At 40.3% G+C, this 62762-nt stretch overlaps 4 protein-coding genes and 3 long non-coding RNA genes across 20 annotated transcripts in view; 4 read left to right on the forward strand and 3 right to left on the reverse strand.

Annotated features, from left to right (window-relative positions):
• The window catches only part of Ask1 (apoptotic signal-regulating kinase 1), a 56996-nt gene extending 39488 nt beyond the window's left edge, over positions 1-17508 (reverse strand). The window contains exons 1-2 of one of the 4 annotated variants that reach the window (XM_022850522.2): positions 16248-17508; positions 996-1341 (exon numbers count right to left, since the gene is read on the reverse strand). In XM_022850522.2, the coding sequence (XP_022706257.1) occupies positions 996-1341; positions 16248-16258 (357 nt within the window). In that variant the 5' untranslated portion in view covers positions 16259-17508. Of the gene's footprint in view, positions 1-995; positions 1342-16247 lie in introns of those variants that run through there. The other 3 variants (XM_022850524.2, XM_022850523.2, XM_086972461.1) reach the window with 3 other exon arrangements.
• LOC111270359 (uncharacterized) lies at positions 3444-5437 on the reverse strand. The gene is made up of 2 exons (XR_002686272.2): positions 4989-5437; positions 3444-3772 (listed from the first exon to the last, which is right to left on the reverse strand). It is a non-coding gene; the product is annotated as an uncharacterized LOC111270359 (long non-coding RNA).
• A 7350-nt stretch (positions 17509-24858) lies between the features above and the next one.
• Positions 24859-27700, forward strand: LOC147752136 (uncharacterized). Its single transcript, XR_015314930.1, has 2 exons — positions 24859-24930; positions 26592-27700. It is a non-coding gene; the product is annotated as an uncharacterized LOC147752136 (long non-coding RNA).
• Positions 27294-38132, reverse strand: LOC147752137 (uncharacterized). The gene is made up of 3 exons (XR_015314929.1): positions 37945-38132; positions 29079-29159; positions 27294-27844 (listed from the first exon to the last, which is right to left on the reverse strand). It is a non-coding gene; the product is annotated as an uncharacterized LOC147752137 (long non-coding RNA).
• Positions 29313-36587, forward strand: LOC111270389 (uncharacterized). Its single transcript, XM_086972469.1, has 9 exons — positions 29313-29330; positions 29452-29777; positions 29955-30013; positions 30568-30834; positions 31036-31238; positions 31924-32070; positions 32664-32756; positions 32957-33217; positions 35427-36587. Exons 1-9 carry the CDS (start codon positions 29313-29315, stop codon positions 35892-35894), a joined length of 1842 nt encoding a protein of 613 aa, XP_086828595.1. The 3' UTR covers positions 35895-36587.
• A 75-nt stretch (positions 38133-38207) lies between the features above and the next one.
• On the forward strand, positions 38208-39917 carry LOC111270358 (protein trunk). The gene is made up of 3 exons (XM_022850526.2): positions 38208-38470; positions 39146-39439; positions 39608-39917. The coding sequence occupies exons 1-3, from the start codon at positions 38256-38258 to the stop codon at positions 39768-39770; spliced, it is 672 nt and encodes a 223-aa protein (XP_022706261.1). The 5' UTR covers positions 38208-38255; the 3' UTR covers positions 39771-39917.
• Positions 39918-41254: 1337 nt separating this feature from the next.
• On the forward strand, positions 41255-60069 carry LOC111270360 (tetraspanin-8). 11 transcript variants are annotated; one of them, XM_022850531.2, is made up of 9 exons: positions 41258-41524; positions 42105-42257; positions 47062-47171; positions 48582-48779; positions 49784-49864; positions 52476-52604; positions 55626-55763; positions 56053-56136; positions 57083-58923. In XM_022850531.2, the coding sequence occupies exons 3-9, from the start codon at positions 47100-47102 to the stop codon at positions 57314-57316; spliced, it is 936 nt and encodes a 311-aa protein (XP_022706266.1). In that variant the 5' UTR covers positions 41258-41524; positions 42105-42257; positions 47062-47099; the 3' UTR covers positions 57317-58923. The 11 variants fall into 11 exon arrangements, with proteins under 11 accessions (XP_022706263.1, XP_022706266.1, XP_022706265.1 ...); XM_022850530.2 differs by having other exon boundaries at positions 41509-41634; XM_022850532.2 differs by lacking the exons at positions 41258-41524; positions 42105-42257 and adding exons at positions 44866-44969; positions 45187-45566.
• Positions 60070-62762: the final 2693 nt, after the last annotated feature.

The following is a 62762-nucleotide window of genomic DNA, read 5'->3' on the forward strand; positions in this document are numbered from 1 at the left end:
GCGCACGCATAATGCAGGTCAAGCGCTAAAAGAAAGGCCGTTAAAAGAGAGCGATGGTCGGCGTTTTACTCCAACGGAGATCCAATGATACCCAGCGACACCCACAGGCTCCACTTTAGATTAGAGACTACGGGTCTATCCAATCTACATTCAAGTCAAAACGCAACTGTGCGGGGGATTAACCACGGCTTAAAGGTCTCAAAAACTTTCTGTGTAATTCATTTTCCTTCTTGATTCTAAATAGGGATTTTTATGGTAAAAAAAGAGGATAACAATCGAGAAGAGTTGATTGTAGAAAACGTCGAGCATCTAATTATAATTAAGGACTCTTTCCACTCACTTGGCAATAAGTCAGAGATACTTATACCTCCGGCACTTACATCGGTTTATTCAGAACGGTATAATAGATAAAGTTGCTATAATGTGAGCATAAATCATACGAAGTTGTAACAATGGAAAACTAGTTTAGGTAACAGGTGATTTATATTATTTTACTGAGCCGGGTTGAGTCACTTATTCCAAAATATATTGCGAACTGCTGTCTCGTTTCCCCCCCGAAGTCTAAAGCGGATCTAGCTCCCTAGAATGTTCTTTTTATGTGAATGACCAAAGCTAATGATTCAGAATAGGATTGAAGCTATAAATTCCATCATTTCAGAGAAGAGACCCTCAGAGGATTTCTAAGAACAACGAGAGGGGAACGGACCTTCACAATTAGACATTTGCTAGCATTAGTTGTTTTTTTCTTTTTGTCAACAGCCAGATTTAATGAAACATATCAAAATATTAAACCTATACATAACTAAATATAAGACCTTTTTTTCTACGCGGAAGAATTGTGTTCATTCTTAATCTAGCCTCCCGATCATATGAAATTCAAGTTCTGTATAATAATACCTGACGCAGATCGGACTACTATATTATTATGCACGCTAAAGATTGTAAAGAGAACCAAGGGCGAACCGTTGATCCATCCGTGTGGCAAACTGGCATACCAGGTCTATTAGCAGAACAACTTCCATTTTTGCTACCGTCGTAGCAGTCGACGAACCTTGCGACTTGTCGTAATCCATTGTAACGTTGTTGATGTTGGGGCCGTAGTTGTTATTGTTGCTGCTGTTGTTGTTAGTATGACTGTTACTATTGTTCGCTACCGTTGAGTGGTGGTTGTTACCGCCAATCGCGGCAACAGCTGCTGCAAGGAAGCCACCTGCTGTTAAATGGCCGCTCGCTCCCGAAGATGCTGCGAGGCCAGGGATCGCCGTCAGTGCGGCCACGCTCGCCCGCTTGGCACTATGGCCTCCAGGCTCTGTGGCCAGGTCGTCATGCGAATGGCATTTCCTGCAATTTTTACACAGTAAGATATAACATTATCAAAGAATGCGACACAATATTGATGAATCGTAGCGAGAGAGAGAGAGAGAGAGAAAAGATTTTGTGGAAAAAGATGGAAAACGCGGTAAAGATACGAGAAAGAACCCTATCCACAAGCAGAAATAAATATAATAATATACATCGAGCGTAATTTTAAAATTAGGAAAGCATATGTGAAATTGCTAGAGTTTGCAATTCCGTCAAAATCAGCTTCCAGAACTTGTTTCTTCTTGTGTATCTCGCCAAAATCCAATTTCAAGCGCGGCTTTTTCAAGACCGACTGCCGCGCTTTTCAAATCGCCCTATATGTAGTACAGAATGAAATCATTTTATTACTTAAATATGAGTATTAACGTTTTGGGCAATACATGGGTACACATATAGTGTCTTTAGTATTTTTTGGTGTTTCAATTTCTTTTAGTAATGTAAAGTTTTTTTTACTTAAGTGTAGCTTTTATTCCATTTCAAGGCTGTTCCGCTCCACCGATCTCTATATGGCCTACAGCCTCCGAGTGGCAGACGCTGTTGATTATGAATAGTCAACTGTAGCCAGGGTCATAAGAAGCCGTACTGATGGAGGAAACTACAAGTAGCAGCAACAAATCTAACATTGTTAGTTTTAAGTGCTCTGAACGATGCTCGATTACGAATTATACTGAGAGAAAACAGGCAAGGGGAAAAAAGGAAAGAGAAGCGACTCGAAATTACTTATTTCACAGTACGCACAAGCAACTACAGAGTAAATTATATTACTTAATCGAGAGATTCTTAGGAATAAGCTCTGCAAAGTCGCCACATAGGGATCATACACTAGACATTACGAAGCAAACATTATGGTGCAAATAAACTTGAAGCAACGCCCATTGTCGCGGATACACCTGAAATGGGTTTCGTATCGATCAGGTCTTACCAAATCTTATATGCCTTTCCCAGTACCGCATTGGCAGTGCCACTTCGCCCTCGACTTAAGCGTTCTACGCAAAGTATCTAACCGATTACTAATGCAAATAGCTATAAACAATCGGAATCGTGCATTTTTTAAAATATTTACAAATTTATAAATTGCAGACCTGAGTTTTTTTAGATACGAATTACTCAAGGCACGAGCAAGTACGCATGCTGTATGTAAATCCAATGAGCAACGTTCTGCCCTGAGCTCACTTCAATTAAACATAAAAAGGAACTAACCCCAGGTTATTATGGACGGCAACCTATTCTTTCGCAGCTTTTCTCATGAAGTAGATACAGGTGTTTTTCCTGCAAACTCCACTAATCACGAACATCACAAGGTAGACCTTAGTTTCAAGAGCAAGACGAAAAAGTGACATATAATATAGTATATTAGCGACCAAGTTAATCTATTGGGCTGCTTTTATCGCCCACGACGTCATGATCGGCTTTGGACCACCATTAGGTTGAGATGAAATCAGAAAGCTAGCAGAATTACTATTACCTAGGATTCCAGTTATCATAAGATCAAAATTAATATAGTTAAAATTTAAGTAATTTTTGTATACACATTCTGTTCACATAACAAGATTTGTATGTCTAACAATTCGTAAAAAACCCTGGGTTTTGGAAGTTTTCGTAAAAAAACATATAATCAACGTTGTACTATCTTTTCGATCATTAAAATTAACGAGTATAACATAATAGATGATTTCCTTTCCAAACACCTCAGAAGAACATTGAACTGTCTCGTTTCAGACGTAAATTTTACGGATCGAATATTAACTACACGTAAATATTGGATGCTTGGGATAGGAAAGTACTGCGGTGCGTGGAACAAACAAAGTAAAGGAAACTATGGCAGACGTTTAATAAATCCTTTAGTGAAGGCTTGTCTACTAAGGCCTGGCTTGTGGGAACTTCTGTTGGCTCCGTATTGAATGAAACGATGAAATCAATACATCTGTCTTCGTTTTTCTGTATCGCATGTAGCAAGCAACAGTATAATCGCATAGATACACGACTTTTATTCATGCCTTTTTGCGGTAACAAAAACGTTCGACCATCCTCTGCACAATTTACAAGGCTATATATCTATATAGTCAAAGAAAGCGAGTGAGTGAGTGAGAAAGATAGTTTATTTAGCTGGCATAAAAAAGAGAGATAAAAAGAATAAGGTTTATAACGCGCGTAAAATCATTCAGTGGTCGAGTAGCCACTTCGTCGCTATTAATGTACTTTCTCTTTCAGGTACACAATAACGGTATATTGAAAGTATTCAAACGAGCCGGTCCAATGCGTGTTGACTTCGAAAAGTTCTTGCTATTCACGACAATCGATCTCATCTTTAGCACCGCGCTAGTTGCTGGAAGATCCTTGCATACGGGCAATGTGGCGGTCAGAGAAGATTACCCATTTGGAAAGAAAGCAAACGATACCGTAGCTGTTGCTGTAGAAAAATAGGGAAATGATCGAATATGAAGAAGCATCACATACACGAAAAAATCAATAACTGACGTTTTTTTTTTCTTTTTTTATAAATTAAACTTCAAGAAATGCCAGTTGCATTAAGCGTTTTTATACCATCAGCAAGTTAAAAACTACTTCTTCCACTAGATATTTTGAAAAACAGCAATTTCTGAACAACGTGAAGGTAAACGAGCCTGAATAACACTGCTGTCGTTATTATATGCCATTTTTTTTTAACATTCTTCGGTACATGATCCATAAGCTTCCCTCGGTCTATGCCAATAAAACATTTCACAAAATATGGTCCTCTTACAATTGAACAATACGTAACGGTGCGTAAATTTCATAGTTGAGAGCAATTAATGAAACTTAAAGGCATATAGTCGGATATCTGTTACGATAGCTTTAATATGTTTGTTCAGGTTAACGTCTAGTGGAGTAACGGGGACTAATCTTAGTCACTCTCTGGCAACGTAGACGACTCCTCTTAGTAAAGATCTGATTACAATCCGGATGCTCATATAAAGGTATTTCTGCTGATATTGATCCGACACGTCGCTTTTTCTCGATGTTTACACGAACCAAAACTCGACGCAGTCAAGAAACCTCTGATAGTTTAGTTTTATTATCCTAAAATTTAACTATAATATATTTCTTAGTTATTCACACGGGTTACGTAGTTACGGGTTATGTATATACAAATATCAGACTGACCGCGCTCGTTTAAATGTAAAAGAATGACAATATCGACAGACTGATAGCAATCCCTTGAAGCGGCCGACAAAACGCTTAAGAAGCGATCTAAACATCGCTTTTTCTCCATTGGACGATCGAGATAAACGAGACAACACAGATAAGAACAGCATAGAGCTTCAGATTTGATCAAAGTGCGTAATCCGTGTGATCGTCTGGTTTGTGTCAACACGTTTATAATTTCATTTTCACTTTCGGGTAGTATTACGACTTGTTTTATTAATAACAATGCGCCTTAACATAATGGTGATTAAAAAAAAACATCGAAGCACATCAAACAGGCTAAGAAATATACACAAAAAGTCTTGGGTTAAACGTACATTAGCCTTGAATTCCAATGGTGTATATATAGCGTATATGATGAATTAGATAGAATTAAACCAGCTGGCCACTAACTTTGATAATTCAGTAAAATCTTTTTTAGAACTTTGCGAAATTAATACCTTAAAAGCGTTGATATCTACACGTTTAGCAGGCTCACACCAAAAGCATTGCTGTATCTTTGACGCAAAATAGAAAAAAAAAACACAGTTTTCATCAAGGAACACTCATTCTCGCAGCCAATGAACAAAGGTACGTCTATCGCTCGGACTATTTCATAATACATACAGGACGGCAATAGTCATGCGCTTAATAGAGCCATCGGGCATACGTCTACCGTTTCCAAACCGTTTTCTTCTATTGTGGGCCGGCTAAATTAAGCCAGCTCGTAAAATGGCGTAGACTGCTATTCTGTATTCACTAAAACTAGAAGAATACGCACCGTCGTGCAAAATACGCAGGGCAAAAATGTCGACCGTTCGGCAACAGCGTGCAAGCTATGAAAATAATTGTTTTCAAAAATAGACACAAACTAACAGGGTCAACTGTTATTACATCTACTGGACGATAGACGTTCAGGTTCGTTCAACGTTGCAAGACAACCGAATCTTTATCCGAACCAAAGTATTTGCCCAATTGGCAGACCCAGATCGTGGTGGTCGTACAACCACAAAAAACAGGACAACTATATAAAGTGTTCAGAACAAAACACCCGAATCTTCCTCTCGATTCTGGTGTACTGACAAGGCACTAGTGAAGACGACAACAAGAGAAATCAAAAGGCATACACAGAAGAAGGAAAAAGAACTGAGCGGCAAGTTTTAAGAAAACCCGGGCGTAGTCCGGGAAAAACCCGGCTGTAGTAATAAAAGCAGCTTGAAGACAAACGCCGGCAGGAAATGAGCGAAACTGGACTGCAAGAAGATGCACGATGCTGCCACGCTCTGATGTTATAATTCTAGCACAGTATCGATTCCATGCGGCACCAGCGTATCATTGGAAAGCTGGCGTCGAATCTTCAGAGCGACGGCGCCAGCAGCAGCAGTGGAAAAAGGGCGAAGAGAAGCAAGAAGAAGCCGTTTGCATCGCCGTCGTACCTCGTGAATATAAAATATAATTGCGGCCATTAATAGTTCTTTGTGCCAGCACTTCATAGGCTCATACTGCGTATGTTGCCGTTATATCGGGTATAATATTGTAGCTGATGTATAAATGGTACCATCGAACCGGGAGAAGACATAGCAGCGAAATTCGTTATAGGCTTTTGATTCATACCTGTTCTTCTCATATATATATGTGTGTGTGTGTGTCTGGCAGTCTATTTTGGTGGATTCATTATTACTGAACATCTATACATGTAATTGCCGGCGGCTACGGATCCTTTGACAGCGGATTGCGATGGTAGCGAAGTCGATGATCTATCATTTTTTGTCAAATTTCGCTCAGTTAACTCGTTCGCTTAAGCACAAAATGACGCACCCTCAGATTACCTTATTATGTGATTTTCAATCTAGGAACATGGCAGTTAGGTCGGTCTTAATACTACAGTTACTACGACTATTGGCTGTGAATGATGACGGTGACCGAATGGGGATTGTGAAACCTCAGCCATCAATGCTACTGGCATTGGTACAATGAGGTGTACCGCATGCATCTGAAAACGCATTGTATGCACGGAAAGCACATATAACCCATTGCGAGCAGTCTTGACCGTCGTCAAGGTAGCTGCAGCGGTTGTAGCTAACATACAGCAAGAAATAGATTTCTCCTAGATTATTTATTCAGCTTGTTTGCTTGCGCTGTAGGAGACAGAGTGTAAGTATTAGATATGACAGATATATTCGCTAGCGACTACCTGATGTTTACCGGTCACTATTGGACTGGCCTAGTGATAAATGGACAGTGACGCGGTCGATCTGTGCGACCAAAACACACAACTACGCTAAACCTACTTAAATAAATAAACACAAAAAAGAACGGCGTGCGATAGATTTCACCTACGCTGATAAACACGCACATGCACATGGAGACGCTTACGTTTACGTTCGCTCGTAAGATCACGCAAAGGTCTATTCTACAGTATATGTATATATGATATGAATAGAACTGTCGATGTAGCGAAACGGGTGTACACAGACGCAGAAAAGGCGACAAAGGACAAAAATAGCGCTGCGAGTTTACTTTGTCTGGGCTTTAACACCTTAAGCATATACGTATGTTCATTAGTGAATCGGAAACGACACGTTATTTCTAGTTTAATTCAGTGTTTACTGGCATTGATCCTGATGAAACACAGTAAAGCAATATCTAGTCCGGAGTATACGGAGGTGCTATGATAACATTCATCTGCCTTATCTCTAATGAATATACACTCCTGCAATTGGTGTTCAATAGAGTTCGGAGCAATTAGAAAGCCGTAACGTGACTGGTATCGATTGCGTATACAGGTAGATTATTCTACTATATTAAAAACAGTATTTGAATTAAAAAGCCCTCGACAAAATGTCTATACAAATAAAAGACAAAGGTAACTATTGTATTAACGTTTATGCGGAATTGTTGTTGAATACTACGAAAATACTCGAAAATATAATTGATATATCTCATATTATTTACAATAATAGCCATTTCGGAAACAAAGACCGCTAGGTTACTCGCGAAAAGAAGCCATCGTAGGTTACCACAGTGGAACGCCTCATGAGTTCGTGCCAGTTTAGTCGAGCTCACCATCTACAGACGGATATATTATAAGCAAACTTAAGTTCCAGTGATGGTTTATTCGAAAGAAAATGCTCAGTATACACTGTTACTAAAGTTAACAAAGAAAGCGAACGGAGACAAACTTCAAAGCATTCCCCACTTCACAAATTGCTTAATTTGTGTAACTCGCTTATGTCATAATTTGTGTGACAAAAAGGTCATTCTGTATTTCGAATTCTTTATCGTAACAAGCAAGAGCAAATATTGTACTCCGGCCAACTCCTTCCAAAAGGTACCTTAAGTTGATCCTCATCAACTTCAGTTGCTAAGAACAGCTTTCTGCGACATCATCAACGTCTTGATTGAAGAAGCCACGATACATGTAGCTTCTTCAGTCACACTCAATACGTAAATGACGATGGACGACAGCGCATTCGCGAAATTTACAATTGCTCGTCATCATTTGTCACGAAATCGCTACACACAGCCCACAGTTATATGAATAATAATAATAATGTTAAGGTAACACATTACCATCATTAGTATGTAAATGTTTATACGTCACAATCTAAATAGTAATACTAGTTGAACCGCTAGTCGCTGTGGCGGTCATTTTTTTAGCGTATGTACGAGGTGTCAAAACTAAACCGTCATGTTATCTTGCGACAATAGTTCTACAGCGTATGATACGCGTACATTTACCATCGAAGTGTACCATGTACAAATAATGTTCTATACGGGAAAACATAGTGAAGACTTTGATCTAAGGATGAAAATAAAGGAAATTATCCCTTTTTTACGTTAGCTTTAAGGAAAAAAAAATTAAAACAAGACACGGAGTCCATGTATTATCTTTTTTCGTAACCCTCCTATTTTTACCTTTGTGCCACGACCATGGAAAAAATGTGCTTTCTTCAATATTTAAGTGACACATTGTATGAGTCGATACCTTTCAGTGAATGGATATATTGTTCACAGCAATGGCGAGAATACCGTAACTGGGAATTTCACCGATCGAAGTTGACAGCTTACCAACTTATTTCAAAGAAGTATTTCAAATTCTATTACTGCTATTGCCAGTCTCCACAGGGCACATTAGAGCTACATGTATATTATATTATGCCACATGAGGTGTGGAAGAAACAAACGATCTAATTGGCTATAATAAAAAAAAAAGTGTACATTTCTCACAAACTAAGGAAGAAGCTCTTGTAAACGAGTGAAACCATATGCGTATATGGTACTACTTGAATAGTACCAAGATCTATTGTATCTGTGTGCGGCAATTGACATCCATGGCTCATTCTGTGCCATTCATCCGAGGGTTTGCTGTTGATCAGTGATTACACGGTGGTGTTATCAGGTGGAGTAGGGGGTCAACTGCCTGGCACAAGACAGTGCTAAAAGCGTACGTCCCATGACAGCTTTCGATTGAACTATTCCAATACAAAAACAACGAAATGCTACCAATAATTTCTTGGTAAAAACGCCTGCAAAAAGGTTTCTTCTATTTTCCCTATAACTAAACTAGATTAGACACTCGAATGCCACCCATCAGTTTGTCTTTCTCGCACATGTAATATTCTATTAGCCAATGGATTGTATAGCGTTTTCACAAACATTAATGAATATCCTGTGCATTCTTTCTTTGAATGATAACGACTCGCTCTCGAGTTCTACTTAAAACTCAGCCGCTGAGAGCGGCTCTAAGTGACGGTTTTTTACCCCTCGTTAGCTATAACGGGATCGAGTTGTTTTCAGTGTAGTATCTTTGACTACGACCGCTGCCATTGACAACAACAACAACAACAACAGCAGCAACATTGGCGCCTGCACAAGGTCCGCCCAGCAGCGCGTTGGCACTCAGAAGCCTTTTTCTACAACGAACATCATGCGCAGTTTCATTTGGTTGACAGTTACTCGCTCAGGAGGCAGGTTGCACGCACGCATAGTAGAGTAGCATTATATACAGCCACAAGCCGCTGAAGCGTATTGCAGGGGGTAACAGTTACAGCGGCAGAAACGCCCATAACGACCGTCGCGCCAGGTGATCCTTCCGCTAATTATAGTAATGGTCGTGACAGCAGGGATGACGCTTCGCCCACTGGTAGGCTGGCGATCCAACCCTTGCCGTCCCAATGACCAGCACGGTCAAGAGGGAGCATGCAGTCGATCTAAAGCTAACGCCTAAAAACATCCTCTTTCCATGTTGACCACGCATAGACAAAGTCGTTATTTGGCATTCTTTTACTTGTGGATTTCATATGACTGTTTGTGTTCTTGTCGCCATTACCGTTAATAGCTTCAAACGTATCTTCCACAGAAGATCGTTCGTAGTACTATTCTACTGGAAAGACCGATTTGGACGGCTGGTTCAAGCTATTACACAGCGTAAGCAGCTATTCAACCACACCGCCTCTATCGACGTCAGCACTAGCTACCGCAAGCTGACCAGCGCCCATCGAGAATGACGGCGCACTCTCAGCGCCTCTGGATTCGCTGTAGTAGTTGTCGTCGTCGTCGGTCGTACGGTACAGCCCGTCGCACTGCCAGCCGAAAATAGCTATTATCAAAAAATTCGGCAAAAACGACGGATTTTCAATTTAATGGAATATTCCGGGTGTGCAATGAGCGAGCAAGCGAACCATACATGTGTCGAGGAAAGCAGAATGGTGTTGACGCTGTTACTCAACAACCAGCGAAAGGTACTATACATATAGAGGCATATATAAACCTTCCTCGATATGTAGATAGGTTTACAGAAAGCGATTTATACTGAGAAAATTGTAGCCGTATTGTCTGGACACGTCAAAGTGGTGCGGGGGTCCGGTGGAGGAGTCGATCGTAGACACCAGAGACATCGCAAAGGAGAAAACGGGGGAGACCGATATGGACAGACATAGACTTTCCGAGGTCTTGACATGACTATTCGACAACAAGGCACTGCTAGTGCAAACTCGAGAAACAAAAACATTTGAACGATTCTCTTTGATGGAGCTTCGAGAAGAACTAATTATTGGCAAAGGTTGGACACGAAACTTATCCATGGGATGGTATTTGCAAATGAAGACAGGACAGGAGTCACCAGGGTTGTCGCTAGGTGGCTCGTTTTTTTCTCTGCTCTTTTTTTTTGTATTTCCTGAAATAAGTACAGACGGCCAAACGTATGAATTAGTATATCTAACGAGACTTAGCAGCTCGCGAGCGTGCTGGTGCGCTTTCAAGACGCGGCACCATCATCAAAACGTGATCATAGGGATGCGACTGCGCTGCTGGCGCTCTTGCGGTGGCTCTGGTTTACTTTGCTTCGCTATGGTCATGTCAACCACTATCGTATTTGTATGGCCTGCGTCTGCTGCCCTTAGGAAAACTCTAGCTGACTGTGGATAGCAATGGCTGCTGTCAGCGCCGCATCGAACTGCACACCTCAGCGCCTGCGGCCATTGGGGCCAGCCAGCCGTCACGATTAGTGATGGTAAACTGGAAAGGTGAAGACGTACGAGTGGGCAAGGAACGCGGAAACATTAAAGCGAGTACTTGAGCACTGCTCGCCTTGTACGGGGCCAAGGATGTCTGCCATCACCATCAGCGCCTTTAGAAGATCGCGGCAACAGCAGCTGCGAGCAATTCATAAGACAATAGGGCACAGTCGTCCGCAAAAGGCCACGATCACCATTAGTAACAGCAACGACTCTAGAGCTTGCTTTCTCTATTGCTGGGTAAAAAGAAACGCTTCGAGTTAGTCCAGAGTACTGTGATTGTCGTCTTGGCGCACTGCCTAGCCGAAAGGATCGGAAAGGCGCGGCCAGACAGGTTAGAGATAAGGCCGGCGCGGTGCCTGACTAACCCATGTTCATGGGTGTGTCAGTCCTTCCACTCCCTCCGCGCCGCAGAAAGCAGCAACAACAAAACTGCTATAGCAACGATAGCGGTCACTTACTTATATAACAGCGACGAGTAGAAAACAAGCTGTCCAGAAACGTATTTAACACCCACCGTCGCCGTGAATAGCAACGGCTACAGGCACACGAGGGGGCGCAACTATATATAGATATAAATTCAACGACTGGTCGCATTCAGTTGATGTGGTGTTAATATACGTGCGTTTTGTCTATATCTGGGGAGCGTCATTACAGAGTATAACATGGCATAGAATAGAAATCTTATATTTTGCACGGCAGGAAGGCATGATCGGATCCGTTCTCGGCAATAGAGGGCAGTGAGCGGGCTTGACGAGTCAGATTAATCTATATGACCCAACTAACGTAGCTAAAAGAATGATTACTTTCGGTTATTATGTTATCATTCGTTCATCATGTGAATGCAGGGATTCACTCTGTCAAATCAGTACACCATGCAGCTTCTGAGCAATTGTCAGTATGCGTTTTACCAAACTCATGATAATTGTCCAAAAAAGAAATCGATGAGAGACTCTCCCTCCCAACTCATATCAGGTAGAGGCGTGGTCTAGATGACCGTTGCATGGCTGCCGCCACAGAGCATATGACACATTCTGCTTCGATCACAGAGATGAAAGGCATTTTTTTTTCTCAAGGAAAGGCCAGATAAAGCTGTCGCGATTGCTAAGCTAGCCCCCTAATCAACTATGTATATGTGCGCTACAAATCTTCGTAGGCCTAACAACACATTGAGGCTACTTCATTATAGCTAAAGTTGTCAGTCGCAGCAGCGGCAGCAAAAAGGGTGAGTAGAACGCCGTCACATTCGGGTTTGTACCAGTTTATACGATGAAAAATATAAATAATTAGGAACAAAAAAAAGTCGTTATTGGTTTTGGTCGCCTTTGGAAAGACGCTTCTGTTCTGTTTATTATAGGAAGGTTTTGTTCTGTAATATATACGCTCTGCGGCGTTTCAGCTGAGCGATCGGCCTAGCAGTGTGAGTTCTACTTTGAAGCCGTCTGCGTGCGTCTTGAACGTGTATAATGTAGACAAAAACCTTTATCATGAGTCGATTCATTGGCCCGATCGTTTCCGAGTTAAAGGACCGCAAGTCTTCCAATGATATACTGGGAAAGCGCTTGCCAAGCTTCTCTTCTATACATAAGACTCTTTGATCGATTCAGAATGAATGAATGAATGAATACAGGGCGGCTGGTGAACTTTTCTATTTTACATAGCATCGCTAGAAATGATCAATACTTGGTGGTCATAGATTGCATCGCATCGACTAGACACGACGTATTCGGCCTTTCATCAACGAACATTTCGGGGTCATTTGGTTGATGTGTGCCGTAACTACGTCAATTTACTATTAAGATAAATATCTCTTAAATATTGTGCACCATTCGTACAATTGGGAAATCGAAGGGTCAACCTAAGGTATGCAGACTGGTACAGATTAAGTACGAGCCGCTAAAAAGTATTATATCTTGTCATTGTATGAGCGTTTGTTCTTGATGACAGATCTAGTACGGTTGGAGGCAAATTAATCCAACAGCAATTACTTTGTTCTAGCTATTCCTAGAGATATGTGACAGGCACTACAACGATGGTTTTGAGTAGAGACACTGGATCGGTTACTTGGTGAGTTTCCCAGCCTGCTTGTGTTTCTTCGTTGAATCAGCTTCACTGAAACAGAGCACCATGCCGACCTAGCATAATTATCCCTTTTTTAATCGGCGAATCTATAGACGAAATTTCTTCGCACATGCTTATATTGTTCATGATTATATTATCTACGTAGATAAAATCAATATTCAACTGTAAAGCTTCGCATTGCCGGCTAATTTCACGTGACCAACGGTGGAAGTTAGAAGCGTCACTCTCCCCCTAACTTAGTTTACAAGGCCATTGCGTAAATGTCAGAACCATTTGCCCGGCTTGTTCAATATAGCTGTTATGTCAATATGGTGCTTCGGTATTAAGATGTAGAGCCATTGCTTAAGGACGTCTCATTCGACAGCCGTAGCTAGCTTGGTTATAGTTAGGTTGGCGTTCCGTTTGGCTTTTAGTAAAAAAAAGAATGGTTGACCATAATAGCAGATCTTTCGCACACCGGAACGTCACACCGGAAGAATACATAGACGCAGCTTTTTCAAACAACTTTTAAGTGGGGTCATTTTGCTGCGAGGCTGACTTCTACGTATAGTGTCAATGTACGAACGGAACAATCTGATCAGCTAAAGTAGGTACTGGTCTTGATACAAAAAATGAAGTCTACGATGTGCAGCTCTAACAGCATGTCTCCTGGCAAACGGTAGCCAAATGTGAATCTCTCGTATGTGTCGCGAATTGCACGCCAACAAGGCTGCGAAGAACGAGCTTAGTTGACGCTTAAAGCTTCTCGAGCGGCCGCTCTGATACACATAGTCTTATTTCGACTGACACTCGTGGCAACGGTTAGGGACTATGTTTTTCTTTTTTTTTTTTCACAGCTAATTGAACTTCGACAGAGACTCACCTAGGCGCTTGTCAGGCCGCGGGAATATAAGGGTCAAATTGGCTTAATCAGACGACTGTACCATTCCTCTATAGAAGGAGCGTTCTAAATAGTATTCCTTGCAAGACTGTACACAATAACTGTTTCAATCAAACTCAAACTATAGAAAGAATCCATTAATGCGATTCTATCGAATCCCGTGGCAGTTATACTCTGCTCATATTATGACAAAAATAACTGACGGTTAACGTAAACACCAGTCAACACTGACAGCGTTCACTACTGCTGCATATTATTATTAAACATATACTGATTTTCCAGAAAGTCAATTTACGTTATGCCCTTTACAGCGACGATCCACTCAGGTTTTAGTGATAATTTTGGGTGATCGCATTCGCTTGAAACATGAGGTTCGTATGTCAGGGTCTGCCCAGGTACTGCCCAGGTATTACATTTTCCACTACCAGATCTATAGTGTTCAAGCCCAATGAAATTAGGATCCCTTTTGGGGACTGCCTTTGGATTATGTTAGGATTTTTACCTTAAACGTTAGGTTGATTTGATTAACTTGAACGATAAGACTTGATGGAGCATACGTTTGTAGAAACGGCTTATGTAGAAAAAAAATTATGATTTAATGCTTTTTATTTTTTACTGTGATCCGCCTTCCGTTTACGCATTCTAGTTGCGATCAGGAGTGAATGTTTCAGAACAGCTAGCATGATTATTATACTGTACATTATTAAGTATACTATAGTACATATATAGTCACCTGGATTGCTTTTACGGCTCGTAAGTAATTTGCTAGCTATATTTATGCACAAATTTTTTATCTTAACCATAAAGAAACAAATTATACGTTTAGAGATTCCAAGGACTAAAAAGGCAAAAACGCTTCAAGAGGCACATAACGATAATTAATATTTCCTTATTATTATATCCACATTATTAATCTAAGTTTTGACTCCTTCAGTCGTTGTTAGTGAAATACGAAAAATGTCTTTATCGAAAATTGTATAATCACTGGCGCTGACATAAACCGCCAGCCCCATGTACACTTATAAATTCGGCAAAATTCGATGCCTCCAACATAAAGACATTAAGCAATAGTTAATTTTCGTTCACATTTCGAAACTCCTGCTCCGCCATATTCGGTTCTTGGTTTTACCTTCTAGCTTTCTTTGGGTACGCAGGATAGCAGATGAACGTGGTCCCTTTTATATAAACAGTTCGTCAAGTCTTCATTTATTCTGAGAGTCCTATATGTACGACAACGACATGTAAGTACTCTGCAGCATACAGAAAGAGAGAGAGAGGGAGAGGGAGAGCTAAAGGTAGATATAGAGACAGAGATAGAACGTCGTGTACTCGCAGGACGGGAGTTACTTTTTTTCATTTTATCTATTGCGTTACTACTTAAACACGCACTTGTTTACTTCAACGGGCTACTTAATTTACCTCCATAACTAAAGCGGACTACTAATTTTCCATTTCAGCCGAAAGCCCCATTAAATCAGGTGACACGCAGATAGGTAATGATAAAGATAGACAGATCTACACAGACGGAGGTACCCGCTATTGGTTCAGTTCCGAACGTATATGATAATCGTGTTCTATTGTTTTTGCTTATCTCTTAGCGACATCGACGAGGTTCCAATTGTTCCAGTGTCGTAGGTCAAGTCAAAAGCCAGACTGAGTGAGGACAAGGTGCCCATTAGCGCTAGTTTCCTTATAAACAGATAAGAGCCAGCTGCTACGACAGCTGCTTGTGTCGTTTGTGATACTGGTTGTAGCACGAGCACTAATGCTAACAGCAGCATTAGCGGTACGCCGCCTAAACAACAACAATAGGCGAAATCAGTAAGTAAATGTTGACAATACCGCCGACTGCCTGCACCGTCAGCTTTGAATGATAGCTGCTATAACCTGCCCTGGTCTGATGATGCCGGTAATCATTAGAGCCAGTTCCATCAGTCTCAATTCACCAGCGTCTTCCTACTGAAACCATCCAACAACTAATCATAGTAGTGACAGGCGGAAATCGTATAGAAAAGCTCGTGTGGATAGCAAATATCGTTATGATTGAACTTTTTTGAGCATGAACCCCCTTGCTACCGAACAACATGTCTACTTATCCCCAAGAGGAAGTTTCCCCTTAACTTGCATATATCGCTTAATTTAGTTCCTCTTGTTAGTTGTGGCTCAGCTGTTATTCAACCGGACCTCCTTTCCATTATTGCTTGTTCATTTTGAAATTTTCGTGTCGCATCTCTTCTTACCTTTTAAGCATAGGCGGCCGCAACGTGTCCTTTTTCGTAAACAGGCTCTCTCAAGTAGGATGTGTACAGTGACTTACATACGGGCAGTGTAATAAATCACCAATGCTAATTTCACAGTAATCCTCAGTATTTGGACTGCAGGTCCAACAGCATGCCGCTGTCGCGCCTTGAGCAACGAGCTTCACGTACGCAAATGGGACCAGAACCGTCTGTTTGTGCATTCACCCATGCAGCGACGACAATAACCAAAACAGATCTTCGCGTGCGTCGTCGTGCGAGTATATGCAGCCGGTGTATAGCCGCATTCAGAAGTAGCTACTCCGGCGCAATCTGCTGAGATTGTTGCTGCGCTTAGTTTCAACACGATACAACATAACACCGTTCACATCGTCCCGTTGAGTACGACAGGTAGTAACCTATATGCATATATAGATATATAATCCTGGATAATCTATGCGTAACAGCGTAATCTTCAGTAGGATCGAACAACGGGACCCTGGAGGGAACACAGCTGACTTGCAGACACAAATACACAAAAATACGCACATACACACACACAGCTTTCTGTTTCGCTATGCCCTAGAGAGCAATTCATAGAAGCTGAGTAAACGTCCAACAAACCAATGAACAAAAACGGCCATTTCAGTTAAATCAACTGCACTAATCAGCAGCATCTGCGGGTCGCAATCCGAGTAGGCGGATGGTCAACAGTATTTGGACCGGGCCAGGACAGACGCCCAAACAATAGGACCAATAACAGGAGCAGATGCGACGGGACGATACCGAAGTGCTCTGAACTTTCGTAGAGATATTGTGGCGGTGAATACTTGTTGATGCTCTGTCTTCCACGACGCCCCCTGGTTCGCTCTGGTTGGCAGGACGACACTGCGACTGCTGTTGTTTCTGGTACTGCAACTTTTGCGGCCACTGTGTCGACTACTATAGCAATTTTTATCATGCAATTGCTGCGCGATTGGTGTGGGACCTTCGGAGATACCTTACACACGCAGACAACAGACAGACATCACGAACGACACCGTCGCTTGTTCGTTTGCTTTAGCCGCCACTGCGATCACCACTGCGTTGCCCTCTGCCAACGCCGACTGGCAGGCCGCCGCCGCCGCCGTCATTACTGTCGCTGCCGCGCCGTGATTGTGGTGCAGTAGTAGCAGCCCGTCATCGGTACCGTAGCCGTCGTCAACTCGTTGCGCTTGCTTCTATCGCTGCCGCTGTTGGTCGTCACTCATACGCACACGCAAATTGGACGGTGAGCAGGCATTAGCACTGGCGCCGGCGCGCCTCTGCTATCAGCAAACCGCTGCCGCGTCTGCTGACGCTGCCGTTACCGCCACCGCCACCGCCGCCAGTGCTACTGTACTTCGAGCGGACAGCGCATGCGTCCAGCATACACAACACAATGTTCACACACATCGTGGCAGAGAAGACGATAAACGACAGCAGCAGCAGCAGCAGCAGCGATCGAATGTGCTTCCGTCTAATGGGCAGTGCTGACCGACTGCAACAGCCACCAGCCGCACTGATCGGCGTCGCTAGGTAACAAAAGCTAGGAACAAGCGCTACCAGTTGGCGACTGGCTACGTGCGTAGATATAACATATGAGCCACATAGCTAATAAGCCACAGCTGCTGCGCAACAATTGCAGCACGACCGACAAATCATCGGCCGTCAGCAATAGAAACAACAGCGCCATGGCGCGGGAAGATTGAAAGTTGCTACAGGATGGTGTCGCCATGGTGGCAGTGCATCTGATTGAAAATCACTAGGTCAATAACTCTGACATTTATAACAGCCACAATAAATTCGAGCAGAAGCAAGATAACTAATGACTTTTGATACGCGTTTTCAGCATCGATAATGATATATTACACAATGTACGCTACGTGTATTCAGTTTTATTGGTGCCATGGACAGCAAATCGCAAAGAGGGATTCAATTTTACTTCCTCGATGTAAGATCAAAGTACGGCGAACAGGAGCGAGGGATAAGCTGTTATATGGGAATTTTAATAAAGGAAAATGGGTGGTAGCAGACTCTCTGAATTCATCAGACGTGTGTTTGTGAGGCCACGTGCTCAATGGAACTTGTCTTGCTATATGTCGTCTGCTGAGCAAATCTCTAAAAATCCGTTTAACTTGCTATACTTTTGTGCATCTCCTTGAAATTCAAGTGAAAATCAAGTATAACGACAAAATAAACAGATCAGTTCGATTTTCTACCCCCCAAAGTTTAAAGTAACCCCAAGGCGTATTTTCCAGAGCAAAAGCAAATTGTGTTTTTAAAAGTTATTACATTTAGTCATATTAAACAAGCTTGTCTTTTACGAAGAAACAGTAGTGATCAGGTTACCATAGCGTACCGTCAAGCGTAGGCAATATCACCTATCAATGTATCATATTCTGAACTGTCACAAACATAAATCATGGTCGATCATGGACGATTTTTTGTATCACAATTACCGTTGGATGTGCCAATGTCATGGATCATTCACAATTCCGATTTCTCAGCACCTTAATAGGTTAAGCAACCTGAGAACCTGTCATAGATGAACAATGATCCTTTTTTGCAAAACTGATTGCAATCACATACAGCTTTTTAGGAGGGTCAACATTTTTCCTCGAGTTTTATTAGATGATTGACATTTTCCAATACGATCTTTAATATTTATATACCCTGGCATGTATAGCCTTATTTTGCGGCGAGTTTATAACGAGCTGAATTTATATGTTTTTCGAAACAAATAAATTGATGCAAGGCTCCATTAGCTTACAAGGCCGAATGGTCCCTAATCAAGACACTGTATTGGGATTACATATAATGTCCTGAAGTTGCCTCTGCTGTCCAAGGATCTGCGTTGTTACCTTAAGCCCCTAGCATAAGAAACCTATAAGGCTAATGTTAGAACTTTGAAGCGAAAATTTTCCGGTATCAATAAGAAACGACTAATGGAAAGAAGCGAATTTACTAAACTGAAATGTCATGATCTACTTCACCGTATGCGAGGTTTTCCGTAGACTCAAGAGCGAACAGGGCTCTCACGAAGCTGACGACAGGTGCAAATGCTCCACAAGCAGGGAAAATCCGCTTTGTCTTTCCATGTTTAATATTTGTGAGAAGTTACTCGAACTACTAAAAGTTTTACAAACTTAACAAAAATCACATAATCCATATGAAACAAAGTATTTTATTGTGTCGTTAGCTTGTGTATATATAAAGTGTATGAATAAGGTTTAACTGATATTTACTGTAATGTTTGCCCTGTGAATCTAACTAGCTTACAAGCGTATATAATTGACGCCATTTAACTTCCTCTAAAGGATATTGAACACAGTATGTTCGGCTGACCAGCGAAGGCACATTAGTCTTACGATGTGTCAGTTCTACAAGTACGAACATCTTTCTAAAGCACTACGTGTGGACCAAAGTTGCTGTACCATCCCTTTACTCGACTATCTAGCGCATGTATAAATCTTTTTTTCACAGGTTTTTATGTAAAAAACATAGCCTTCAGATTTCTCTCTCTCTTTTGATTGGTAAGTTAAGCTCTTCGAAGGCGTAGATAGGGTGTGTTTTTAGAAACCTACCCAGTCAGTCCCGCTTAATCAAGTGGTTGACTGTCTTAAGTAAGTTTTAAGTAAGGCAAGTGAAGCCTCGTGAACTCCTGTAGTCGTGGTCATTGGCCGAGAGGTTAGAACAACGGCTTCGGGGCTTGTTTCTCCGCTAAGGATCGAGTTCTGTCAGCTACCTGAAATTTTTGCATCAAATACTCGTTGATTCCCTAAGTAAATTTGCTTAAGTGATATTTATATTATTAATTTATTTTATATATATATATATATATCTTAATATAATATATTAATATAATATAATTAATTAATATATTATATTAAGAAATATTTATACAATAAATATTGCTCAGTTTGTGATGCACTCGTTACAGTAAATATATGAAAATATTTAGCAATGAAGAGGCGCGGACATATATATCCTACGGTATCACAGTATACATCTCTTTTATCCAGTTAATAAATTCTATATATGCACGTGAAATGATCTAGAACATCTAAAAATGCAAATTAACGCGCTACGGTCGTACGCTCTCTCGGGCCTTTCACTTAGGTTAGAACAATAACCAGAAGAATAATCAGGGAAAAGCTTGAAGGCAAGTAATACGATAAGATATGATTCTTCTAGATCTGGGAACATTGAACCGCCATTATTAAATCGCGGCAGCCCTAATGAAGTCGCACGCAGAAGTCGCTGAAGGGCGCATGTAACCCTTTATTTAAGAACAAATGAGTCATCTGTTCCATATTTACAAAATATGTACTTCATCGCCCTAATCGAAGTTGTCCTCGTTGAAGCGTTGTTTGATAGTTTTTCCGGGTCTTTAAAATGCTTTTAACATTTAATTGTCGGGACAGCCAAAGTTTTTTTTACTATATCATCGATCCTGTTCCCTGCAGACTTTTCGTTACTATTGGCTACAGCGCTAGATCAGGTTAATATGGGAATCGAGACGCACATATTTTTTTTTTGCATTTGACAATTTGGCAGACAGTTAGTCTACGGTGTCACTTATGTTTACAATCCATCGGCACCTTTTACCGAAGCAGTAGAAATGGTAAGACTATGCGTCACAAGGCCTGCCGAATACTAAAGGTATTGATGTTAATGGGACAACAACAACGTCGTAATAATGAATGAAGTAAATGAAGAAAATGGAAACCTGATGTCCTCGTCAGCCCGGCGAAGCAATAACTCATATTGTTACCGAAAGAGTATTTAAGATTATCGCTACTTTTTAAGGAACTGATGTCAATCGACAATGTGCTGCTTGTTACCTATGGTGAATGGAAATAAATACAACATTGATTGCCATGGTACAGACTGAATGTATCTGTTGACTAATGAAGACTGGGAGTCCCGCACGACTATTCATTTTAAATCAAAAGCTATTTAGGCACAAAATGGCCAATACTGGCTACAGAACCCGTAACGCGATTTGGCTTCATCCCAAAAACGCGTGCATCAAAAAGTCGATCCGAATGCGGGTAGCATGGTTGCGGCACTCTGACTTCTGCTGTATGCGAAACGTGTATGATAATAAGGCCTACATATTATTTGAAACTTCAACGTTGATCGTCTGTAAAGCCCGTTTCAGCTTTAAATCGTGATGGAAGTATATATTTGACTTTTCAATTCTTCAATGTTCTAGCTAATACTAGGCCTGGTTTTGCCTGCCCTTCCTTGGCCGTCGCATTCGCACTGCACCATCGATCCCCTTTCATTGGTAAATCAATCAGTTACTCACAAGCCGGAGCTATCGAACCAGATATTGTGCGTTAAGCAATTCTACGACGGCCTAAAATGAGCAAAACGCACTAACGGCATACGCTTGCGTCCTTCACACTCGGCACAAACAGCTAAATATATTCCATAAATGTAGTCTGAAACATGAAGAAAAGTAAATACGTACTTTGTCATGAGGATAATGTTTGGAAAGTATTGGCGAATCTTTTCTTCAGATGTTCCTTTCTCGTTTTAGCTGTCCACTTCCTCTACTTCAATATATTTGGAAGTGCTGCTTGCTTTTCCTTAAGCTTATTTGTAATTTGATTGTCCAGCGAACGACATTTTACCTTCAATTTCAAATGTCAAGGATAAATGAAAAAAGGCATTTTGATACCTGCTCCATTTCGTCCTTTGCATAAGTCAAAAAGCCTCCGGGCAGCTCAGGATATTGATGTCACGCACGACGTCGACGCCATGCCTAAACGGACTGTTCCAAAGTGGAATGTGGTTTGTTAACTATTTTGGACCTGAACTTTAGTCGACCATCCAGGGTCAATATAGGCTGCTTAGTGGTAAGCTTGAAAGAAGGTAACCGGCAAACAACTGCTAAATTGGCCGAGGAGACGAGTTCCTGTCTTCAGTTACTCGATAAAATTCACTTAAAAAATCAGGAGCCTGAGTGCCTTATCGATTGAATGAAAAACTCTAAGAACCACCGCTTCTATCCAGTTTTCAACGTCTTGTCCTGCGCCAAGCAACATACGGCCTTAGTAAAAAATCCTACGAAGATTTTGTACGGATCAATCTATTCGCCTACATAATGCAGAAAAAATGAGTACCGGCGGGAGTTAAGTCGGAAATAACTATGGCTTGCATTTGATGGGAACTTGCTTGAGAAAAAGAGAAACGATCTACAAGAATATGTGTAAGCCCAGTTGCTACATCGACGAAATAAGCCTGTTAGACTAATAAGGCTAAGCTGTTTTCCATTCATGAGAATGCTGAACAAATAATGGCAAACGTTATTAAAATCGCCCTGCAAAAGCCTGAATAAAAGCCTTCTCGCATCTACTATACTCTTCAAATTTCGCGCCGATGGACTGCCGCCTTTACCAATCATGTGCGTGTGAAATTTCTTATATTACGTTTTGCAATAAATCCTGGACCTCAAAAACTGGATGGGCAAATTTTTCAAAGCTGGGCTTGAGAATTCCTAACGAGACTGATCAAACACGGATCAAGGTTGAAAACTAAATGAAGCGTCACAGAGAGTGACTTTGCTATGTTACGCTTTTTAAGCAAGACATCTGAACTTAAACGTACCCCCATTATATATATATATATATACTTGCATGCACAAAATACATTATCCATGCTTTATCCTCATTGTATGGCTGTGTTACATAGCTTTCCATTTTAGAATGTGTCCACAAAGTTCGTTAATGGCCTCCGTATTCTTCACATACAGAAAGACTTATGGTTATTTCAGAATGATCAACTGTAGTTGATTAAACATTGACATTCCAGTTGGAAAAGTTCAAGACGTCTGCATGTACATGTGGAAGTCATGCAAGCCGATTAGTGGAGATACGAAGATATCAGGAAAAACGCAGCGATCTAGATAGTCTCTTTGGTACACCTACACAATTAACGTAAAGTATTGGTTCGGTTCCTATCAGTTCATTGGCGACGATACAACTGCTTAATGTCTGTCCGCTCTGTCACCTAAGCTCAGCAACCTCACACACAACTCAATAACCTGTTGAATCCAATTCTACCTGTTAGTATAGCTCTATTTCGATAGAACAGTATGGTTGAAAGTGAATTATGTATAGCATGACGCTGCCTTACTCGTCGTCGCCGTGCTTCTGGACCTAGTTTATAATTGCACTTGTAAGAATGCATGCCAGTGTTTGCCCTTATTTCATCGAGGTCCGTTAAGCGATAGCTCTGTGCGGCAGGTTAAGAGTATACGCATTTTTAAAAATTTTTTTTTTCACACGTTTTAATTCACACGATTTGTCTCTCCCTTTTCCATTTACTCTCTGCCAATCCAGGCATATTCATGGATTCGTGTCTCTGTACCCTATCCCGTCGTGTACCTGCAGATGTGGGCCTACCACACAGCGATTGCAGTTCGTCAACGCTCTTATGTTTCTGTTCAGTTAGATCATAAGAGGCCCTGGAAGATTGTGTCTGATTAGAGGCGATCAAGTGGAGCAAAGCGTAGTTTACAGTGCCAAAAGTATGCATCCATTCGTTTCCAGCCTTATCATCTTTACCGTCCATTGGTCATTTTCATCGTCGTTTTTACCGTCCATTGGTGACATGACAGAAGTCGGTGACATTTAGGTCCTCGTAGCCTAAGCGTTGTTGGCCTTTTTTTTTTAACTTACTATAAAGCCTTTACTCCATTGTTGTTACATCGGCTGGCTTATTGACCTAGTGGAATGATCTTCCCGAAAGGATCTGTACTCGACACACAACATGGGCTGCAAATTCGACGAAGAAGACACAGAAAGGAGTTCTTATTGCCATGCACTAGTCGGCGTCAAGTTTAAAAATAGACTGAACGAAAACACCGTAATGAGCACAGATAAGCACATGTGACAGTGCCCGGTTGGCAATCGTCGCCCACTCAGTTCCGTATGATGGGTCCGTTGTGCCGATACGTTATCCGTATTACTAAAGTGTCATGCGATAGCGTTACAGAAAGTTGATGATGATTACAAGTAGACGCTGCCTAATTACGGTCAATGCATCAACGCAGAAGCGATCCTTCTATCGACAACCAGTCCTTGATATAGCTGCTACAGCTCACGTTGTCCTTGTCAGGGACAAGGCGTTTCTCTTGTCGACAAGGGCAGAATACATTTTGACATTGAACTGGCCAGTGCCTGTTGCAATGGCGCCAGCAAAAACCTTTTATCCTACCTCATACTTCACCCATTGAAACTTAATAGGAAATAGCAGAGCTTTGAAAGCACCTCGTATCCATCCACCCTTTTCTATACCGCGTGACAACTGCGCTCGCCGTGATCATACCTCATATATAGAGACACAGAAATGGGGCCAAATTGCATAGCCTGATTGAAATTATAATACTTATCCTGACTATTTTGACACTCGTGCTTGTTAAAACACTTACCAATCGAAATTGGTAAAGTTTCCGTTATTAAATACTTGGCCGCATTCGAATTCCGTTATTAATGATAGTAATACTTTTACCGCAACCGAAAGCCCGCATGAAACCTCTGAAGGATGCGAGACGATTTTATGTTCCGAGACGAAGTTCAAGAGAAAAATAGCTTCGATCTATCTAAAGGAATACGCATCAAAGACTTTCTGTGTGAGCAAACGAAGTTTACAGGTATATCACGATATCAGCATCAGTATTGTTTTTACTGCCTGCGAAGTTCTGTATAGGTATATTCATGCATTACTTCATATGCTTGTACAATAAAACGTTCTAATCATGTTTTTCGAGTTGTAGGAGGTACTTGTAGCGGTTACAGGCTAATGATTGATCACCCGTCTGTGTTGGTGGATGTCGTTGAACTCTAAGGGTTTTGGTAGATATATACATTGTTTCATATAGTCTCTGTCCTTTATTGTGAGGTATGATGATGTACAGTTCAGAATGGTTCAATAATAGTGATACATATTACTTGCTTTAGGATAAACTAGTTTGCTATTATCTAAACTCGAGGAGGGGTGGATGAGCTTGGCATTTACGGCTGAGTAATCAACTAGTTTATGCGTAAATTATTTATCAGAAATAATGTGTATATGTATTGAAGAACAATGATAGTCATCTTCACTCACCTAAATTGTATAATGTAGTTATTTGTTGTTGGCATGGCTCGAAAAGCAATGCCTGCTTTCTTTTATTCATCATCATGCGTTAATCAGTGTCTTAATAAATGTGGGTGGTGTCTCGATGGCTATTGTACGTCCAAGCTTATACAAAATCCAAAATTACTGTGATTAATAATCGAAAAGGCAGAAAAGTGTCAACTACAACGACTTAACAGGTATTTGAGGAAGGGAGCGCTTCTTCATGCAGTCTAATCCGTGCCCGCTCGCCTGGCTGTTGTGCACGCAGCTGATATTAGTCCTGCGCCACTAATGCTTTCTAAGCACAAAATTATAACGCAAAAGTCACAGTTTCAAAACTTGGCGGGTGCTCAACATTTGAGACAGTGCAAATATGTTGTTTGTATGTGCATAGAATTTTGGACACTACTAAGAGCAGCCCATGCGCTAAAGAAATGTCTACCGTTAGTCAATGCAGTGTGAGTACCCTTCTTTGCGAGACAATAGTCATCTATTAAAACACATTGTTAATCGTTAGTTTCTAACATCAGGCACAATGAAGAGCGTTTCATTAGCGTGGGTTGGTCTATATATTAAATTTTAACCATTTTCTTTTAACCATTATGTTGAAATTGTGTGGCTTCCTGAAATCCATCAATCAATTAGAAATGGTGTTTACTCTTTTTCAATATGTTTGCACTTAATAAACATAGAACCGCAATACCTGCGAACTTCTATAATGTCACCAAAGATCAGTTTTTTTTTTTTTCTTTATAAATACAGTGTTTATATATTGAAGTTTACCAGGTCAACAACGACAAGTCTCCTGAAAACGGTCGACCCTCAATAAAGCATAACATTTTCAAGTTATCACCATTAAGCAAATAATAGGTAATTTTATTGTCTTTCTAGGTCAACCTAAATACTATCACACAAACCGATGCAGGCGTTAGACCCTGTTACCGAACACCAGAGAACTTTAATTTAATAGACTGATTGTTTTCCTAAATCATTCAAGCAATAGTGACCTGCGATTATGATTTACCTCTAATTAAAGTGCTTAATTCTTCGTCAATTCGGCCTGATACTATCAGACCGTATAATTGTAGTTTACACCCTAACAAGATATTTTGCAAGGGGTATATCTATCTAGGGCGTATTATATGTCAATATAATATTACATTTAATACTTCTATTTATTTTTCTCACTAGCAGGACCCGACAGGATCGCTACAAAGAAGGAGAATTGTGCCCCAACCCAGTCTGGCTAGCATGGATAAGGATAAAGCAAACCTTCTGGGTCAAATCAAGGAGAAAGACCGCAAAATTGAGCAAGATCTGGAAACAATAAAAGTAATCGTTGCGGAGAGGTAAGGTTTTCTAGATTTACATTAAATTAATGAACTAGGATTAAAAACCAAATCGGAGTTCGGTGACCGTGACGTATCGAAAGGATTCCCTTCCTAGCAGTACCTTCCAGAATACCATATACGGCACAAAACGTGGAGAAGTTACACAGAAGAATCAAGCTTGACCTTTATCGAAATTCTGTCCAAGAATTATGAGCATGTAAAAGAAATGCTTTGGTGATCTTTTACATCTAGAGTAGAGGTAGTTATCATAAACTAAGGATACTGAATGAAGGGATCCTCGTTTTATGAGTAGGGCTTTGATCCTGGAGAACTGCCTAATTATTTAGTGTTGAAAAGGAACAATACGTTGCTCGGCTATCGTGTTTATTAGTAGGATTCTTAGTATATCTATACATTTGTTAAGATGTCTGCCCTAATTTGTATCATGCGGACAGAATCCACAATGATTGATTTAAAGATTGGTTCAACGACACTTATAAGAAAAAAAATCAATCTCGCAAGAATAAACATCTTCTTTTTAAAAATATATCAATGTATAGATAACTTTTTCTGTTTTTTTTTTTACTAAAAACGCAAATTTTCTTTCTAGCGATTTTGAAACTTTCCGCCTTGTGAATCTGAAACCCGAAACTCACTGATTCAATTGCCAAGCGTTCAGTTCTTCTTAAAGCTCTAGCCTTGGTCTTAATCCTTTTTCAATGGTCGTTCCTTACGATGTGCCAAGTCTGTATATATCTGTCGCATATAGCTATCTATCAGTACTGCAGGCTGTATGGGTATGACTTTGTATAGTTTCTTTCTTCTGTTGCTATACTTAGGCTGCCATCATTGATGGATTCGGTTCAGCTGCATGAAGCTTCGGTGAAAAGTCTGCTGGAGCTGATTGAATATCGTGACCTTGTTGTCAAGCAATTCATACTCGAGGCCGGCCATTTTGTCCGTTCTCTAGAGGTTCGTAGGACGGTTGCCATCATCTTATATCGATGCAGTTACCCAACGATTAGGTGAAACCGAGTGGAAAGTATCTACACTCATAACGATACGAATAATGTCTCTGTTCGCAGAGGTTCATCAAAAAGTTGGCCAAGTTCGTGGCTAGAAACAGTAGAAACATGGGATTAACTGATTAGATAAGAATTTAGCATATTTTAAAATAGAGAGAATGTAGAGATTCTACTATTAGGTGGTAAAATCGTATAGTCGATGTTAGCAACATTTGTTCTTTTTCTTTTATTATGCATTTCGAAATTATTTTAAATTTCGCCGGGTCTACAGTTCATTCTGTCAGCCATCTTTAACTTTGCGGTGCGTGTCACAAAATGAAAAGATACCCTGCTGATGTAGCAATGCGGCGTAGCACATTGTATCTTTAAAATTAATTGTGTCGTCTAGCATCTATGTGCGTGCACCATATGCGTACAGGCATATGGATGGACAGGAGTGGGTCAAGTAAAATCGCCTCTACTAACAGCACAATACGCACGCTTACTTCAACTATCAATCGCAATGTATTTTAGTACTGCAAAATGCTTGTATCTATCCAAACTTTTCACGGTTGTTTTTTGCTTTAAGAAAAACGCTATATTAGTCAGCCAGTTGCGAGCTGTTCAATACCCCGTCGAAGGCTTCGGGACTGAGCACGACCAGCTTGAAGGTTTACTCATCAGAATCTCATCTCGTTTGGAGAAAAGCGAACGTTCGGTAAGTTTTGCGCATACATATTATGATCAGTTAAATGTAGTGATTGCCGAACACCTTTTACTGACAGGAACGCCGTAGCTGACCGAGTAATCTGGTTACCGTTTCGCTGCTTTAGTATCCCATGCTAAGTACCCACTAGATAAAGAGATAATTCAGTATCGGCCTTTAATCGGTGCCTTAAGTAAATAACCGCCTATCCGAATTTGATAGTGTTACGTTACGGTAAACGATAATCCCGGATCGTGCGCATCCACGTGTACGGATGCGGTTCAGAAACGGTTTGAGTCTCAAATCAGCAATGACAGGTGTAGCTAGAATGATGTAAACTCGGATTTTATATACGAACCATCATTTCGTATCAACGAGTACGCGTGTAACTGTAATAGTTGTTGACATGGACAATTATATTTCGGCGGTTCCAAGCCCACATAATACCATACGGCATGGACCAATTTTTGGCCAAGACTCAATTGTTTTTCCGAGATCTTGCATTAAATCTAGTCGCATTAAATTCAATACTCTTAGACAAGACATACTGATTCCTGCACTATTCAGCGTTAAAAAGATTGGACAAACATGCGAAATTTCATGGTAAAATTCTACTTAGTCTGCTTTAAAGTTATCTTGCCGTTCAGCGTAAGGAGGACCAAAAGGCAGGGCTGTAGATGAAGAGTTGTTGAAAGCTGGCAATTGTAGACCTGTAGGACATCTGAAACGTTAGCACGAGATATACAGGATTAACAAGATTTCAGGCGTTTAAGCATAGTAACATGGCTTCGTGTGTACCTTTTTTTGTACAGTTTTCTGTAATTGAGGGAAGGATAAACAAATTATAGGCCTACAACTTTGCTTCGGTAAGTAGATGACATTTATGGCGTGTGTAAGTAGAGAGCCTGTCACTTATAGCAAGTTGACAATAATAGTCATAACAGTAGTTAATGTCATTGCATAGTAAAATGTGCCCTGTTCCCCTTAATGGAATCGCTCATTGCAATCGTTAGCTATCGCTCGAGCAAGAGAGTCTGGAACTATCAGCAAACGCGTGTGAGGAAGTCTCCACAAAGTTATCCGAAGTAAACAAAAAGATAAGTGAACTTGAAGATAAAATCAAAAATGAAGTTGAACTTGAAATTTCGCTTGATGAAGAGATCCGAACACTTGAGCAGCAGGTTAATTCGCTTGATGGTAGACTCTCGCAGATTCAGGTAGAAGTTGATGACCAGCGGTCCGAGCGGGCAAAGCGTGCCGAAAATAGTCACAAAGTCCTCGTCAATGCTCAGTTAGAATACGAGGCTGCAAGTAAAAAAATCGATGACGAAGAATCTAGGTGTGTAGCGTTTTCTTCACTCCATTGTGATATTATTTATAAACACTAACGCATGATTTATCAAAAAAAAAGAAACCCTGAGTCACAATGGCGAATGCCTGCATTTTACAATATTAAATAACAATTGCCGCATATATTTTATGATTTCTTTTAATAACGATATTTAACTCTTTCCAGATGTAAAGAACGAATAAATAACGCTAAAAAAAAACTTGATGAAGTTCTTGAAGAGATCGGTGAGTGTAAATTTTAAATAGCCCAATGTGCCTTAACACTTTTGTCCTCCTCTAATAAGGTATCAATTGTTATCGTAATTTGTTTTTGCTAATGGGCGCCCTTCGCATCTTAACAGAGCTTCTATAGATGCCTCATATAAGTTTAGGTTAGCTCGAATGAGCCGCGGGATAGAGTGCTTTTGAGTATCAATCCTGATGATTTGTCTATTCTTGAAAAGCAAAGCGCAATAAGATAACTACGATATCGAAGAGCGTTGGAAGCTGGGGGGCTCATCTGCTCAGTAGACTATTACTCCAGTCCGCAGGAACCGAAAACAATCATTGATTGTATTCATGGTATTTTGTACCATATGTTAGCCTACACAGTAGCAATGATCAAACATAGCCAAATCAATGGAGTCCAAGCGCGTAACCGCCAAACTAAAAGACGCAATGCCAGATAACATCGTAGCACAGATTTATTATATATGTTTTAATCAATGAATGCGTTAATCACACTCGGTGAGTCTAAGTCAGTGCTTCTTTTGTCAATGTACTCATGCTGTGTTCGGCAGAGACGATTTCTAAAAAGGTGGTGGATTGCAAAGAGGAGGAACTGAAGATATCTAGAGAAATATCGGACATTGAACAAAATTCGCTTAGTGGACTATGGCAAAGCAGAGATGCTGCTAGGGAGCAGGTCGCTGAAATGATTTCTTCAGTCTCGGCACTGCGAGATCAAGCAGATTTCATCGAGATGTCGCATTGCCGCTTAGATCGGCTGATCGGACGGTTCGTGCAGGCTTGTTACTCACGGGCTGATTATCTTAACAAAACCTTCAGTACGTAACATCTTCTAGGGAACTAATTTTGAAAAATAGTATTCCTTCGAATGGGCTCTACATATCAGCGTATATTTAGGTTGTTTTCTAAGTTATGAATGATGAAGTTCGCGGCTAATCATTAGAGTTTATTGTGTTACGAGAATATAAGTGTTTCCTGCTTTTTTTAAACATGTCTTTACTTATGCCGACTGCGCACAGATGAGAGCGCCGTAATTACACTACAGAACGCAGCCGAAAATACGATTTGTTTACCTCGATTTGACTGGTCTGCTGACGACTACGTGCTGCACGACCCGCGTGGCCTGTTTCTTCAGAAGCTCAACGACGTTCAACAAGCATTAAAACTTTACGACAGAAAAGCCGTAGTGGTTAAACATTCGACAGCCCAAACAGATTTCCAGGTTTGCCGTAAGACAAAATACAGTATTAGAAAAAGGACAAGTTAACTATTTAATCAAAAAGATTCCTTCAAAAAAATGTGGAACTTACTTGATCAGATTTGTTTTATCCAGAGTTTTCGAAGCTGATAGGTTGGCTTTAAGAAAAAAAATCTGCTAAAGGCAAATGAACGCAAGAATAATATTCTGCTACCGTTCGTAACCTTTGCGTGTTAACCTCTACGTGCTAAGTCATTGACAAACATACGTTTAACGTACAGCGTTTAGCTATTGTCGGTATGAGAAGCTGCGTTGAGCCGAGCGATTCTACTCAATGATTAAACAAATCTTTCTGCTCGTTGCTGAAGCTGCAGTTTTCCGCTTGTCGAAGTTCCACAATAGAGCTTCGATCTCAGGAACTTGATGTTGGTAGACGAGGCACATTATGCTAGGACAAGTGCTGTTAATATATGGACTTGTCTCGAACTTCCACTGTTTGGTTTATTCCCGTTATTGGCCGTTATTCTCTGAAGTGTGTACGATTAGTGGAAGTGATAATAAAAATTGTGATGACTATCGAGGGTCTATATATATAATATAATAAGTATATAATAATATAGATAATAACCGAGTAAAAACTTTGTCCAAGGATGCCGAACTCCAAAAAACATCGGTTTTCAACATTAACGGCTATTGTGTATCATTGCAGTTGGAAGATGTGAGTGATATGGAAAGGATTTGCAAGGGGAGACTGTGCGAAGCGATTGCAACAGAGATTTACGAAATTACGAGATCCCTTGAACAAACTCGAGCTCAGAAATGCTATCACGAAGAACAGCCCAATGGACCCGTTAGGGTATTATAGACTAATTGGAAGATGATGTTTTACATTTGCATGCTAGTATCTATATATGTTACGTATGGAATTAACTATGATTTAACGTTCGTCGTTGAAGATCAGTGTATTCGCGTTTATTAAGGTATCTATTAAAGCTCATATATTCTCGTGGACTTCGTGTGATTATAAACGCGCGCAGTGGTATTATATTTGCGAGCTCATGAGAAAGATCTATTTTGATATCCGCATATGTAAATAACTAACGATTTTCAAAAGTAAATTGTTAACGAATCTGTAACGCCTTCGGTAGCTGTACCCTCGTCAAAGGTTAAAAAAAGGAAAATCCTCAGACCTGTAAAGGCTCGAGGCAGGAACAAGCATACCTCACTTGTAACGATTTACATAACCATGGACGCAGAAGCGGCCGATAGTTCGGCCATTTCTTCGTCTAAAATTTGCCCGCTAAAGAGCTTCATGCCTTTAGACAAGAAGCACCACAACGTTCTGTAGGACCTCTCGATGTTTATAGGTTCACGAGGGGCACGCTTTGAATCTAGCACTACGAAACATAACACGGAAATTTAACGTCGGTTTTTTTTTTTAATTAAAAGGGTGCTATCTTCGAGGTGGATTTCAACAAGTTACCAGCCTTCAACCATAATAATAGCAGTCCGAATGCAAAGAAATTTCCAAGACCTTCTCAGGTACAGCGCGATGCGATTCGTATTTAGGGGTGGGGAGAGGGGGGGGATAAGAAGTTTATGCGAAGTTGCATTGTTTTTGCGGCTATTAAAATTACGAAGTCCCAACAGCAATCTTAGTTGCCCTAACAGAACCAGAAGCCCGAATACGATAAAATAATAACATGCAATAATATCTGTTTGTTTTACGGCATATGATCCAGGATTTCAGTGGCCCTTTTATTCAACATTCGGCTTTAAGCGATCGCATACTAGAGGTGTCTAGGGAAGATGCCATCGTCATTTCTAGCGAAAGTGAGCACAACTATAAACAATATTCGCTAGGGAATCTTATGTGCCCACCTGTTCTAGGGACTCGATCTGCAACAATCAGATCAGTTAAACAAGAGCGAGATTCTTCACAGCAGCAACAGTCGAATATAAGCCTCTACGATAAGCAGGAGCCTATCTCACTATGTAAACAGGTAAACAGAAGTACTAAGTACATACGTGCGCTGCACGTTCATATCATTGCACAAAAAGGTATCAATAAGACGCAGCTGATTTACAACATTTCGGACAAAAGTTCAAGTTCGACGTTTCTATCTACTTTCAAATAGCTATAATTCCCAACGAGAACCGTTTTTGCGTTTCTTTATTTTTGTCTTATTTACATCGCAGTTATATTCGGTGATATAAAAAAGATACAGTGGAAGAACATATTCATTACCACTCTCTTCGCAGCAGGATTCGAGTAACACTTGTTATGCACTATTGACTCAAGCAGAACAATGTCCGTTTAGCGTGGGCTGATAAGTGTGGGGCTTGATCCCGACGGGAGGACCCATTCCGCCAAAATTGCTTCCCGTTAATGTTCAGTTCCTATCTTAATCGTTACTTCAGTATTATTACTAGCCCATTAGTTAGGTCTTTATTAGAATCAAATTTTATGTATCGATAAGGATTTACGATGGCGTGTGGCAGAGCTTCAATCATCGTCTCGAAAACCGGACCTCCCGCTGTGGAATGCACTCAGCCCTTTACTGTTTCCCGCACTTTTGAGGGATTTGCTAATGATGGTCCAAGAGTTCGGGAAGCCACGTGAGGGAAATCATTTAAGCTGACTACCTGGCTTTCTATCGGAGCCGCCATTCCCGTATCCACTAAAGAGGATTAGCTAGATAGAACTGCAAATATTCTCAGCTTTACTGTAAGTTTAACGAGGTTTCTAGCGATGATGTGTAGGAGAGGAGTGCAAACTGTTTCCCAAGACGCGCTTTCTATTACGGAGTCGCCCTTGCTTCCGTAGGCAGTTGTCTCTAACTCAAGATACTTGTTTCGTTCAACGGTAAACGTTTTTTGTCGTACGTTTCGGAGAGGTGCAGAAAGGCTATGGTAGCTCAATCGCTGCCGACCATCGGAGTATTCCGCTTCAAAAGAAAAAGCGGGTTGCATACCGCATACGCATAATATGACATTCTTGTAAAATTAAAGCAACAAAGTTAGCTCAGAGCTGCCTTTACTAGACGTGTGCTCGGACCTCACCGCACTGTAGGAAATCGGCTATTTTACCACCTCGCTAGAACATCCCTGTTCATTGAAGATTTAAATCCACGTCTTCCCCAGCCTTTAGCAAGCACTTCGCCAGTTGGTAGGGAACATGAGCGGATGTAGATGTAGAATTCTATGAATCTACAACTACAGAGAACCACAAGAAGTAAACCGCTCGAGTTGCCATGCTGCAACTAGGTACACATTCCACGGCTTCCACTCTAAGCTCTATGCCACTCCGAATTTTCATGAAGTAGGTTAAACGTATACATGTATCAGATAAAGGGAACAGTGCAATAAAGACCACGCCCGTCGATGATCCCATATGATATCGCTAGGAAGCCTAGAAAGGCTTAGCATATTTACAGGCCCAAAATATATTGTGTATGATCTTCCCAAAATTGTCTACGTAAGATTTGTTTTTAACAAATGCTTCCATGTACTAGCCTTTATGATCTACCAGAGAGAGGTTGAATATATATGTATATACCTTGCAGTGCATACAGATATTTGGAGTGCGCACGCCTAAAAGGAAATTAAAAACTTTCTAACCTATAGTCGATGGAACTGCGCTAATAAATAGAACCATTGTTAAAATAACTTTAAATTGGGCCAAACGCTTTATTATCATCCCACATGTTTGACAGATAGAAAGAATCCGTTTGTTAATTGGCGAGCTGAAATCGTATTCAAAGTAATATATATGGAGGCCATGAAAAAGGGCGTGGAGGGAAAGCCATCGGGGTCGAAACCATTTGTGAGACTGGTTAAATAATGCTCTATCATATCCAGTTATCCATCCAAAATATACCGTGTCTCCTCACGGCATATCCACAACGTACACTTCCTGTACGTAATCCATAAACATGAGGACGAACTGATAAGGACGTGGAGTGAGGGGGCGCGTATTACGATGGGGCTTCCAAAGAAGAGTCTTTATTCTGTTAAATAATTTCAGTCGCGCTTCACGATATAACTATTTCCTATGGCAACAACCGTCTCGAATCCACCGCGCTTAGAATATAGTGTACCCCATAAACTTTCAAGAGCGCGTACAGGCCTATAACAATAGATAAGATATTTCAACGATTATTAAAATATCGATAAAACAAACAAATGAAATAAGTCTTAAGATGTTTTCAGGGAGACGAATCTAAGTTACCTACGAAAACGGACAGCACGCCAACTAGCGCGTTGAAAAGGACGCTAAACAAGCTTCCATGTAGTGTAACTTCCTCCAAGTCTCAATCATCTCAATTAAATGTGTCGAGTTTTGGTCAGAAACGTCAAATGGCCATGCATTCGATTCAGTCATTTATGAAAGAAGATCAACAATCATCTGATGATAGTGGGTGGGTGCCCCCCTCAGAAAGACAACGGCCAGCCAGAAAGACAAAGAAGTCACAGAAGAGTGCTCTGACGAGTAACGCGTCCCAAGTCAGCCGCGTCGAGCCTGTGACATCAACAAGCTCGGTAAAACAGGGCGCGCCTAATAAACAAACAGAGACCGGTAGAGCGCCAAAACAGAGACGTCTTTACCATCCCATCCTAGATTCAAATCGGAGCCTTACTAGTGATATCCCGATTCTTTCAATTACTGATTCCGACTGAATTAACATATTTCCATCAACATATTTTTGCTCATATAACAACAACAACAACAGAAGCGATAAAAAAACAAAAAAAAAAGCAGGAAAAACCTATCTCGACATTATGTATTTTAATTCGGTGTTTAACATAAAATTTCCGACGAGCTAGAACTGTTTCGAAACAGGAACCGAATAGGTATATTAGAAAACTTGGCTAGAGTATGCTGTCTTGTTAACTGCTACCAAAAATATTGGCTCAAAGACGGTATTCTTAGATATCTCTGATTGCAAGTGTTATATGATTCCTAAAATAGGTACAGATTGATGAAACTGTTATTTCAAACACTTTTACTAACTTTTCATATTGTCACTTTTATACTGCGTACCCTTGTGGAACCAGTTAACGGCTTAGCGTTCTCCTTTTTCCCTGGCATATAACCCGTCTATTGAAACGTGTGACAATTCAACATGATTGTAGTAATAAAAAATGTCGTATACAGCACAAGTTATTGTAATCATATTCAACTGGTGATTATATAAACAACATAATAAAGTGGAAGTGGAAGAAAAAAGTAAATTAGTCACGACGAAGTCAAGCAAAAACAAGACATTTCAGACATATTCTAATTACACACTTTCTAACAACCGAATTATATTGAACTAATAAAAATCCATTTGAATATAAAATGTACAATAAAGAAACATGAAAAAAGTACATCGCTGAACTTCAGAAGGTAACATATTTCAAACTACCCTGGGACAATTATAGCAGATGAACGCCTCAAAATATATATATATAAAAAGAGCCCTTTTTAAAATGGAAAAGATTCAAAGGAATAATCAAAAGAAAGAAAACATTTAAAATCATCTAAGAACGAGGAGGGAGAAGATCTAATTTAAAGAAGAGATACCTCACACGCAATTTACCGTAATATAAGCGAACAACTGGCTCGGTAGTAACTAGTAATGACAGAGCCGTTGGATGAAGATTACTGAAAACCTTTTCCTGACCTTATAAAGTTCATTATCGATCTCCGAAGTAAAGAAAGCGGTCCTGAAGACTGTCTAATAAATAAGTACTCGTGAAATGGCATAAGGTCGCAGATTGAAAGCTATGGATTGCAAAATCGGCCATGTGGATCGATGTTGCAGTGTTTAAACGCATTAAAAATACGGAAGACCTTTTGCAGCTTTACGAACTCGCAGGACCGCGTTTTGGGAGATCGGTAAGGCTTGTTTTTATGGGATAGATGATCTTTCCATATAGATAGATAACACATTCTTATAAAGTGGGTCAGATTTTTTTTAAATCACTATGATGGTGCAGAAGTTACTCGTTCGTTTGCTAAACTTGAAGACACGTAAGATGGTATAGATCTAAAATCGGGTGTAAACATACGGCGGGATTATCTGTACCGGTCGAAAAAAAAAAGCTCACTTTATCTGGAATCTTGCAGATCTCTAGTTAGTTAAATTAGAAGCCCATGTAGGGCCTAGACTGGGGTCTAGTCACGTAAGGTAACGAATATAACTGAGATTCCAATAGCAGTTTACTGAACCTGAAACGTTAATGATCACTGGGGAGTCTTGTAAATAGATGAATTGGAGGAGTGGCTAGCGCTGCTTCGGTAACTTTGGTGCCATTAGAAAACTTTATCACCCGCAGACGTTTACTTAAGACGTCCTTGTGCCTCTCTGAAACAACTGATCGTGTCCTAGGCGACAGCCTCAAGATGGCACTCGATGGTTTCGATCGTGTCACTTATAGTAAAACTACTTGCATTTGAAACAAATCTATTGTATGAACGAAGTCCGCACGTCAAAGATTCTCGGCAAAAGGAGAAGAGCATCTGGAACTAATTTGTTAGACTGATTATGACTGTTGCAAGCTTCTATCTAATTGTGATCATCATTTTTCTCTATATAAACACTTTTTTCATAAACACCTTCGTCCGACCATAGGTAGCTCAGCTTAAAAGAATTGTTCGCCGTCATTAAGTACAGTTGGCCAAGCTTTCGAGGGACGGTACTTCTAGCAGCTTAATCGGAAACGCCTTGAAGGAGAGACTTACCTGGGGGTTAGGGGTCGACACCCTTTCTGATCCAGTAGCAAACAACACGACAGTTAACTTAGACGAAAGGGTTTCTTCTGATTTGTTTAATCACTTGGCGGAATCGCACGAGGATATCTCGCCACAATTTTCGCGAACCCAATGTTCTTTCTCGAGGAGTGAAAACGCTTTTCAAAAAGCACATGTTCAAGCCCAAGTGATCACAATACACATCCTTCCATTGTGACTTGAATAGTGTCATACAAATGTATTGAGGTATTCATTCCCTCTCCATTGATTAGGCTCGTCCAGCGACCTTATGATTGTTCGAAATGACGCTGCGACAGTTGTTGTTTGGGCAGAGTTACTCCCGTCGTCGGTGGCAGGTGGACTTTATGGTAGCTGCTATTGCACTGCTCGTTTTCGTGTGCATTCTTCAGTTCACCCTGGCCATACCGTCGAAATCTCGGAAATGTCGTTCTGCAAATGACGAGGAATTGGACGAAATGATCAAACGGACAGGGATCACGCAAATGATTAACCGCAGGTTAGACTTGCCTATAGCTGTACCGAAGTTATAACGTGACACGAACTATGATCACTTTTAAAAACTGGTGCAACTTGACGACTTTTTCGAAGATAGCAACAGAATAATACTGGCTGATGTGCGTTCCCAAAGTCTAATGATCCCTGGATTTTGTGTGTGACAGAATCGCGGAACTATTATGCTCAAAATCCTTAAATGGAGGCAGTTAAGTACTTTATTTATTTGAAGTAGTCAGAGTTCTACCGCCGAGATAGCGCCAATTCGCGCACGTTGATTATAAATTTATGTTCTATCTTTATTATTCATACGTTCAGTTGATTGTAGTTAGTAAAGCCACATTACACTGGGAACAATTGTTTTTAGTAAGTTCCAGTGGCCAGATAGAAATTTCGCACATTCGGTCAGTCCCTTTTCCTCCTTGCGTAGTTATAAACTTCGAGGTGTAGGTAATGTGAACGCCTTTAAAAGCAATATAAAGATTATCAAATCGGTTCCTAGGGCTCAACAGATACCTAAAACAATAGACTATTTCTCCACTCCATGTCCCGTTTTTACGTCTTTTGCGTATGAATGTATTTGCTTCTCAGATCAATTTGAACGTAATCAAATAGAAAACTGTCACTAATTGCTAGCGAAATCTTTTAGATGTTTAACAGAGATTCTTATTTCGTTTAGGTATTTGTCAGTCGATCCACCCCCGGAGCTTGAAAGTCGAGTATCTGGGGACAGTGAAGTGCAAAGCGACCAGGCCCCATTTCAAGATTTTTTCGTTGACGAAAACTATGAAGCCCCTGTTGGTGGTAACAGTATTCATTTTTCTGCTCCCCCAGTGAGGTCTAAGAGGCAGATGGACGAACACGAGATTGAGCCGAGTTCTACATGGACGTGTGAAAGAACGACAGAGTGGGAAGACCTTGGAGACAATTATTATCCGCGGTACCTTCGGAAAGTCAAATGTCTTTGTGATAGGTACGTAATAGGATGAAACTATTTTTAACCACTTCCTTGTTGGTATAATGAATTAGGCGAAACAGAGAACGAAGAGTCAAGATAATACATTTTATTATCAAAATTCGATTTTTCTCGAATAACCAGTGTGATTTGACATATTTTATCTTGGCTTGTTTTCTATTTCAGATGCTGGTTTAGCCATTACAGATGTGTACCGCGTAGTTTCACGGTAATTATTTTGCGTCGGATAGAAAAGAAATGTGATTATGGAAAGCCCACCTCGATTGAAAAAGAATGGGAGTTTGTTGAAAAAGCAGTACCTGTATGGTGTGAATGTGTGCGCAATTGAACCTTCCCATAATTCATGTGACTTGCTTAACCCCTCTAGCTTAGTTTATATTGAACTGTACATAACCTTATTCAAATCCGTCGATAAATATTGATAACATTAAACGATAAATAAAAATGATGTCCAAAATGTTGTAGTGCATCATTAGGATTTCGTGTCATCCAATATTTAATATCGAAAATAATCTTTCAATTTCTGAAAAAATCTGACAGTTTTTCTTTATTTCCAATTTATTCATATCTCTATTCGTTTCGGCTTTGAGTTAACGAAACATTCGTCTCAAACAAGAGCACTCAGTGGCTGTTCTGCTCTCTCATACAAAAATAAGTATATATATATATATATATATATATATATATATATTAGTAGTATAAAGAACACCACATTTTACATAAGACAAATGGGTGCATTCTAGTTGATCTACAAAAGTAGTGATAATACCGTTGCATTCATCTGTACACGGCTTACTGTCGATTTTCTGCGGCTATAAATGAGAATTACATATGTCTTATCTTCCTCCAGCTGTTCTCCTAAATATAACTGGCATCCGTCGCAGACTCTCTTCAGCTTCTTATTCGGTAAATACAATTGATGTTTGGAAGAACAACAAGCACTCGTAATAAATCATTATTACCATTAGTGGGTGAGCATATCATCGTAGCGGAATAAATGTTAGTATTTGAATTGTGCGGTTACGCTTTGCCGCCAGTTGAGCCCAATATCTCGCTCGTTTCCCTCTCTCCGAGCGTTGTTTTCAAACGGCGAGGCGGGACAACGTCGCCATAGATAGCCAGCCAGTGTATCTCTGTTGACTTTGCGCGCTTGCAAAGAGCTATTATCATTTACTACATTTCAATCGTTATTTTTATTATTGAAGAGCAGAGAAAAGTTGTCCTAAGCAGGCCATCTTGATCCGAACAGTATAAATATATGCTCTATTATGAGGTGCCAGTACATTTGGCACGTATACATTTTGCAGTTGCACGCGATTTGATATTCTTGAAATGTTTGACGTCTTTCCAGTATTTGAAATAGCGACGTAATAGAAGTGAAATGATAATAATAACTATTGTTTTACGGATTGGTTGGTCTAGAGGTTCTTACTAGTCGTAATACAAAGAGAAGTAAAGTAACATTTGGTATCTTTTTACTTTCATTTGATAGACTAATCGAGGAGTTCAAATGGGTAGCTTATTTTTGTCCTAATGACTGCCCTCGGTGTATTCTCATACGCTACCTCTATACTGTCAAATGAATAGCAATTTTAGTGTCTTAGTGTGGCACGCTAATATCTTACTACTATTATTTTCTGTGCTTTACATTGCAGAGAGTGTTTAGTTGCAGCGGCAGTCTAGTCCTTCTACAGGAACTGATTACCACTGGATAGAGATTGTAAGGAAATTGCCAGGAAGGTACATACATTACTACCACGATAGCTATTCGATACTAAGATAAGAACGGTCGCTATTTGTAGGGCCCGCTGGCGCTTCGTGGTCTTTCGTATAAACGACGGCGAAAGTTCTGCAGGTTCTATCAGACAGTTTACAATACACTATTGTTGAGTTTACGAATGCTTTCGTTACCTGGATTAGTCTACAACGGACTATCGCACCGATCCTCGTTAACACAATATACTTCGTTGAAACGCACGCCTACGGCCAAGTTTCGCCGTATCGAGAAAACTTCGATGTGTTAATTCCAACAAGGTTACTGCTACGGTAAAAGCTCGTGCATGCGTAGTGCAGTAAACAAAGGTAGGTTTCATAGTAAGAAACAATCAATACTAGACCTGTGTTGCATGTTTGTTGAAAAATCCTCCATAGCGGACGGCAAGCTTTTACTTCATCCAATAATCTAATCGCAGGTAAGTCTGTTTTGAGTTCTCAAATGGCATCTTATTTTGGTCTACCTCGAACCAGAGTGACAGACATCATAGCTACGTCAATTCAAATATCGCTAAAAGCCCTATCTTATCAAAACATTCATATTCCCTCACATTATTACTAGTTATTTTAGTGTTAAAGAAAAATATAGTATCTATAGGGTTCAGTGATCTAAGACGTTTCAAGCTAGCCGAATATGTATACTATTTTATCTTATGAGTGAATACGGACATTGGATTAGGAGCGGTGCTTGCCGTATCAAAGTACTACTTATACGAGCCCTCTAGTATAAGGCGAACGATATCAATGTCCCTAGCCGATAAGATCGGATTATATCGACCACCCGCCTGTGTTGAACGAGCAGTTGAAGCCTGTGGCGACTGTGGTAATTAAGCCACTCAAAAATCATTATGTAATAGTAAATGAAAAATGTTTTTCTCGACACGCGAAGATGGCGACCGTCCACCACTACTGAAGTTCAATAGAACGTTTTGCATTCTACGTTCCGCCAGCATTGCTCCAATGACCCAGTGCGCTGCCAGCCGCTATTATGCTGTATACGAAATTTAAGCCACAGATCTAGCTACAGTAAAAACGAGAACAGGTACGAACTTTACACAGACACCACAACGATAGAGGAGCTTACCAAAATACAAACTATTGTCAAACATTCCTTTAGTTGTTCGTGGAGGCGTGGCAGCATCGTGACAGACGAAGCAGACGCTAAGTTCTATCATAACTCACTTGAATAACTAAATAATAATAAAACTTAAATCGATTAGAGACAAACCGGGAAGAAATTGAGGTGGTAAACTTGTTGAGGCTGGAATCCCTGATCACACTAGGGCCACAAGTCAGAGCAGGAAGCCAATATATATATCTGATTTACCTTACCGAGCAGATTATCATTTTTCACACGTGAACGCATTCTCTAGTAGCAACTGTTTACCCACCCATAATAAAATTGATCATCTTCATGCATTTAATATAGAGAACCTATATATAGAAGCCACTATTTTGAAAGCAACAGTATCTATAGAGAATGCGTAGAGCACTGCTTTGTTTTGATTACATATTAATGAATATTTCACTGAAATTATATATTTATAATAGCGTGCCTTTTTTTCTGTTGGAAGGAACAATAATTGTGCTTTCTGAACGCATGCCGTGTAAATATGTTTGTACAAGCTGAGCCGTCGACTTGACGTCCAGTTGCTATCCACCGTAGAATTCTTTCGGCGCTGTCTCGAAAAGTATCTTTCCGGACAGTTTTCGTCATTGGACAGATTAGGATCGAAGGCCCTGATGTCAGCTAATTTTCTACGTGTGTTTACACCTCGAAACTCGGTTAAATAATTGCTATGTACGTTCTATGTAGTCTCAGATTTTTAAAAAAGCAGTATAAGACCAACGACATACCTGACGAAAATCGGCCTTGTGTTCAAATTTATAGAAACTGTCCAGGATGTCTCATTGATTAGATAAAAGATATTAAGCTCTCCCGATAGGGGCGTTTGTTTCAGTCATTATATAGCAATGTCATTCCATAAGCGTGCACGGCTATTTCTATTAGAGTAAAGCCAAAATCAGCATAAACAAAAACATATTGTTAACCATGCTCGGCCTAATTTTTCCATGTGAAACTGTATAAGCGCATTGCATTTATCGTTTTTATTAAATTTTAGCGTGGTGCCTACGCTCAAACGTTGTCGTTGATGGAGTACATCATTTCATCTTTGCAATAAGGTGAATCGTAGCTGCTGATATACGGATACGCTTGGTGTGTTTTTACCAAACTTACTATTACCACTTCTACTGTAGGTGCTTATTACTATAAAATTATTACTGGGTGCGTCTATTTTTACGCTGCTATCGCACTCGCTATCTGATGACTATTATTCAGATGCAAAATTACCGTTGGATAGATCCTGTGTGTGCGGACGACGTACATTCAACGATCTTCGTTAAATAAGAACGCCTATTATAGTCGGCCTTTACTACCTGCGACTACATCTTAAATCTCCAGAAAATTTTATCATATCTCTTTGGTCAGTTTAATGTTTCGTCTCAGTCGCGCATCATTCCCAGTACATCTCAACAAGCTACACGAAACAGAGACTAGTTCATGCGTTTCCGTAACGCTCCCCCTTGGCGTCACTAGTATCCGCCTGCCGGCTACTGAAGCAATCAGTACGAATGTATTACCACCGCTAGTAATAGCTGGGCTGATGAAGGCTTCGAAAATCGCCTGTTTCCGTTTCGATGTCGACCCCGAAGTATAGCGCTAACCAAATAGTTGCCTTCACCTGAGACGAGGTATGGCAGCTCTGTGTTCTGATTTAACTATCACTTCAACGTATGGCATACGCTTACCGTCAAAGATTACCGTGCGTTTAAACTGTCAGTGCTCCCCTCTGCGTCTCACTGATCTACGTATTTCATTGTATTGACTATCGCATCAGCAAGCTCTTGCCGGTTCCGCCGCTCGAGCGCCGATGCCAAGATTAATTTCGAATAGTACAGGCGCGTTGATGCTGGGTCGGTCACCGCTAGACGATAGGTGCCTATTGCCGATTATCCCTGCCCAGTCATTTGCGACAGGTACTACGATTATAGTTGTTGCCGCCGCCGCCGCCGCCGCCGCCGCTGTTGTTGATGCTACTGTGACTTTAGTCGGCCGCCAACCAGGAGCGACAGCGCAGTGGCCAAAGCAGAACAGAAGCGTCACCCACTGACTTATTGACTGACCACGAAACACCACGACCGTCGCAACAACTACAGCAGTGTGAGCCGCCGTGACTAAAGCGGTGTCTCGATATCAGCAGAAGCAGCTGCAGGAGCCTTCGTCGATGCGTGGTACGGAGGAGAGCAAAAAAGCGTAACTGATGGGAGAAAAGAGTGGTCCGTTGTCAGCCTGATTGAGTCAGCTTTGCTGCGAGCGCGTTTTCGCCATCTATTGCTCTCTCTCACGCTCTGCATGTAGATATATGCATGCTTTATATCGTTTTGCCTGCACTATATGCAGACGGAGCGGATAGAAATAGCGGAACACGAACGCAGCCATGCGCCGGTCGTATAGCCTCTGCACAACAACAAACGGAGGGATAGAGGCGCTCGTAGGCCTTTCGCTAGGACACAATTCAATAGACATTGGCTTCGGAACAGATCGAGGAACGGCCGATGACTGAACGAAATGAAAGTACAGCTAGAGCATTAAATTGGACTTGTAGAAGTACCGCGAGCTGCAGCAGAGCCGGACACAAAAGCCGTAAAAGAGAAAGGAAAAGGCTTCCCTGGCTTAGGGGATCAACAAAAGGTAGTAAAACGCAAGCCATCAATCATCAGTGCTGCGTACTCTCTCTCTCTCTCTCTCTCTCTCTCTCTCTCTCTGACTCACTCTCACTCTCTAATATCCTCATTGCTAACATACCTACGCCCATTATCACAGCGGTTCATACTCTGTGTTAACCAGTACACTCGCTCTTACGAAAACGATCACTAAAGTTAATGACAATCAAATAACGTCAATGCAGGTGCGAGCTAAAGTCAGTACCGCGAACAAGAGGCTGCCTTTAGGGCTGAATGGCGACGGCAGTAACAGCCGCAGCTGCTACTGTCGTAGTAGGAGAGGTCAACAAATTGGCAAGCGACGCTACGTGGAGTGGGGCTGCCGCATCATTTTGGAGATCATCGTTAAGTTTACTGTACTGGTTTGAGGCGTCAACGAAGGACCCACAGTCACCGTTGCTGATCCGTGGTCAGTCGCTAGGGCCGCCGCTCAAGGCGGACAGAGGAAGCAGTCTAAGACTGAGTATGAGCTTGTAGGACAGCAGAGCGCAGGGCAGGGAGCATATAAAGGAGGCCGTTTGCAGGAATGTTATAGTGCAGGCTGCCATTGGAGACGCCTATGAAGGTGAGGGGGGCCGACAGTCGTCGAGGGCAAAACGGCTATAGCAATTCTTGTACAACAGGCAGAGGACGTAATAACGTCGATAGCTGCGATAACCGAAATAGCGACGATGCGCATGGTTTTGACGATTCTTCCGACACCGGATTTCCCAAAGACGAAAGAAGAGGACCGTTCGATGAAAATTCTACTATGAAAAGCAAAGGCAACAGCGCCGGCAGGAGGGAAAATACGATAGAAGGAATCCACCCGAACGGCGTTTAACAGGGGGACGCTCTGAAGGCCTGGAGGAAAACGTCATCGCGAGAAAAATATCGAGGTCGCGTCAAATTGTTTCGTGCATCAGCAAATGACTGTGCGTATTCGTATGTGTATATGTGCGCGTATCATCAGTCGACGAACGAGTTCTACGTACGGATCGATAGATAAGTGTTACTGCACAATTGTCAACGAGAATCGTCAAAACGATAGCTCTTGATAATACATATCAGGTGCAAAGAGACAAAGAACTTGGCTTGGTGCATATTGAGTATAGGTTTGTGTGTGTACCACAGCGAAATCTTCGATCCAGAAATTTTTGTTGAGTTTGCCGGAAAAGCTGAGTGCTAACTTTGAAGAAAATCCCACACAGTATATATTGCGTCATAAATAACACCGCACTAACCGCGAGTTTGACGAGAATCTTGCAGAATAAATAACTCTAACTAGCATTGATCAGCCTCTATCAAGAAAGAGCCCCTTTGGGGTGGAAGTTTTTATACAGTGAGGATATAATTAAATGATCAAAAACGATTATATGGGTCATATTGTTGACACGGAGAACTGTACATTGAAATCAGTTCAGGTCTTTTTGAACACTTTAGCTATCTGATAGGGTTTAAAGAGTAAGCCTAAAGTGTATATGTTATGGTAGGCGCTACTTCTTTGAAGAACAGAACTTGTGCCTGCTTTGATGAAACGTAAGAACGTTCTTCCAGCAGGCAGCTCTAGCCGATAAGTTGCTGTGTAGTCGGGGCGACTGTTCGCAGAAAAAAAAGGACTAACTAAAACTAACGTACCGAACGACACAGGTACTATTGTAGTGATGTCGACGATTCGATTAAGCGCACAGTATTTAGCATAAAATCAGAGGCATAAAATACGTAATTAAATTTTTTACACAAATTCTGGACAAATTTAAAAATAAAGCATTTCCTACCGATGTATCTGTCCGTTGAAAAATAACTTAACGTCGTTGTGCCATAATGGTCGTTAGTTCCCAGCTTTCCAAATTAGTAACGTATCGTCGGCCTTATCTGCACAGCATCTAACGTGATGTTACTTATACAATAAGAGATAGCCCAAAAATAACCTAAAAACCAGCAACCGGCCCCGTCCACATGTTAAGACAGACCTTGCAGCTTTTCAGGCGGATGATCCGTTGATAAACGAAGCGAAAAAATTGCTGTCTTCGGTTATTGTGTGGATTAATAATTATATAAAAACGTGTTTTTTTTTTCAGAAAACACAGAAAATCATCATCCGCGATCTGCTTTGACAATGTCGCCTGCTCTAGCGCGCTCCAATGGAGTACTCGAAATTTCACATATGGTACTTACAGCGGTATTATGGGTGAGTAATAGTCCAATTCTTTATTGATATTTAATTTTAATCAGGCATTTCAAAGGCAAACTTTTTCCAAAAAAGTGATAACCAACATACCTAAATGCTTCATTGTAACACAAGCTTTCGAGAGGGTGATTATGCTGCCATAGTCCTTTGTCAAGCCAAGCCATAATAATATAATCATTTAAATAGCTATGGTTTAAACCCACAAATACTCTACAACTTGAACCACTGAGACGCTTTTTCGTACGTTCCGCGGTAGCTAAAAAGCGTTACGGAAGCTAATAGGAATTATCGCATGAAACAGTCGCAATACGTTTAGAAAAATGACGAGCTCAATGCAAAGCCGTTTTCCCTTTGAGTAGTAATAGTATACTAAATACGGTGTGGAGAAGTTTTCAAAATTTCATAATGTCTGTACATGAGCAGATACAGACGCGATACTTACGAGGTAAATTTTGGCCAATATAATTGTAGACAATTTCGAAATCTGCCCCACGTAACTAAATGATCGCTTTTAGCATAATTAGAAACAGCTAGAAGGAAGGAAGTGCTGAAGCGAAGTACAAAGGGTACAACCAGCCACGAAAAAACGCTTTTAATTTTCATAATATTTTTTTTAAACAGATTGCGATATAATTATGTGGTTGCTTAACCCTCTGTATTTGATAGCTAATGTAGGTCTAATGGAAGTGCTGAGTAAGACCTTACTTTGAGATGTAGACGGGCAGTCAAACGCTCTGATTTACGTTAAATGCTGTCATGGAGATCAGATCCGTGCCGCGCTGTTCTAGGAAGAACACGCCTCTATTTGGCAGTGAACGTTGTCTGGAATGACTCACGTGGAAAAAATCTTCTAATTCGCATTCTACACGGTATACGATAACAGAAATGTCTCTTAACGCTCAAGACAAGATTACATACAGAGAATTAAATTGCGAATTATTATACGGTGTCATTGCTCATACTTAAAAGGTTCTGTTATGAATCGTATGCGTTATGTACATTTAAAGCAAAACCCTCTGCCAGTTATTTAATTTCCTTCGATAAGCGGCAGGATTTCAACGATGCTTCCGTCTGCGCCTGTGTGTGCGGTACAATTTAGGTATCGCATAGGAAAATAGCCGGTCCTTGCAGGTCACCAATTCGGCAAGCGTTTCACAAGATACGGTGCAACACTGCGGAAAACCATGGAGATATGAACGAAATTCCACTCATGAAACGAACTATTCCTGATGTTAATTCTGTCATTGATAGCGGTAGTCATAGTATAGTCGTTTAAAGCAAATCTACCTCTCTATATCCGAAAATGGCAAATTTTTCAGTTCCTTGAGTGTCAGTCAGCGGGTAGCAGTGAAATCAGGTTTTTGTTCGGTTGCGTGCTGTCATGACTCAAACGAGCACATTCGCTTTCAGTCAGTCGGATTGGCAGCTGTTATTATGGGGTCGTTGCTACTCACGGACTCGCGCATGAGTGGCCTTCAAACTCTGCGGCACTTCGGACCTCTCCAAAGCGCATCGATCCTCGTCGTAGTGATTGGTGTTCTTGTTATCGTTTTGGGAATTATCGGCTGCCTCGGTGTGAACGCCCGCAGCCGACCTCTGCTGTTAATTGTAAGCATCTTTATTTTATTACGGCTTACGAGTACTGTACAAATACACTGATACTACAAACGCTTCATGAGATAGATCCGTTTTACATAAACTGTTAAACTAAAAAGTCTAAGTTTGTCAGATAGGCTTTTCAAGTTCTTATATTCACCGTTATTATGATCATTGGCTGTCGCTATTGATAAATCAACTGTGTACGATAGCCGCGTGCTTTTAACGTGCAAATACGCATAGGCTTAATGCTCATTCAGTTATATACCGCGATTTTTGCGTCTAGTCTTGACCTACCCACACAGCGTGTATTTTGCAGTACGCTAACATACATCCTTGCTATTTTTTCCAATGTAACTTATCGATAATTGCTCGATAAGGACCCACTTTAATTGATCAAATTTCGTTTAAATACTGGACCGTTCGACAAATTAAACCAATGAGTAATCTGGGAACATGGATGACCTTTCGGCTATTTTGAAGCCAACCGTATACAATATCACCGACAATTGCATGGCAAAATTATACGAATTTTTTTTCGAAGACCAAACAACGTATGTTTTTGCTGTGCGGAGCTTAAAAAGAAGATCGCATATTCCGACACAATTTGACACTATTTCACATTCTCTTACCCATTGTCAGGGTAGTTGTTCGATCTTCTGATCTTCATTCGAGTCAATGATGAAAAATCGTATTGTTTTTTTACAACCGTTTTGACCAATATTCGCATATCTGTTGTCCTCACCGCTGTGTTTTCTAGACAAGGCAAGGCAAGCCTGCACGCGCAAAAATCATTCCCAAGTCAGTCTTGAGACGGTCCATTCCCACCGATGTAAATTCATAAAATTATGAGGTTTAAAAGACAGTTCGTAATCCGGTTGACTGTCGAGTACAAATAGACGAGAAAGGACAAATAGGAGGGCTGTTATCGAATAGAAAATTGTTATTTTCAATCATAATCGACCAATAAGCAGACTAACATGTATTATTTGAAAAAAAATTTATCTTCATTCTAGTTCTCTTTCTTCCTCGTATGCCACATGATCCTCGAGATTGCCTGCTGCATTCTAACCTGGTATTACAAGCGGGGCACTACGGTATGTATAAGCTATCAATTTTTACTACAATAGATTATGTTGCATAATATACAAACGCATTTACATTATGAAATTGTTGCCCTACGAATTATATCAAAAAGTTTTGTCTTTTTCTAATTAGCTTCCATAGCTTGGGTAGCATGGCTATTTCGTATCGGCACTAGCTGATACATCCGGTTAACTAAAGTGTGGTAAATAATTTGATTTTTATATATATATATATATATATATATATATATATATTGTCGGGGAAGTATTGACGGTTTTTTGTTAGCTAGATGACCGTAAAATTACATATCTCAAGTAACATGGGGTCGCCGTTAATATCATTTGGAAGCTAAGATTTGACACTAGTTAATGTGCTAGAACGATTGGAACGCCTCTATTCGTCTTAAAAGTAAGTACAACGTCTGAAAAAATGAGCTATGCTTTACAGGTTGATTACGATAAGAGCACACGTGCTGTCCAAGCCTATAAAGAATTACCCATTTATGGCCAAAACGTGTTATTGAAAGCAACGACCCAAAGACGGTTCTCTCGCTTTCGTTCGGTGTGAAAGATGCTCTTCGTAGTGGTCGATCAATTACGAAAAAACATTGTTGAAATTATTGCGAAAGTTCGCAATACCGACACATGAGTAGCCATGATATCGTCAAGGAGGTAAGCATCGGCCACAAGACGGTTTCAAACCACTTGAAGAAAGCTGGCTACGAAAAAAGCTCAATGTTTGAGTGCCACACGAATCGACGGGCACGAATTTACTCGATCGCGTTTCCATGTATGAAAATCTACAAAAAGGCAAAGAAATCAAATGATTTTTAAAACGATTAAGCACGGGTAATAGAAAGTGACCCATGACCAGTGGAAAAGTCCGGGCTGGCGTCAGATTTAGAAAAAAATTGTGTATTAAGAGCTGCTGTCTGCTAACAAAACAATCGACTCGTTTTGCTACTGCCAACAACATATAAACCATTGACAACGTCGTTTCCTTCTATGAAAAAGTCATTTTAGTTAACCACCCAACGAAAAAGTTAGGAGAACTTGAATGGGGAAGTTTAATGCATTAGTCTTATAGTCTGGATCTTGCACCATCAGACCACTATCATCTGTGTCGGTCCCTGCAAAGGCCCTTTAATGGTGTTCATTTAGCGTCAACGGAGGGATTCAAAAATCACTTTATTTACCTGTTACCAGAGAAATGGTAAAGGGACGTCGATCAAAGTGGAGGGTAATAATATAATTTAGAAATATATAAAAAACATGTTAACCTTAAACCTTTTTGATCACCCTATTTATGTAGCTTCTACGTGATTCGTAGTGATTGTGAGTATTGGTAATGAATGCAGATGCATTTAAATAAAAGGCGGTCAAGGCCAATAGAGCTCAACGTTAACGAATATAAATACCAATTGTAAATAGACAGCAAATTGTAAATTGATGAACAGACATATATTGATAGCCTGATCGTGACGTCAAGAACACATTCAGAATGCCAGTTCGCAGCAGGACTTGCCAATGCTTGAGAAACTTCACCTATCGTCTTTCATGACCTGTGCGTATGAGATAGTTATATGTGCCCCTTAAAAGATTAACACGTCATTAGGAACCAAATAACTTGACGCATTGCTATTTCCGTCGTCGATTCTGTCAGAAAGCATACGCTTCCGAATATACACTCTTATGGGGATTGTTGCTTTTATAGTACTGCTGTCGAGATAGGCGTCGACACGTTTCCGGAGTGCGTAAACCTGTGTGGCAACAATCGAAGTGCTACAGCTAAGTAACGCCCGGTATAATCGTCTGGTTTAGCATTTTGTGCAGGCGGCCTTTTTAGGCCACGAAATACAACCTAACCAGTGCGGTCCCCATTTTCCTTGCGGAGGATTTAACCTTGTTCATTATATCTGTAATTTCGATAGACCTGTTAGCTTTTCAACACAGTTATCAAACCATCTAATCACCACGGTGTAATGGTTGCGGATAACACTAATGATAATAGTAAAAATAAAGTACAAATAATTAAGTTCGTTATCGTTCTTATTACAGAGGTGATCCCACCTGTAGGGAACTGGAGGGATGTTACATTCAAATATGAACATACATTGTAGTGTCAATGAAATGTATGATCGCATCTAGTAGAAAGATTCTTCTTCTGTCCGACGATTTCTTTGAGAATAACTTTAGATCTTCTTACTCCCATGGAATCCACAATTCCCAATATGGAGCGTTTTATATTTGTTCACCACGATATCATTAATAACGTTATTTTAGAGTTCGAAGAAGAAAACGATCTTACCATGATCGCAGTACGGTCTAGTTGAAAGGAATTGATGCTAACAGACCGCTTAAAATCTCTCTCTCTGTTCAGATTGATTAATTAAGAATATTTGGAAGCGTTCTATTCTAAAACTACCCTGTCCTGAAAATCAGTTCCTAGTCCATCTATTTTCATACTAAAAATTTCCGAAAAATTCAGCTTCCAAAAGCCACACGTGTTTTTCCATTGCAGAAATTAATTTACATATATTTCCTTATATATAATATATACATATACATATATATAGTATCGTGATCACGCTTATGGATTTTGTTTCTCGTACACGTTTGCCAGCTGGAGAAAAGACTACAGAGTCTGATCGACCGCGTGATTCAGCAGTATGGAGATGGCAGGATTGAATACATATCAGGCGACGAAGACTGGAGTTTCAACAGGAATGAGCTAAGCTTTGTCGAGTATACGGTTTGTATCTATTGTCATTTTCACGAATCCAAGCAGAGCATAACTTTAATGATTTGAAAAGAGGTTCATTCAAGTGTTTTTACTGGTGATTTTCGAAGGTGATTTCGGCAGAAGAACAAGTTACTTCCCATAAGCTGGAATCTTGATTGGCATATGGAGTACTTATGCACTACATTAAAGCTAGCACAGTCACAAATTTTGGGAACTACCATTTCCGTCCTCACAATACAGAGACGAACGAAACCGTGAACTGCTCTTTTGATGAGAGCTTATTCTATCGCGGTTTTTGTAACCTGCACATGGTGCAACAAAAGATCGATACAAGGCAGTTATCAGCGTATATCTGCACAGATGTACGCACGGACCGGCCTGCTCTTTCAGTAAATAAATACTGCTAGATAGGCTTTTTCTAGTTTACCCACTTATGCCCTTCAATGGCTACACACAATCAACGTGCGCCGTGTGACATATGCTACGTCGCTCAGACGTTCTCTAGTAAATTCTACAACTCAGTATACTAGTACATTTTTGCGTGTACGTTCCAGTTGACTCCGTCTCATTTAGTGTTCCTATACCTGATGATATAATTCAGTCCTAATTGTTAAGTGATACTATTTCCAACAATATGTTTCTTGGAAGGCTGTGAAATAGCCAACTTATCCAATGAGGACGTACCTATCCCAAAACGGAATAATGTTCGGGCAAATTAAGTAAATGCAAACTAATGCTTTTGAAAATTTTGTGTTATATTCTATTATATATTTGATATATCTTACATAGTTAGGGTTTTATATTGCCTAACTTGTTTAGATGAGTGGCATTGATCTAATTCTAGTTACGATGACGTGATGCATCGGTGGAGAAAAGGTTATCCATTTACCTTAACATCAACTACAGGAGATCTGCGTAAAACCAGTTATTTTATTTATTTTTTTTCTATTATCAAAACTATCGTAAGAATTGATTCGATATTATTTGCAAAAATAGATGTCTTTCGAACAAAACTAAGAAAATTCAACTCATTCGTGAGTGCGCCATGCTGAGCGAACTGACCGGCTCCTCTTCCCTAAATTGCCAAATCTTACTCTGTAACACTTTAGGTACTTGTTTCACACTTACAATACACAACAGAGCTAATTTCAAGTTGCGCTTACTATTTCCATTAAGATCGTCGAGAAAGAAGTTTGGTCGTGGTACCACGATAAACATCCATTGATAGACCACAGCTTTCATACTATCTAACTATACCGAGAAAGTGCCTGATCTGGTTTATAGAACTAAGCTATTTCTCATAATTGCGTTCATTCCTCCAACCAGTACTCTATTTGTCTTCCGTTCTGTAAAAATTCTCGCAGCAACTGATCGATGGATCGATAAGGGTGTGACAAGTAACAGATAGCCATATCTGTAATCTTTTTTTTTGTTTTTTTTTCTATGTCCTTTTTAATGCTTTCTGTGCGTTCTGCAGCAAGCGTAAAGTGTTACTTCCACCCATATTTTTAGCGTTGTACACATGGTTATTAAGCTTTTTGCAATTTGTGGTCGTTCCGTTGACCTGTGGCTGTTGCATGCATGTGAACATATGTCTATTTCATATTCTTATTACCTAGGCACAAAAGTTATTTTTTCCTCGTATGTATTTCCAGTGGCAATTATGATGATGATGATATTCTCTTAACATATACTAAGTGTTTATTATATCGTTAACCAACTTTGGAAGTATGGGGCTAATAAAGCGTCTATTTGATTACACGCAGCACTTGCTCTAAAAGCCTTGGTAATTCAATCGTTATTTTCAGTGGCAGAATGGCTTGTTTTTTTTTTGTGATCTGAAGGCTTTTTCGCTCGGTCATACATTAAGCTAGTAGCTATTGGCACTTCTAAAAATGATATTTCAGCGTTTTCCACTCGTACAGTCATTAACTAGCTTCTATTACGTTTCGCAGGACGCCGATGAAGACACGTAGACGTTAAAAAGAAATATCCGTTTGATTGCAGTATGACTCTTCTTCCGTGATTCTGTCTGGCTAAAATTGCCGAGTAAATAGTATATAGATGAACATTTCTGTCTTACGGTGGATAAACATCTATTATGATAGATCAGTTCGGTAAAAAGTACTTAGAATAATTCCGAACAGCGCAGCATTGACGAAGTCCGTGTTATGCTTGTAACGCTTAGTAACAAAACAACGCTCGGCTAACAGCAATTGTCTATCGAACGTAGACGATACAACAACGGTAGTGGTAACAGCGGCCAACTAGTCTGAGTATCGCATATTTTTTTCTATTCGTTTTTCTTTCGGTTTGTTTTTCTGCTACGAATAATATAATATAGTGTAGAATACGATTCGACACGCGCTCCATCACGGTGGAATACGTTAACGCAAACGACAGCATCATCATCGGCGGCCAACTGCTGACACTGTCTATCAGCTGATAGCAAACTATTGTTACTATGCGTTGTAAATAATCAATGGCTGAATGTCTAGATGCTTTTAATAGAAAAATGTACAATTATAAACACGCTAACGAACGAACATAGACATACATTGGCCATCTGTCGATGGAGAAGTCCTCATTTAAAGTGAATCGACTTAGCCCATTTTCCGGATACGGTACTTTTCGTGAGTCATGACACCCTAAACGACTAGCAAGAAAACAAATCCAACGAACAACAAAGCCTATGATCGCAATTTATATGATTAGCATCATTTGGTTTGAAAACGCTTTCCAAAGGGCTAGCCAGCTAAATAATTAGCGTTATTATAACCCTGTACCTAATGTACACACGTCCTGATGACAAGCTTTTTCCAAGCATGAAATTTTTAAATTTATTTGAAATAACATATTTCATCTTTTCTACTCTAGTAATTATGATAATAATATAAATAATATTATCTTTAATTTTAATTATTTTGTTCCATAAAAATACCAGTGCGAATAATGATTCTATAAATAATTTATTTAATTTTAATTTAATAAATCTGGTAAAATGTTTACTTTCTATCTTGTTATGTGTAGTTGCAATGCTGTGGATCCACAAGGGGCGTGGACGACTACATCAGCCGAAAGATTTCTATACCTCAAAGTTGTTACAATCGAAACTACATCAATTACGATTATGACGAAAGTTATAACCAAGGAATGTACAATGACGTCGTAAGTTGAACAAAATATTTTCCAATTCAGCGGTAGGGCTCTTTCTTTCTCTATATATAATAATATGTATGCAGCAATAAAAGTTTAGTCGTTATAATGATAATAAAGAAGATAAAAAAAACTATATAAAAATTAACCTAAAAGAAAATGCACACACTTGGTGGAGAGCGCTGTCAATAGACTTATACTACGAATAGCCTTAGAGATACACGCCACAGCCGGGGCACACGAAACGTCAATAACGAAATAAATGACCCAACGAAAATGTTTGCTTTTTGTGACATCGCAGAGTTGCGTGAAGACCCTTCAGGATTTCCTGTACAGACACGGGTTAGCTCTTGGCCTATTATGCGTCCTTGCTCTTGTGCTTGAGGTAAGCGAAACGAATACATACAAAACATGGCATCACTATTTCAACCCAGTACCTTCACATAGGAATACCTTTAGAGTACTTACTAAGAAGAGAAAATCAATAGATAATTTCATACTTCACCTAAATGCGTCAGCGGCCAATCAGGCTGCGTCCTGAAAATCAAATGGGGAAAGGGAATGATATGTTTTTCGCTACGAAAACTCGTTGGATGCTGCATTATCTATATGCTCCATATAGCCTGTAAACTAAGGAAGTAATTATACGAAAATCTAGCAGAACAATTTAACGAAACATTAGTTTACTTATAATAGTCTCCATGAACTAATTAATTAAGTGTTGTTTTAGAATAGATATTTTTAGTATGTTTTAGAAGTTAAAATTGATTGAAGTTTGGCTGTCAGTTATCATAAAAAAAATTACCAACCACTGGCGTAGTCAGCCACTCTTTGTTTTATATAAGGCATCGCTCAACGTAACGCCTAAATAAATTCATAATAATTTCAATGAACTAATTAAGCAATGCTGTTTTGTAACATTTGACGTCTAATGTTGTATATATATATATATACAACGTTAGACGTCAAAGACTGCTTCGAATCATATCGACTATAAGTTGTTATAAAGTCTCTCATCTGGTACTGGTTTAAATACTTAATCAAATTATTGCCAAGAATCGTGCTAGATATTTCCAGCCATAGGCAACGTTTTTATTTACCGACCTTCGGGATACCTTTACTAACGACATGTCGCGTAATGAATTATGACATGCCTAGCGTATTTTTGTCAAGCCAACATGATCATCACGAATGTATGGTAGTTCTCATAAAACTTTTGTCCCTATTCCAGAAGAGCCGATTTCGCTTAATGCCACAACGTGTTCGTTTTTAGATAATGTATGTTTGTATCTCTATACTGAACAGAAATTTTTCTTGATATTGTATCACAGATAGGTCTGTTAGTCCTGTCGATGGTCCTGGCTGATCGTGCCATGTCTAATACTTCCCCAAAGATGAAGGAAAACAACTCACAACAGAAGCCAACAGGATATGCTTCGGTAACCCAAACATATCAACCATCGCAACCCGATCATCGCGAGCATGTTCCTGTCGAACAGACACAATCAGAATACCTTCAATCGTCAGATCCTTACCAAAAATCGATTTTTTCCGAGGATGTCTAGGTGGAGTTTGGTAAACCCAACTCGATCTGTGTAACTTCGATCCTATAAATCTACCGTGGTCAATTTAGAGGATATGAAGTTGGACTAGAAAGATATTTTCGCTTGTTTTGACTCAGTCAAAATTTATCTATTAAGTAAAATTGTTGTGTCGAGCTATAATAACATATAGGTCATCCCCTTGTCAATGTCTGTCTATCACTATATTGATTCGTAGGATAGCGCCCGACTACTGCCATAATTGCAAACGAACATACATAGCTGGTATTGGAGCATTGAATATGGTTTCTGCGGACAGTTACGCACGCAGGGTGCATGCGTCATGCATAGTAGCATACATAACATAACATAGTAACAAGCGGTGCAAGACAGAAGACGTTGATTTTTGACATATTCATCGTATCTGTATACTCGTGACTCTAGCGCATGGTTCAATACAACTGGAACAACTTGTACCAAGTTCTGTAGACGGCAGATAGTTGCGCCGCTATGTCATAGTTCCATTGGTTGCCATTATAGAGGATGCGCTGTTTGATTCCGGTAACTTACTGATCGGAGTGAACGAAAATATTAAACAGCACTTGCTGAACTTCCGGCGCAAGCCTATTCGATTTTGACAAGTGTCCTTTTTTCGGACAGACTCAAGACCGAAACAATACTACAACGTCATCGTAATAGTAGTTTCTCTTTACGAAATGTCAAAATTAGTTTTTTAATCGAAGTAAGTTACACAAATACATCTACGATGAACAATTCCAATAAGTTCGTGGTGAGGAACTCTCTTTGCCGACCGCCACGTTAAGATAGTGTGAATGTTAGTAAATATGGAAATGAAGCAGATTGTGTATGTGAAATGTCTTTGTATTTGAAAATTTGGTGGAATTTCTTGTTTATCGAAGGTCGCTGAGAGCGTCCAGCTAGTAGGTAGATAATACACACTGAAATCGTATAGTTTACCCTGCTAATGTAAGGTACAAGCGCAGTTTAACTGTATATGCAGAGTCAATTTCCAGACACCATATACATACTTATGGCCCCGTGTGTCGAAACGTGTTGATAGTTATGATAGTGGGCATGTTTATATCTCAGTTCCCATGCAATATACATGGCAACCTGTTAAATCTAACAATTCGCCATGCACAAATATCTCAATAGTAATCTTGTGGGGAGCCCCATCTCATAATATTTATTGTTCTTAATTAGTGCTATTATTACTACAATGGCATATCTTAGTATTCGATCTAAAATCTAATTCGTGAACCTTTATGACAATATATATATATAAAGTACTGTAAAAGTTCACTTGCACAATACCCAAAGGCCTATTATTGGCGTTATCTAGCTTTTTTTTTTCTTTTTTTTGTTATGAGTAGCAAGCGTCTGTACGAGATCTGAATTTTAAGTTTCCGTAAACAATATCTCTTGCAACTATTGCTAGCGTATTCCATATCGTTAGGCGTGACTGATCAAATCGGAAAATGTAGGAGGAACTTACCTCACATGATGTTTACGTGATTGCATTTTTAACAGACGACATCTTTCTCATACATTTATCTGTCGCATATTTATCGCTAAATAAAATAGTCATTGTCTAGCCGGTAATCGGAAAAGTATTTCGTCTTGCTTGTCGTATTTAGCACAGCAAAACGCTGTCAACTAATATGTACTCTATTCCCTTTTTGTCCTGCGTTCGGCAGTATTTTGCAGCCACTCCTTTCATTGTCTGAATTGGTGATCGACAAGACGCACCAGGTTCGCTGTGTAAGGCAGAAATTATATACAAGAGTACGTCTATGTATTCAATGTTCGTAGTGATAGTAGGAATAAACGCAAATTACGTAGTTGAAAGAGAACTGCAGTACCGTGCAGTGGGAGGTCGCAACGTCGCTGACGTCGTGATGCAACGCGAGCATCGCAGAAGTCACTGTCCAACCGTAAAAATGATCTCATCACAGAAATATAAGTTATCACTTGACAACCCTGCATTTTTTTAACGCTAACGTAGTCCCCCACTCGACTATCATTAACACACATTACAGATAAACGGAGTAATAACAATCACACAGATTTCCTGAATTTGTCTCGAATCTAGATGAAAAATGTTCAGCTGTTCTGAGAACGAAACCACTTCAGCCAGTTTTTGTTGAACGTCCGAAACTGTGTTAGTATTGTATCAGACGGCTGATCACTAAACAAGCGCGTCTGTTCAAGCGAAGATTGAAACAGGCCGATGCTCTCCCATACCCAATCACCAGAGGATCTAAAATTATAATGAAGATCGTCAAAAGACAGAAGATGATGAAGCGTTCGTTTTCTGCGGCCACAACCAGGTATAATAAAAAATTAATTTTTTACCAATCACTACCAGTAGAAACACGCGTTTACAGTTAACGAAAGATTTGAATAAAATTAGTAAACACTACTCTGAAACACTCCTCTTTCTATAGATGCGATTAACTATTTATCAGAAATTCTCAGCTCGGCTTTCATTTCTAGACACACATGTTTTCTTTATCAGAAAAACTTGTTTACCAGGATGCCTCCAACTTGTGCAGTACATTATACAATAATGTCTACAGCTAAAAACTTCGATAGCATCAAATAAGATAACAATAGAATACGATTTTTTCTTCCTGCTACCGTTATCGATGATTTTTCCGAAATTACCTTTCCCTGTAAAATATCAGTAATAACAATATGACAGCATGTACTAGTTAACTGTGTCAAATAGGATCCCCATTTGTTCCGAATTACTACTTGCTACTCGCAGGATACGGCACCGTAAAATAAAAAAAAATTGAGACAGCAAAAAGTATGAACTATTATTGGATGTATCAGCGCGACATCGTTTGTATTCGTATATTACTCTTTTAGGTTCTATGTGTGCACATAACTTGGCGATGATATACTTGTTTATAAATCTATATACGTACAAATATGTAATAACAAAAGTGGTAACTCTATTGGTAAACGTTACCGATGCTGCGAAAGGCACTAGCGATAACGGCAGTGCTGTTGTTGCCGACCTATCGCTACTAAAATTCAGATATCGCTTCGTCAATTAAATGTTTGATAAATTTTTGCTCCTTGGCACGCCCTTTGCCGTTATTGCTAAAGCTGCTTATGACTGCCACCATCACACAATCGTATACCACAAGCGACTTCGTCACACGTGGTACTAGCAATGTTATTACGGAGAGTAGGAATTCGCTAAAATAGCGGCATTCGTTTCCAGCATTTGGCTTTAACTGATTACACGATAGCCGCCCGCTGACGGAACAACAACTGTTAGGGCGACCCCAGCTGTATTGACTGGCGACATCGCTAGCCAAGAGCAACTGCTTTCATCACCACCAGCAGCAGCAGCAGCAGCAGCAGCACCAGCACCAGCAGCACCAGCAGCAGCAGTAGCAGCAGCACCAGCAGCAGTAGCAGCAGCATTCAAACAAGAAACAAGCGACGTTCTGGTAACGGTCAGTCTGGTGGCCAGCTGTGATGCAACGGTTGTTGTACCCCCTTCCTCCCGCACCGATCGATTCTCCCTCGAGCTACGTTAACTGCCCTCTCTGCCTCACCCCATCGGTCGGTTCAGTCAGTATTTTCCCAAGTTTCTGCCGCCCCTGATATACACAGACGCTGTATAGATATGATCATCATCATCATCATCGATGCACGCATCACAATCAGGATCATTGGAGCGTTTATCCACTGGGCTATTTTGTAGCGATTATTCATTAAGAAATAATGCGGCGTTCTAGACATCGACATCCCGACATTCTCCGGCCTTAAAAAGGATTTTTACGATTTGACCGATTTCAAACAGCCTCCCTCGTTTGACCATTGCATCAAAACACCGAAGCCCCCGAAGAGGGCAGCGGGAGTTTAAGCTATTTTAGAATGGCTCGTCTTGCAAAACAGCTCCTTAAACGTCCTTATTCTCTGTTAGCAATTACATGACGCGCTTCTATGGCGTCTCGCAAAGATGATATCTTTCCGCACTCGTCAGTTACTCAAGATCCAATGAAATTTTATTGTAGCATTTCTACGATACCTGCACTATATAATTTAGTTGAACGAAATGACAATGGTAGTTATTTCATAAATAGACGCTAAGAAGACTCATATTGTTAAAACTCGTTCTTCACTAGCAGCTAGAAACGACAAATCATCTAACTTCAACTTTGAACTACATCATAACGATGTCTATACAATGTTTACTTCTCACGGAGACTACAGTAACCTGTCAAATCGTTAGCGATTATCATATCGTTTTGGGCTAACCAAATATTGTACCGTGACACCTCAAAACTGCTATGTTTTATGTGAGAAATGGCTTTGGGAGTGAGGGGAGCGTCGGTGCGCTGGCCGCTAACATAAGTCATTAGTCATTAACATCGAGCATCGCATTGACATTTGTCGTTTTCCCGCTGCCATATCCTGCAGCGGTCGTCGTCGTCGTCGTCGTCGTCGTCGCCATTCCTGGATTTACGGCGTCGAGAAGTCAGGAATGGCCCCCTGGGTTCGCAAGTGTCAAGTTTGCTGCTGTGATGACCGCTCTGCAGGCAATCAGCGTCGCTAAGGCAATATTGCTTAGCGGCAATAGCGTCAAGCTATCGTCCGTTGGACGCTGTCGAATTTTTCAGCTCGTTCGTCTGTTGCTTCCTATATCGTTTCTTCAGCCACATATACACGCTTGTAACTTGATTTGTAGTTACAGTTATTTTTGGTATTTTTGAAGAAAAGCAAAGGTCGACGGTAACCTCAACAGTAGCCCTTAATGTCAGGCGCGCTGCCGCAAAACCAATATAAGGACAACTCTTAACAAATATGCATTGGCATCAAAGAAATAACAACTTTCCTCGTACGCGTTAATCCTGCAGAACTTGGCAGTGTACTACATAGAAAAAGGATACTCCTTCAGAAGTTGATTGTTAAGAAACGTTAGCACACTATTGAATAAGACTACGGACAACTCGAGATTTTCTACCGCACCCACAAGTTCAACGTATGTTGATGATGTCTCTACTTTCGACCGTGCGCTTTCGTCATACGTCGAGTCAACTAGCAGGAAAGCGCTAAAACGGGACAAATTGTAAAAACAAAAACAGAAAAATTGTAAGCACTTTAGGCTTCGGCAACGCCACAAAGTTAGCGCGCGCAGTAACGTCTAGCTGCTTTGCTCAGCGATTTTTTCTCTAAGCGTCTTAGTTAAAGCCGACATACAAGTGAGCAGTATAATTGCCCGAGTTGGGAAAATTAAGCAGTCTTGGTTTTAGAACTCCGATACTAAATTTAATCCCACCCGGGACCACTCAGGAGGTTTGTTGCTGCGCGCCTAATAGCAAATTCGAGGCAGGGAAAGGGAAAAAATAAAAAAAAAAAAAAAAAAAAAAAAAGAAGAAGAAAAAAGAAAAGGCTAACTAAATGGCTACCTGGTTTCAGCCGCTGG

The sequence above is a fragment of the Varroa jacobsoni genome, unplaced genomic scaffold (genome assembly GCF_002532875.2).
Source record: "Varroa jacobsoni isolate VJ856 unplaced genomic scaffold, vjacob_1.0 scaffold_1468, whole genome shotgun sequence".
NCBI classification, from domain to species: Eukaryota; Metazoa; Arthropoda; class Arachnida; order Mesostigmata; family Varroidae; genus Varroa; species Varroa jacobsoni.

Coding starts and splice junctions, on each gene's coding strand:
- LOC111270389 (XM_086972469.1), top strand. Junction 30,835..31,035: donor TTATCTTAACAAAACCTTCA/GTACGTAACATC, acceptor GACTGCGCACAG/ATGAGAGCGCCGTAATTACA. Junction 33,218..35,426: donor CTATCTCACTATGTAAACAG/GTAAACAGAAGT, acceptor AGATGTTTTCAG/GGAGACGAATCTAAGTTACC.
- LOC111270358 (XM_022850526.2), top strand. CDS start 38,256: ATGACGCTGCGACAGTTGTTGTTTGGGCAGAGTTACTCCCGTCGTCGG. Junction 38,471..39,145: donor ACGCAAATGATTAACCGCAG/GTTAGACTTGCC, acceptor TATTTCGTTTAG/GTATTTGTCAGTCGATCCAC. Junction 39,440..39,607: donor GTCAAATGTCTTTGTGATAG/GTACGTAATAGG, acceptor TTTCTATTTCAG/ATGCTGGTTTAGCCATTACA.
- LOC111270360 (XM_022850527.2), top strand. CDS start 44,834: ATGACTGAACGAAATGAAAGTACAGCTAGAGCATTAAATTGGACTTGT. Junction 52,605..55,625: donor TAAGCTTTGTCGAGTATACG/GTTTGTATCTAT, acceptor TGTTATGTGTAG/TTGCAATGCTGTGGATCCAC. Junction 56,137..57,082: donor TCCTTGCTCTTGTGCTTGAG/GTAAGCGAAACG, acceptor ATTGTATCACAG/ATAGGTCTGTTAGTCCTGTC.